The following is a 72,089-nucleotide window of genomic DNA, read 5'->3' on the forward strand; positions in this document are numbered from 1 at the left end:
TACTCCTGCCTGTATACCATGTCGTGTCGATTGTTTGCCCTGCACGTCGGTGTTGAAACTCCTGTCCGTGAGATATGAGTGTATGAGACGTACGAGCCCGTCGGGGAACCCTGCGTCGCTAAGTTTGCGTATTAGGCCGTTGTGCCATAGACGATCGAAAGCCTTTTCGATGTCCAGGAACAGCCTAACGACGGACCCATAGGACAACTTTTATTGTGCCGCTTACATGCAGTTCCCACTGTTAGCGAAGTGGTTATCGCCAAATGTGAATGTGCATTGTTTTCCTTTCAGTTCTTGCTCTAAGAGGGTAGGCAGGGTACTGGCTTGTTGATGTACAGAATATCTAATAAAAAAAAACTATACTTAAATATAAAGTTTAAATGTTCATCCAAGGCGGCCGCTGTTGACGAGTGGTCCTAGGCACTTCAACCCGGAACCGCGCTGCTACTACGGTTCGCAAGTTCGAATCCAGCTTCGGGAATGGACGTGTGTGATGTCCTTAGGTTAGTTAGGTTTAAGTAGTTCTAAGTTTAGGGGACTGATGACCTCAGAAGTTAAGTTGGTTCAAATGGCTCTGAGCACTATGGGACTCAACTGCTGAGGTCATTAGTCCCCTAGAACTTAGAACTACTTAAACCTAACTAACCTAAGGACATCACAAACATCCATGTCCGAGGCAGGATTCGAACCTGCGACCTTAGCGGTCTTGCGGTTCCAGACTGCAGCGCCTTTAACCGCACGGCAACTTCGGCCGGCTCAGAAGTTAAGTCCCATAGCGCTCAGAGCCATTTGAACCATTTTTTGAACCTCAGATCTTAAGTCCCATAGTGCTTAGAACCATTTTGTACACCCGATATTTTATAGGCAGGTACATCGATACTTTTTCCGTCGATGTATCGGTACTTTTTTCGATATACCGAGGGTCTATAATGAAACTTCTAAATATCGATATACCGGATTCCCATGATTTTTAAAAATATCAACAGTCCTATCTCGAATGACAATGTTGAATGTGACTATGCGACAGTCGTCTTCTTCGGAGTCTCCACACACAGATATATCCACCGTCATATTGCAAGCAAAACAGGGCCCATATAAAACGTCGAAAGGGTGCCTCTCCTGCGTCCAGTGCTGCCGTTGGGCGCACCACGGTCAGCGCACCTCTCCCACAGTAGGCGCAATAGTGGTCCCCATGCTGACAGTCCGTGGTGCTCCGAACGTAGTCGCACTCTCCGCAGAGGTACTTGCCTTGCTTCAAACAAGTTAGTTTCCTGGACCAAGTGGGTGATACGGCTGTACCACCACGTACGGCAGCACGAATAGTATGTCTCTCCTCTCGGACGCTAGCCGCATAAAAGTCTTGTATCCCGACCATGAATATCGCGGGACGATAGACCACAGTTGCAATATGGCGCTGTAGACTTCCAATACGAGCTGGTAGACGTTTCTTTCTCTCCGGAGTGTATGCTAGAATTATATCTCCTTACAAACAAACAATATTAAAGGCGATTTCAGAATGAAGTCAATGTCTACCATGACTTGAAGTCGTTGTACCTAACGATAAGCCGCGCACGGCTCGTGTTCACGCCATTTATTGTTTGTCATAGTCTATTAAGGTACTGCCGCCGCGTTTTCTTATTCCATTTACTGACATCACTATCTTTCTGCCTTACTTGCCAGTGAGTGGTAGCAACAGCGCGTATCGATAGCGCACTGTCGTACCATCTCTGGAGCGACCGATAGTATTTCCAGGCCGTCGTGTGGCTGGAAATCAGTTGGAGACGGACCAGGAGTGCAGTCGGGCACGGAGCAGCGTTGGGGACGGAGCGCGAGCGTGGTGCTGACAGACAGTACTTGCCGACCGCTGGGGACACACATGCACTGTCCGACGGAAGTAGACTGGAGCGGGAACGCCCGTTGGGTGGTCGTACAGTAGGTCGTGTCATCGGCCTTGGTGTTTTGACCGGTTCCGTGTGTGAGGCAGTCGGTATTTTGGCGCAGAGCAGCGAGGAACTCCCTGTCGGGCGGAATCGGGCCGGAGCTGCTGGCGGTCTGCAAGCGCGGTTGAAGTTGTGAGGCGCTTCTTGCGAGGATTACGAAGTTCGAAGCTCACCTATCTTGGACTCATAAAGTTGAGTTCTCACTCAACCTACTATCAAAAGCCGGCCGCGGTGGTCTAGCGGTTCTAGGCGCGCAGTCCGGAACCGCGCGACTGCTACGGTCGCAGGTTCGAATCCTGCCTCGGGCATGGATGTGTGTGATGTCCTTAGGTTAGTTAGGTTTAAGTAGTTCTAAGTTCTAGGGGACTGATGACCACAGATGTTAAGTCCCATAGTGCTCAGAACCATTTGAACCCTACTATCAAGCCTCAACTGCTATCAATTCTCTTCGTTTGATCCTGGTTGTTGCATTCTGCGAGATTCCTGCGAGGAACAACATGTGTGGATTGAAGTTGGCTAGAATTGCAGCCGTTTTCTTGGATGGGTTTTAACTTAATTTAATTCACTCCTTCATTGATGAAGTGCACCAGCGGTATCCTCTGGCTTGTGGTCTTTAACGTTCCGGTTACCTGGCCTGGACCTTGACGTCGTGTTGTTACTATCCAGCACGGCGTGTAGTACGACAGCTGAGGTGTGTTGGTAATTTGGGCGTTTATTCTGATTTGGCTGGGTTGGGCACCAGTATACAGAACGTTGTGCTACTGACATCCTGTTGTCGTTTTGCTCGTCAGGTGGAGCCGAACTGATTTTGTTGGTTGGTTTGTCGGCTGTCCTTCCGTTGGGTTGCCTGCCGATGAAGAGGTTGTCGGTCTGGCTGCCCGTCTCACCTATACGTTAGTGCTACTTCCGAGGCCGCCCCTTTGGAACCTTCTGTGCGCTGCCTCTTGTGTTTTACAAAGTGTGTGTTCTTTTAGTCTTAAGTACTTCAGCGGAGTTTTAGCTTATTAAAATTATAAGCTTTTTCTCTTTAGGCCTTAAGCCGTGAAATCGTTTTCTCCATGGTGCGTGGTCTTCAGACGAGTTTTAAACTCTCTTAAAATGCCGTTAAGTCATAACATTGCTATTTTTTTGGTATGAGGCCTTCAGCTGAGTTTGTATGAAATGTTTTAAGCTAAGGCCCTCAGCATTTCAAATTGAAAGCTCTTCTTCCTAGGCCTTAAGCCGTAAAATTGTTTTGACATAGTGTGTGGCTTTCACCCGAGTTTTAATCCCTCTTAAATTAAAATTTCAAAATTTTTGTCTTGCCCTTAGGTCATAAGATTGGTGTTCTTTAGTATGTGGCTTTCAGCTGAGTTCTAATCTGTCTTAAACTAAAAATTTAATATCTTGGTCTTGCCTTAAGTCATAACATTGTTATTGTTTAGTAAGAGGCCTTCAGCCGACTTTGCATGAAATGTTTTACGCTAAGGCCCTCAGCCTGTAAAATTGAAACCCTTTCTTCCTAGGCTTTAAGCCGTTAAATTGTTTGGTTGATATGCGTCCCTCAGCCAGGTTTCAGCCTATTTAGAATTGACATTGAAAAGCTTTGTTTTGGCCTTAAGCTGTAACACTGTTCTTGTTTAATTTGTGGCCTTCAGCCTATTTTTATTGAAGATAAAAAAAATTTTTAAAAGAGGTGAATCTTCCAGAACAACTCCTGTACCTCAATTCCTTGCTTAGGCCTTGGGCCCTGGATTTTCGCATGTGACTCTCAGCCGATTTAAATCAAATCAGAGGGTCTCTTTCGTTAAAACCTCGAGAGCTTTTAATTCTTGCTTATGTTATTGTGTGTTTTAACTAATAAAATTGATATGTTGAGTGTAACTGGCAGCAACTTATTTTGGCCCCTTTCCACAAATATAACCTCACCCACTCTCTCCCGCTAGTCTAGGGATTTCAGAAGGCTTTCAACATTAAGATGCCAGGAATAACACCAATGCGCTGTCTCCACAGCATTTTCAGATGGGACGTTTACCAATATCGGCGCCATAATCGCCGACGGTCATCCGGGCTAGTGCAGAACCGTGATCTGTCGCAGGACACAATGTGATGGCATTCATCAGCAGCCCAAGAATAACAGCACAACTCCAAACTCAGCCATTTGCGTTGTGGTGTTAATGGCAGCCTACGCATAGGACGGTAATTCCGTAATCTTTCTGCTGCTGGTTTCCGACCAATGGTGCGGGACGAGAAAGAACGTTGCAGGAGTCCTTCCCGGACGGCAGGCGTGGTTGTAAAGGCTGTGCCATGCGGCGGTGTTCTCTTGAGATGGTCAGACGAGGTTGTCGGGAACCTTAATATCGACTGAGCGTGCCATCACGTTCCCCTGCAGCGCGGCACTGGACCATTGTCACATCCGAAACGTCCCACAATTATAGATGTGGCATGATTCGACAAGCAGGCCAAATGGAGACGCACATTGACGCACCTTACAAACTCTGTCAGATGGTGATAAAGTTGTTTCACATGAGTACGCTGGATCTCCGCGTCCTTCACAGTGCTCACTCAACATTTGACGCTGTTCTCGCACCTCATATACCCGGCCAAACCTGGTAATAGCACTAAACAAAAACAACACTGATTTATTCTGACGATCGTACTACCTGCGACATAGAAGTTACAATGACATCCGATCGTTTCTTCTGATTGCTTCACTTTTTTTACCTGGAATTGTATATCAGGAAGGAACTGAGACGTCCCCCCCCCCCCCCCCCTTGTTTGAGAAATTCTAAATTCCATTTCTATTGCGATCGATTCTTCAAATATTAAATACCGTTCTACTGACGGATGTGATGCATGTACCGCAAGAATTCCATAAATTATTTCGTTTTGTTTTTCCTTATTATTTATAGTTTAGGTGAGCGTACGTCGATTAATACAGTTTGGGTATCTGTAGATGCAGTGCTGAGGGCTCCGCTGCAGAATTCCACGCTGTACTGAACTCCACAGCCGGCCGGAGTGGCCGTGCGGTTCTATGCGCTACAATCTGGAGCCGAGCGACCGCTACGGTCGCAGGTTCGAATCCTGCCTCGGGCATGGATGTGTGTGATGTCCTTAGGTTAGTTAGGTTTGATTAGTTCTAAGTTCTAGGCGACTGATGACCTCAGAAGTTAAGTCGCATAGTGCTCAAAGCCATTTGAACCATTTTTTGAACTCCACAGCAGCAGGCCTGACCAGCCGCAACCTGGTCGCCAAAGCAAAGGTTCTGGATCTGACAGCTTCAAGTGATATAGACTCGTGATACAGTCTAATCACATTCAGAGGCGAACGAAACCTCCGTTATATGTGAACTGAAAGTGGTAGGTAGGGGAGGGGGGGATGAAAAAGGAAAGTGGAGGAAGGGACTATCGATGTAAGCTGAACCGGAGCTTTACGCGAAGATTGCAGCGACGAATAAAAATGTGTGTCTTACCGAGAGCTGAACTCGAGGTCTGCTGCTTACTAGGCAGCTTCTGAGCCACCGCGGCACACCTCCCAACCGACCCACATTCCCATCGAGCGCCACCTGTCTGTAGTCCCTGCCCATGTCCTCCCCGCTCGCTATGTTGAGATTCGCACAGGAGGTCAAACGTAATTGTCCATCCGCACTGAAGAAGGTGGACTAGTTGTCCATCGAGGCAAATCAGATATATGAATGTCTGAAACAACAGCGACCGCGCGTTCATAGAAACCCCCTCTCTCATACTAATGATTTAATTCGTTAAATAACTATCTTTCTTCGTTACGTTTTTCTACATGTTCTTGGAACATCTAGCGTGAGTCGAGGGACATCTAAATGCCTGCTGACTGAATATCATCAAATTATCTTCTGAATTATTTTAATTGATGCGTCCCTGATAAGTTTCCCTTTAAGTAATTTTTGTGGTGCTACTTTGAGTCGCACCTGGCAGCACCAATAACGCACCATTTTACAGAGACTCTTACAGTTAATTTCTGGCGAAGGTCGACAGTTAGCGTGTACCAGGAGCGAAATTTTGCCTGAGGGGCCAGCTGATAGCCCAAGTATTGAAATTCTAACTACACCATGTGATCAAACATACGTTTTTCATATTAGGTGCATTATGCTGCCACCTACTGCCAGGTACTCCATATCAGCGACCTCATAGTCATTAGACATCATGAGAGCAGAATGGGGCGCTCCGCGGAACTCACGAACTTCGAACGTGGTCAGGTGATTGGGTGTCACGTGTGCCATACAACTGTACGTGAGATTTCCATACTCTTAAACATCCCTAGGTTCATTGTTTCCGACGTGATAGTGAAGTGGAAAGGTGAAGGGACACGTACAGTACAAAAGCATACAGGCCGACCTCGTCTGTTGATTGAGAGACCGCCGACAATTGAAGAAGGGCGTAAAGTGTGATAGACATCTATCCAGACCATCCCACAGGAATTCCAAACTGCGTCAGGATCCACTTCAAGTACTATAACAGTTATGCGGGAGGTAAGAAAACTTGGATTTCATGGTCGAGAGGCTGCTCATAAGCCACACATCACGCCGGTAAATGCCAAACTGTCGAAAGGTGCCGGCCGAGATGGCCGAGCGTTTCTAGGCGCTACAGTCAGAAACCGCCCGACCGCTACGGTCGCAGGTTCGAATCCTGCCTCGGGCATGGATGTGTGTGATGTCCTTACGTTAGTTAGGTTTAAGCAGTTCTATGTTCTAGGGGACTTACGAGCACAGCAGTTAAGTCCCATAGTGCTCAGAGCCATTTTTTTGTCGAAAGGTGTTTACATGTCTATGTTACGTTAGGTGGATACGCTGTATTCGGCGAATATTTGCAATTTGCACGATATACGAGAGAGAACTGTCAGAGCATGCGCTTCGATAAGTTCCGATGTGATAAGGAATACCACTCAATCCATGATAAAAAGATTGCATCACTGCAATGATACCATTGGTCATCACTTCGAACACCCTCCGTAAATGGACGTTCATGCCACCTTTGTGATCTTCGTTGACCTTCAAAGACCTTATCGTTACATATAATTGGATTTGTCTCGATAGCCGCTATCAGAAAATAATTACCTAACTATAGCATCCCATTTATAAAAACAAAGTTCACCTTCATATCTCTGACGCGACTCCACCTAGCAACAAAAAATCGACGTCATGTTACGGCCCCTGTTTTCCTGTGCAATCTTTGTCTCACAAATTTTTCAGCTGCTATCATACTTTCGGTGCTATTCTTGGCGACGATTGTTAGTGACTCACCCTGTATAGTGCTCAGTTCCGCATTACAGACGAAATCCGTATACTTTTGATCAAATTGAGTAAGTAATCGAAGCAGGAGTATTCGTATTACCAACAAAAATTTCAGTAGCGATATAATATAACCTAAGATATTAAGTGCATGAAAATGAATGAAAGTGCGAGAGCATGTTTCCTGAGGTTTCCCAGACGTGCATAGAACGTTGGACGTCACCTGGTGTGCGGTTAGCGTGTCTATAGCGCCAAATGGGGCGGGTTCGGAAACGCGAGGCGGTTGAAACAAGGGGATAAGCCAGTGTGTCTCAATCAGTGACCAGTTACGATGCACCTTGGTGCTTCTCTTCATTACAACATGGCCTAACAAGTACTAACAAAATGTCAATTTGGTTTTCAGAAACGCTTTTCAATAGGAGCTTCTATATACGCTTTCACTGATCAAATTCTCTGAATATCTCAATAATATCCACTGGGATTTTTTGTGCTCTCTCAAAGGCTTTTAATTGAGTAAAGCACGGAATTCTTCTAGATAAGTTTGAGTATCGTGGTATGATTGGAACAAGAGGTTTAATTCGTATTTAACTGGATGAGTGCAGAAGGTTGAATAAACAGTTCGCACAAGGTTCAAAATGGTTCAAATGGCTCTGAGCACTATGTGACTTAACATCTGAGGTCATCAGTCGCCTAGAACTTAGAACTACTTAAACCTAACTAACCTAAGAACATCACACACATCCATGTCCGAGGCAGGATTCGAACCTGCGACCGTAGCAGTCGCGCGGTTCCGGACTGAAGCGCCTAGAACCGCTCGGCCACCGCGGCCGGCAGTTCGCACAAGGCGGAAAAATCAGCAGATTCCTCAAACTGGGGAGGTACCCAGAATAGAGTCCTACAGGGTTCAATTTTGGATCCCTTGTTGTTCATTAACGTATATTAATGACTTGCCACTCTATATTTACGAAGATGCAATGCTATTTCTTTTTGCTGATGATACGAGTATGGTAACCACACTTCAAAATCGAGAATTAGCTGAGGAAATTTTAAGTAACATATTTAGAAAATTATTAACTGGTTCTCTGCGAATGGATTCTCACTAAATTTCAATAAAACGCAATATATATAGTTTTGTACAGTGAATTACATAACACCATTAATAAAATAGAGTTTGAACAGAAGTCTTTAAGTAAGTCAGAACATTCCAAATTTTTGGGTGTGTGCATTGATGAAAGATTGAATTGGAAAAAACACATGGGTGATCTATTGAAATCTTTGAGTTCTACTACTTATGCTATTAGGGTTACTGCAAATTTTGTTGATAAACATATGGGTAAATTAGCTTATTATGCCTATTTTCGTTCAATACTTTCATATGGCATCATATTTTGGGGTGATACTGTAAGTGGGCTGTTTAGGTTTTCTTATTGGTAACGCCACGTAGCGCTCTGTGTGAGAATCACTGGCTGTGCAGTGTGCAGTCTGTATCTAGTTTGCATTGTTGTCTGCCATTGTAGTGTTGGGCAGCGGCAGCTGGATGTGAACAACGCGTAGCGTTGCGCAGTTGGAGGTGAGCCGCCAGCAGTGATGGATGTGGGGAGAGAGATGGCGGAGTTTTGTAATTTGTCATGAACTGCTATATATATTATGACTATTAATGTAAATACATTGTTTGTTCTCTATTAATATCTTTCATTTGCTAACTATCCCTATCAGTAGTTAGTGCCTTCAGTAGTTTGAATCTTTTATTTAGCTGGCAGTAGTGGCGCTCGCTGTTTTACAGTAGTTGGAGTAACGAAGATTTTTGGTGAGGTAAGTGATTTGTGAAAGGTATAGGTTAATGTTACTCAGGGCCATTCTTTTGTAGGAATTTTTGAAAGTCAGATTGCGTTGCGCCTAAAATATGTGTGTCAGGTTAAGCACAGTCATGTATAATTTTTCTAAGGGGACGTTTCATATGTCGACCCTTAGCCTAGGATACCTCACTGGAATCTTCTGATTTTTTTCTTGTAGTTTGTGTAATTAGTGTAGCTATTGTTTATTGCTAGCGCGTAATTGTAGAGAGAATCTCCTTTGTAGTTGCAGTCTTTCATTGTTGTACAGTAAAACAGTTGTGGCATGCATGTAGATTTGCACCAAGTATTTCGCAGCTGCGCTTGCAATTAACTAGATATTATTTTCAGTGCTATGTTAATGTGTTCTCTTATTTTTGCTCTTCAAATTGTGCTTTTCTGTGTTATCGTATGAAATATAGTGATAATAATGGCGTGGGATAAACGTAACATTAGGCTCCAAAGTAAACAGAGAAATAATAGTGACGACGAGCTTAGCTTACCAGCACCGCTGTGTAATGAATTAACAGACATTCAAAGTAGTAATTTGGTAATTGTGCATAGGGAAGTGGAGCGGGCGGCAAATAATGGTGTAGACAGTGAAACAATTAGTGAACAGGGAAGCATTATCGATCGATCGGTCGGCAACAGCTCGCCTCAGGAATTCGAAATGACAGAACACAATATTGCAAATACTGTAGACTTAGGTTTTGGGCCCTCACCGTTTTCTCAAATGACTCAAGACACATTTTCTGCTTGTCAAAATGAGAATGTTGCCGGTGAAAATGCACTGCCAAAAAGCATAGAGAAACAGATTCCAGACACAAATACATCATTATTGCAATTAATGCAACAAATGGAACAAAATCAGAGACAAGCACAGCAAAAGCCTTGAAAGTTAGACACAATGGAACAAAATCAGAGACAAACACAGCAAAAGCTTCAAACGTTAGACACCATGCTTGAGCAAACACGTGAAGATTTAACTACTGAGTTACATAACATTGAATCGAAATGTCAAAAAGTTTGTAATGACGTAAAAACACAAATTTGTGAGCATTTTCAACCTATTTTTTCGCGGCATGAAAATGCATTACGGAATCACGAAGCAGCCATAAAAGAACTGCAAACTATTGTTCACGAAAATCATGAGACCTTGCAAGCAAAAATTGACTCAGTTGCATCTATCGATTCGGTTACGCAACTTTCAAAAACTCAGCAAAACTTAAAGGACACTGTAGATACAATTTCAACACAAATGGACACTCTGAAACTTGGTTCAGAAAAACACACGGAGGAAATTAGTTCATTATCAGAGAAAGTAGTTGAACTTTTGGATCAGCTAAATAATTTATCTACGAAGGTAGACGATAATCTGAATGACACAAAACCGGTAGTCTTTAATGACACAGAAGAGTGCGAACAAATTAGGAAATTCAAACAAAATCAGAATCAAATTAATACGCAACACCAAAGAGAAATCCGGGAAGTACAAGATCAGCTGACACAGGTAATACAAGAATTACGTATTTCAGAGGACACTCGCGCTCAAATACGGGAAGAAGGACATAGAAATACGGAACAGCCACAAAATAATAACACGGGGTACTTCGGAAATTATGCAAGAAATTGGCAAGGTACACCGAATTTTGAGATGGAACCGCCGAAACGAAGTAACAATGACCGATATGCGACTCGCCGACATGATGATTTTGACTATAAGCTGTTTATTACTACACGTAAATTCAAAACATTCATCCACAACCGTGGCTTCATCAATTCTCTCATTGTTTTCCTCCCAACTAGTCATTAGAGCACAGATTAGAATTTATGTGTGGCTATTTAGAGAATGAACCAGCTGTAAGAATGCGATCAGTCATTCACAATTGCCACAGTGTAGGAGAATTTTACCATGACTTCCTCCTAGCATATTGGTCTCAAGCTACACAAGACTGAGTAAAACATAACATCATAATGATGAAACATTTCGAACAATCTGAATTCTCCAGTCTTGTCAAATATTTTGAAGACATGTTGCATAAGAATCAATATCTTTCAAACCTATACAGCCCTTCAGAACTCATCCGCATTTGCTTAATCAAATTACCTGAACTTTTACGACATATTATTTTGGCAGGACGTTGCAAAGACGACATTGAAGCTTTTCAGGGACTCTTACAAGAATTAGAAATTGACACAGACAGTTGCGGGATGCGAAAACAGGAAAACAATCACTACAGGTCACATCCGTCACAATTCCGTGACGATAGAAACAATAACTGGACACGACAGGTCTATTCTTACAACGCAAATCGTGACCAAAATAGACACCACCCGTACGACAACCGTTGGCAGAGTAGTAATAATTACAGGGAAAGATCACCTCTCCGTGGTAATGACTATCACAGAGACAATCAGAGAAACAGATAATATGGGAACCAAAATAATTATTATCAAGGGAGACAGAATAACTTTAGACGCAACGGTCCAGCGCGCAGTTACGATTCAGGCAGAAATTGTCCACCACATGACCGACAAACAAGAAACTATGTAAACTACCGACAAAACGACAGACGTGAATTTCATCAGAACTGGCGGGATTCTAACAGAGCTGGGCCCTCTCGGCAAGGCGAATTTGTAGAAGTTAGGTCTCCTAATCCCAATAACAACACGCGCCAACAAAGAGACAGACAATGACTCGCGCCGCAGGCACCCACGTGCGCCGGCTGGCTCGGAGAAAAATAACACAGAAGGTAACCTTGAGAAAAATTCCAGTATTCTTTACCGACGTATACTGCACGATAATTGCGTTCAAGCTGAAACTCTGAGCACTTTGAAGAGTAAAAGATTGTACCACATTTCAAATGTAAAACCGTTTATTGAAAGATAATCTGCTTTTTAGCTTTGTCTTTGCCATAAAACTTTTCAATTGACGCTACTAACACGCTTTGTCACACTGAGAAACTGTTAACATGCAACAATGTTTTGAAGTTAAATATCCAATCAAGAACCAAGAGTACTTATTTAAACAGAAATTACGAATGCATTGTTATAGTGAACAGACGTCACAGTGTTATTGTGTGTGTACGTTCTTGCTTGTTAGTTGCACGATTACGTAAAGACTATAAGGCTTACATACTTAGAACATATACTGGTACTGCTAATGAGATTTTAATGCAACATTTTGGTTTACTTGAAAATACATTCTGGATTTAAGGTACTTTCTGTGAGATACCAGATGACACAGTGGTTATTTTATGTGACAGCTACACGATTTTATCACGACACTACTAATGAGTGACAATTTACAATGTTGCTTTTGCGGTGTTTCTGTTTTATATCTGCACAGTTTTTCTGCATTATTCTGGAAAGTAAAACATGTTTTAGTAGCAACTTTTGTGGTATAGCAACAATGAGACAGCCTTTTTCGTGTCACAACAATACGTTACTGTACAGTACTTTCTCCATCACGCCAATACGCATAATAACTAAGATATCTATACGCAAAGCATTTCACTTTTGTCTATCATGAGGTAAGTACATTGACTTCTGCAGAACTTAGCTTTCGGAGGACGCTAACTACGACACTTCCACAGAGATTGTCTTACAACATGACGCACAGTTTAGCGCTACAGTACACGTATTTGAGTGACTAATTTCGCACTTAAAACGTTTATTTTTTTAAGATATTTGAAGTACAATGATACAAAGGTTTTCCGTGACACATTTCATTCCATTGCTGTAATCTGTAACACCTGAGGGTATTATTCATTAATCCTCAGGGGGGTACACGCCTACTTTGTGTACCATGTGTTTGGCGAGCACAAGGAGCCCTAGCTAATATGGTATTTGCTTATACAACTTTAGACATTGGTACCATATTCCTCTAAAACAGAATTACACAGCTTTCTGATTATTTGACAGAGAAACAAACATCTTTTTACTACATCAGTGACACATGTTTACGCAATTACACAGTTGGGTAACTTCACACTTATGAAATTGTATTTTGTCTGTACTTTGTAAACTGTTCATATTTTTTCGGAACCATTGTGATACTATGAGAGCTTTGAATGATGTATTTGGTATGGGATCATGATTTTTAAAGTTCGTTTGAGGCAGATGACACTTTTGACATGAGCAGAGAATTTTTTTGGGTATGAAATTATTGCAGAAAGCTACGACATTTATGAGATTTGGCTGAGTTTTTATGATGTTATTATTATGATGACAATGTGTATTATGCTGTTGCGGTATGTTTATGATCAATAAGCTGATGCTATATGAGGAATTTGATTACGCTATATATTTATTAAGATGAAATATTGAAAAAGTGTCGACGAATATGTATATGTGTAATATGGTAAGGAGTAATGAATAGCGGTTAGGGACACTGACTTGTGAAAAAGGATGTTGGAAACCAAGAATCGTACTTTAAGAGTTATGAAATGTGTGTAAATGCGTGAATGTATCACAACGCCGGCGAAAATTTTTTGGACACTGTTATATTCATAAGATTTTGTATCTACACATTTGCAACGCAAATTCTCGACCTCTGAAATTTTTATATGAGACGGTCACTGTAGCGGAAACTGGTGTCTTAAATATTTTGGTGAGAAAGTTAAGTGACCACCTGCACCTAATGCGTCGTGGGCACCCAGCTGGGCGGCAGTCGCCTTGAAAAAAGCCATTAGTGTGTGCCTTCCAGAGGCACAGGTGGGAAAAAAAGGGAGGCCATTATCCTCGCTATTGACATACCTTTGTAGAAAGCACCGCAAATACGACACGCTCATTACTTGGAAAGATACTTACATCTGCACACCTGATTATGACAAGCGTCTTTCCCGAGAATTGAGAGAATTTTTTACTACCTTATGAATTGCCATATGGCTAATGAATGATGTTTCATGCCTTCCTTTGTACATATTTGCTCATTTTCTTTCATATCTAGTTTCTAGCTGCACTGCAGCATCGCTTATTATAAAATTTAATAGATGTACTAATATCACTATTTTCTGTCTACAGACCCAGTAAAGAATACGTTTCTGATAAACTTTCTTGGAAAAGAGAGCACAAATAGACATTTCCCTTCACAGGAATTGCATAAATACTATTTTTAATGACTTGGTAATTTCTTTTCTAGAATAAATTGTGATGCATCACTCTAGTGTTAAGATGTGACATAGGTATTAGACATGGTCATTTTCAGTGTTATATTTTTTCTGCTTGAGCTTGCCATGTTTAGATATAAGCTGCTGTTTGCCAGGCATAGTGCTACTGAATTTTAATTTGTGTTACTCTGCTAAGCCAGATTTATTTTTCTTGTTTGCTGCACATTGCCTTATATTAGTTGTAATATTGCAATTGCTTTGCCAGTTTGAATTTTTTGTCATTGATGTTTGTGTTAATTGTTTTGTACTGCTGCATTGCCTCGTCCTTTAGTTTAGCATCTGAGCTCAGTAGATTTAAGTTAGCTTAAGAGGGGGTAGACTAAATAAGAAAATGAGTTGCGATGAATTGGAAGAAACGCATTGAGAAGATATAAGAAACAGATTTGGTAAAAATGAGTATTGTGCACTGAGAAATAATTATTTTGAAAGAAATATGAATAGAATACAGAAAGCAGGTATAGATAGGACTTTTTGGGAATTATGATGAATGAAGGGAGATCTCCAAGAAGTAAAGAAAGTTTTGTTTGCAAAATACTGCAATAAAACAAACCCTGTCCTTTCCTTTTGTATTATTATGCTATGTGTTTGTGTACCCTTGTGTATTTCTTTTCTTCCTGTCTCTGTGTACTGTTTGATAGAATTTTTTTTCTGTTCTAGTACTAAGCTACATTCACTATGATGAGGAATACTGTTATCCTCAAATATAATTTGCATTTATAATATGTTATTTTCTTTGTAAAGATGTTTAGACATTATTTATTCTGGTCTGTTTTAATGCTCATGTGTGAAGTTGATGTTTCAAAAGTTATTCTAATCTTTTGTGTTTTTACTTATGTCATAATTCCTGTAACATTGATGTATATATCTATTTCTATTCTTTTGTAAAGCCTGTATTACTACAAATGTTATCTGTATTATTATGTCTTTAATGATGTATTTTGTACCTTTGTTATTGTTTTCTTATGTTATAAAATTGTAATTGACACCAGGTCATCAAATTAAGTAACTTGTAAGTTCCATTTCACTGCACACGTTTCTGTTGGTCATAGTATATGCACAATATGTGAGAAGTAGGAACTGATAGTGTTTGCACGTGTGTTAATAATTCAGCAAGGGACTGGATAACAGTATTGCTGGTTCTAAGGACAATTCCAAAAACTTTGTAAGTGCACAAGTGGTGGTTATGGACTTGCTATATTCTCCGCAAGAATCTTCGATGGTGATTGTGCACCTGCACAGTCGCAACGGATGGCTGCTAGCCATCTCTACAAGGACTACAGTGGGTCTGTATCTTTGATGGCCCACCAATACCATTATTTCTACAAGGACTACAGTGGGTCTGCACCTCTGGTGGTCCACCAATACCATATTCTCTACCAGGACTACAGTGGGTCTGCTCTGTGATGACCTACCTACCAATATTCTTCAAAACGTCGACCGACTCTGCTGTGGGTTTGCTCTGTTGTGGACAAATACCTGTCTGCATGTCAAGAGTCAGCACTGTCTTTCCATTGGAAGGACAACACTACTTCTTCAAGATTGTATGGAAATCCACTAATTCCGTGCTCATTTTCTTTTACTGCTCAGACTTTGAGAAAAACACTTGAACGTTACTGTGATGAATGATCAGGACTGTCTTTATGGACTGTGAGAAAATTTTAGCTTTTGACCAACAATGTATCAATTAAGTGTGTGCATTTGATATCTTTGTTATTGTAATTATGAAAAATTTTATCAAATCATTATTGGCCACTGCCCAAAACAATTTGTGAAATTTTTTGTGGGGAGCATGGGGGCTATGTAAGTGGGCTGTTTAGGTTTTCTTATTGGTAACGCCACGTAGCGCTCTGTGTGAGAATCACTGGCTGTGCTGTGTGCAGTCTGTGTCTAGTTTGCATTGTTGTCTGCCATTGTAGTGTTGGGCAGCGGCAGCTGGATGTGAACAGCGCGTAGCGTTGCGCAGTTGGAGATGAGCCGCCAGCAGTGATGGATGTGGGGAGAGAGATGGCGGAGTTTTGTAATTTGTCATGAACTGCTGTATATATTATGACTATTAAGGTAAATACATTGTTTGTTCTCTATTAATATCTTTCATTTGCTAACTATCCCTATCAGTAGTTAGTGCCTTCAGTAGTTTGAATCTTTTATTTAGCTGGCAGTAGTGGCGCTCGCTGTTTTACAGTAGTTGGAGTAACGAAGATTTTTGGTGAGGTAAGTGATTTGTGAAAGGTATAGGTTAATGTTACTCAGGGCCATTCTTTTGTAGGAATTTTTGAAAGTCAGATTGCGTTGCGCCTAAAATATTGTGTGTCAGGTTAAGCACAGTCATGTACAATTTTTCTAAGGGCGTCAATACATCATGAAGGACAAAAGCATTCATTCCACCAAAGTGTGTAATATGAATAATAGCTGGAGCCCACCTAAGATCATCTTGCAGACATTTATTTAAGAAACTAGGGATATTTACAGCAGCTTCACAAAATATATATTCACTTTCGAAATTTGTTACTAATAACCCACCTCAATTCAAAAGCAATAGCAATGTGCATAGTTACAATACTAGCACAAAGGCTGATCTGCACTGTTCTAGGTTAAATCTAGCTTTGGCACAGAAGGGGTGAATTATGCTGCTACAAAAGTCTCTGCTCACTTACCAAAGAACGTCAGTTGTCTGACAGATAGCCAAATCATCATTTGAAAACAAATTAAAAGAATTTTTAATGACAACTCCTACACTCAAGGATGAATTTTTATACTAAAATTAGTAACCACACAACTATAAAAAAGTTGAATTATGATATGCAAAGAAACTTTTGTTAAGCTGACACGTTCCACACCACTACGAAGTCTCGTATTTATGATCTATGGAACAAATATCAATCTAGTCTAATTTACAGCTCATAGCACTGCTTCAAGTGCGTGGGAAGCACACGCGCAGCTGTCCGAAGGAGTGGAGGTGGTCGACCGGCTCAACTACAGCAGCAAATGTCCGCTACATTGTGCAGGAGGCAAGAAGACATCGGAGTCATGCAGTGGCTGCAATGCTTAGGACGAAGCTACGTATTAATTGAGTCAGATGAAGAAAAACTAAAATAAACCTGAAATTTACCAAATGAGTCTGTTATAATCTCAAGATGACTGAAAGGTATAAAATAATTTCTCCTAGCTCCATACAAACTCATACAAATAGCTCTGAAAATGTGTGACTGTGAATTTTTAGCAGCTATGAAACTACTTGTAAATATTATAACGAAAGGCGTGGGGCCCATGCGTAACATAAATGATGCATGAACAGTTCACTACTAACTATTAACTGTTGCACGCAATCCATATTTTTCATAAAGTCTTACCAGTATTTTCAAAGGTATCAAAAATTTTCAGAAATATAATATGAAGTAAGGAATCTATATGAGGCTAGGGGAAATAATTTTCCCTTGTAGTGCGATAGAAAAACTTATCAAAAATTTATTTTTATTTACACAATTATTTACGCCCGGTAATGGCTACCACATCGAGCAACTCTTGGAACGAGAGGACGTTCGGCGAATGGACTAGCTAGCCTCCCCGTTTCTCCCGACTTAAATCCCATCGACCACGTTTGGAAAGACGTGCTGCAATACATCCTGGTGCACCAACCATCATCCCGGTGTTGTCAGCCGCGTTGGTGGAGGAATCGAAAACCCTACCACAAGAACTCCTTTGTCAACATTGTGGCCTGCATGGGAGCAAGTTGCAGACTCTGTGTTGCTGTCCGTGGCGATTACACACGCTATTAAGGGGGGGTTTACTATCTTTGGCTCGAAAAAATGATGTTCTTTGAGAATTTTTTTCTCTGGATGGCTTACAGATATCAATGTGAAATTTGGTCAAAATGTTTATTGATATTTCCTCTACAAACGGATTTTTTCGACCGGAAATGTCGAAGAGCAAAGGCGAAAGTGCCTTCGGAACGAAACAAAATTTCGATGTAGACCTCCACGCACGGTATGTCACAGGCCAGCCGACTCGTCTGAAATCAAAATTGAGTTGACGTTAGCGAAGTATAGAATATTCTTTAGGAGTTGTACCTCGCTTAAGTTACTTGGACCATAGGAAACAAAATGGCAGCCATTTGAAAAAAAATAGTTTTTTTTTTCATCGATTTTTTGACTTCGTCGGCAAAGCAAAAATATTTATAGCTGATGGATCGGAACAAAAGTGGTACAACCCCTAGACAATTTAATTAGCTTCGTCGGAAACAAAGAATCATGGCAATCGGTTCAGTACATATGAAGTTACCACACCGCGCGATAAAAGAAAGTCATCTCGAGAAAAACGCAAAAAAATTGTTCAAATGGCTCTGACCACTATGGGACTTAACATCTGAGTCCCCTAGAATTTAGAACTACTTAAACCTAACTAACCTAAGGACTTCACACACATCCATGCCCAAAGCAGGATTCGAACCTGCGACCGTAGCAGTCGCGCCGTTCCGGTCTGAACCGCCTAGAGCCGCTCGGCCACCGCGGCTGGCGAGAAACGTGTTTGAAGTTTTGACTACATATAAATGCAATATTATGCAACTTACGTTCAATCTGCTATTCCAGGTCCATAAACTAGTCCTCCCTCTTCCTCACAGAGGGCGTTCTGCTCGATCTGGGCCATCCTGCGCTGGTCCAGAGCCGCTCTTAAGGCCGGTCACAAGCGGTTTTCCGCCTCTTGAATCTGGTGGTCGTCCGAATGCTTGGTGAACTGCGTTGAATAGAGTCCCAGGGTGACGTCCATCGTTGTAATGGTATTCAAAATTGCTGAATACCCTTCGTTGAAGCTGCTCACTGCCAGGAAAGTCGCAGTCTCCACAGTCTTCGCACCAGAATGCAAATGCTTGGGGGCTAACTTTCAAACATAGACGTTCAAACTTTCATTTGATTTTTGTGTGTTTCCTCCCAAGCACCGGTACAATAACTCGTCCTCCGAAACGGCCTCATAGATCGGATGGATCACTTTTTGAACTTCTTTGAAGAGCGGCTGGTCGTGTTGATATTTGTCCAGATGTCCGGTAGCCTCTGCAGTGCGCCACTTGCACCAACTAATTTCCCCAGCCGGACAATTTCGGTGTTGTCTGTCGGTGGTCATCCGTCGAACACTTGTGGAAATACGTTGCCTAAATTGCCTTCTTCATCTTTTCCACCGAATTGGAATGCAGTCCGATTGCCAAGCCGTAGTACGTGGTAAGCTCCTTGATCACTTGATCCTTGGACAAGCACACAGAATAATTTTTCGCGGCTACAATGTCGAAATTCCCGAAAAAAACTATTGCGTGAAAAAGGTCGATTTCAGGCAGGTGCATTTTTTTTCAACTTCGGACAACAAACATTTCCGTTCCGTATTCGGGAAACCGTTTCAGGGGTGGATTCTAAACACTTTTATGGATCCAAAACTGCAATTTAAAAAAAATATTTGAACCAAAGATAGTAAACCTCCCCTTAAGTACCGTAAATGGCTATGACTTCAGTGTCATTCTCATTTTTTAATATAAATGTCGTTTCTGTTCGGCTCATTTCTTTTTATTTCAGTTACCTTCTGCCCTGTACTGCAGCTGTACTTTCTCGTACGGTCGAAGTTTCGTCGAGCTATGTTACTTGCCAGTGACACATCATGCGAAAGTTACTTTCGTCCTTACGTTTTGCACACCAGCTGCTGTCGAAAAATCAAGACAGTGATATTAGTCATAGGGCTTTTATACTTGTAATACTAGTAAGTTATTGTTGTAGTAGTAGTGGTAGCAGTGGTAGTAGTAGTAGTAGCAGTAATGTTGACGGTGGTAGTGGTATATGCGGGTAATAGAGATAACTGAAAATTAATAAGAATATGCTGGAGTTACGAAAACCTACGGCACTCTTTCATTCACAGTAAAGCAATGTCCGACTGACGTCATAGGCTAACTAAATGTCGAAAAATGCACAGGTATCCATAAAAAATGTTAGTGATACTAGTAAAAACAGAGATAAGGAAAAGCAGTGTTATGGTCCCTGTAACTACGTTGAATACACAGAACAAAACAAATAAAAGAAATTTAATTTAGTTTCATTTAAATGCGATTTTATACATAACAGTTCATTGTCGTCAGCAAAAATTGGACTAGAATAAATAAATAAAATATCTGAAAGACAAATATACGTCTATAATAACTGCAATTCCGTTTCATCTTAGAATAGCTGGTGAATTTAAAAATCTACCAACTTTTATAAACAGTACAGCTGGGCTAGCTCTGCTGTCTGAAACTTTCTATCACAGCGCAAGTCAGTTAATTCCTCTGATTTTCATTTAGCAAAAATTTTTATTCTGATATTTTAACGGGACGTATTTTTTACGACTTTCCTTACAAAACTTGTATTTCTTTCTGTTTTACCTAAGTGCAAGTGCGTTATTTCTGCCATCTTGGAATATACAATCCAAAAATGTGCTGAAATGAAATTTAAGTGCTCTAATAGCTGAGATTGAGGTTGAAGGGGTAAGGATGACATTATCTTTACCATCCAGAACCTGCCCTCCCCTACAGCTGCAGTTTCTGCGCCCTCCTGAAGAAGTGCACACTAGTGTAACGTTGTACTGGTACATCGTTAGTAAATTGATATTTAGACTGATATGAGGATTTTAGAAATTCGTGTGAGCAATCTGCAGCTCAAAGTCGCATCTGATATGATTTGGTGATGAATAAATAATTCTTCTTTAGTAATCCATAAATTGTGTTGGTAGCAAGTCTCACAGTTTTTGGAACATTGTTCAGAGTTACAGTTCTGTTTAGTTCATTTGCGTGTTAAAGTCACCAGTAAATCCAAACTACACACTTCACTAGTTTTCCTGGTGTAACAGGATTAGTCCCAGCCACGGCTTTCTTGACCTCTCTGTTGATCCATTGTGAACGTGGGACAGCGGCTGATCAAATATTTAACAAAGAAATCCGCCAAACAGCTGTGCAGATTGAGAAGTTATTTTATTTTGTTTTCGCTACCAGTTTCTCCAAGTGCGATGCAGTCCAGAGAGTTGCAGTCGAGTTTTCGAAGGAAACCCTAGAGAATTGACGACATCCAGGAACAGATGGCCCCAAAATGCCAATATAAATAATTTTTGAGTGGTATATATGGAGCCTGAAGATGGCGTAATAAATTGCCGAAACTGGTAGCGAAAACAAAATGAAATAACTTCACAATTTGCGCGACTGTTTAACAAATTTCTTAGTTAAACGGCTTTCTTGATGTTGAACAAGCCATACAGAATGACTCCAACGCATTTAGACGTCGAAGCAGACGACGAGGCCGAAGTGAAACGTTGATTAATTACGTAGGATGGAGAGCAGATCTGGTTGGGCCTGTGCAGGCGATGCTGCTGCGTTCCTGGAAACGGTGGAACGAATTTTTGGAGCCAGCGGCGGCTGCGCAGCAGGGTGGCCCGGCGCTGGGTTTTCCCGGTCGCTGAGTTCCTGCGACCACGCCCAGAGCACGGACCTCACACCGACAGGAGCACGGCGGGCAACTGTTGCGCATTGCATGTCTAGAGCCGTACTCGCCTAATCGCGGTAAGATGTCTACCGCAGCGCACAACAAATGGCGCCATATAATGAACATTCAGGGTCACTTGTGGATGCTGCGCAGTTAAAACCTACCTATACACCCGCATTTCTCCATAAATTGTCGTAGTAGTCACACGATATGCATCTTTCTTTAGACATGTTTCGTTCTCAGAAAGTTTCGATTAAGTCTTGAGGTGGTGGTGAGCAAATTTCCTGTAGAGCCTACTAGTGGAGTTTCTGAATCGTTCCTGTAAAGTTCTGTGCTAGCCCAGAAAATGCGAACCATGCAAGCAGTTTTAGGAATCTTCTGCATCCTTTATTTCAATCCAACATAGGTTCCAAACTGGTGAATAACACTAAAAATGGGTCAGAAGACAGCTCTTTTTGGTATAGTGCCTTTCTCGAAATAACTAAATCGTTTAAAACTCTTCCGGTGGATTGCATCCTAGTATCAGTCTTTCCACTAATGGATGTTTTTGTGTTGCTGCAGTTATGGCTGAAAAAAAAATGTAGACTCTTCATCTCAAGCCACCTTTTATTAATACAGAGGTTTCTGCATAGATTCTCAACAGTAACACCTATGTGCATTTCTGCTAATTTTACTGATCGTCGATCACGCAACTCTATTGTGTCTTGTCGACTTAGCCGGTTCCAGTCAGAGATCATAGAAAATTTCCAAAGGTTCAAGTTGGAGAAACAAACTTCGATTTGCCTCTGCACTTTGAGCCACTACGGCTTGCTATTTATTTTTACTATTTTTCTTTCCATATCACCCGCCTTCTCAGTACTTGCCGCGATGTCAATATCGAGATCGGATTGGAGTCTCTGGACGCCGCATATCTTTGGCGAGTTGGCTTCCCGCGCGCCGCGAGGCGACAGAAGGAGGAAGAAGGGGGTTTCGTGCAGTTATCTCTAGACTGTGCGTGAGGAGCGACGTCGGTGTCGGAGGGCAGGGCCGCTTGGCCGGTGGACCACGCGGAAGCAGTCGGTAGGGGACGGAACGCCGTGGGCTGGATGATCCTTGTGTGGAAGGCCGGTGTTGTCCCGATGGCGGTAATCATGAGGTCATTCAATGGATGGGAAGTGATTTCTTGGTTCTGCCCTTGGATTCAGACGAAGAATTAGGGCAAGTTTGGTGTATGAGGTGAACATAAGAATTCTAAAAAGATGCACGTTGGTGGCGCCTGTATCAGACTTGTGACAGGTGTAAGCTTTGCTTCGGTGCTGCAGTCTCCAGTTAGAGCGACGCTCGGGAGGAGAGCGTTGACATCGGCATTGCCATTTATTTGGCTGCTTTAAAATAAATGACTGTTATGGATCGAAGGTGCATCCAAGAGAGGGACTGAAGTCGGCCCCCAGCTTCTTAAACTCTGTTATCTACAGTTACAACGAGTAATTAGACAACCTGGAAGTGTCCACGAGTGAATTTAGGATGTACTTTTAAGTGTTTGTAGTAATGGAAAAACTGTCTATGGAGCTTTTCAGTCGTGTTAATTGCAGTTCACCTCTTGCGGTATTTTACGGTTCTACTTGTCGTGGAGGAGTCGCCGACAGTATTTTCATAATTTAGCTTCCGACGCCATTCTGTGGTTTGGTGTGGTTCTCCCAAGAGTTTAGGGCCCCAAATATTTTCGTACTGCCTTTGCTGAGGTTGCCTTGTAACAGTTGTTGATATGTCTCTTGTCAGCCCCACCGTACTGCTGTCTGGTACGGTGCGGTATAGTCGAAGTGTTCAGTAGTACCGCATCTACTCCCTCTCCCGTTTTAAGATTTGCGAGCCGCTTCCATGTCGACGTATAATTCCAGTATGCAATTTGTGTAAGTTGGCTGCGCCCTGTTAACGTTTTGTACATCGTGGATAATCTTTCCCGTGTGCATGTGATTCTGAAGAACAGCACGGTGCACAACAGCGCATGACCACGACGAAATCAAAAGATATGTATTGTATATTATTTTTTAACGGATGTAACCACTGAGCTTAAGAGTTGATTTGTGTGTTTTTTTTTTAATCTGATACGAAAAGATTTACATAACTGGTTAGTTATAACATCTATGCTTAATTATTTGTCGTAATTCGTTGGATGTAGTATGCATCACATGTAGGGAGGTTATGGTGTAAAGTGTTTAAAAGGAAGGAAAATATTTTGTGATACGGTGCGCATCGTAGAGGCTACCCCGTTTGAGTGTACGTTGATAGTAATCAGATTTTATTGCATTTAAGTTGTTGTTTTTAATTAAAATTCTGAGATCAGTGCTTTATTGCCTTTAGAGATCACAGGTGATATCTAGGAAAATTTTGATATTGGCATTTGGCGTTAAAATATTTTATTTAACCTTGCATTATGCAATTTGTATTTTTCCTTTGCTTAAAACGGGATTTTGAGTTTTAAGCGTTGTAAATTGATTCTGAGAGCTGTTCTTTGATCTCTTATTGTTCAAGAGACAGTTGGTTAAATAATTCTTCAGCAACTTTCATTAAGGAACTATATGGAAGATCTTGCTGTTCATGATAACACAATGTTCACTTACTATTTTAAAATCAAGTTAATAAAGTTGAAAAAACTTTTGTTAGAGAAACAGTGCCTGCCCATACTCCCCACAACTTCTACATATTCAAGGCATTGGCCTTCGGGCGCTGTCTGATGTTTTCCCCGATATCTATCCCAGCTAACGCATGCGGGGCCATTTCAATCTGACTATAAACTGAATATAGGTAAAACATTTTTTTTAGTCGTGCAGTCTTTGATCCTTCGACGATTATATTGTGATCAAAGACTGGAATAAAAAAAAAAGCATTTCGCAGCACCTGAATCACTGTTTGTATTCGCGACTGTGTCGCAGCTTGTGAATAGAGGTAAGTAGGAAAAATACGGTAGAGATATCGCGTGATTTCTGTACTCGCTGTGTAGAAATGATTCCACTGTTCCCGAGTCCAAAGCGAAAGAATAAATTATCTTGGTGAGCTACAAAACTGACGCGGTCGTTTCCATTGGAATACAAGAGGCGTTCAATAAGTAATGCAACTATTTTTTTTCTCGCCCAATTACTGTTGAAAAAAATATCGAATTTGTCACTGGGCGTAGTGGAGTATTCCCCCTTCAGCCCCAATACTTTCACGGAGTTCCCATAGGTGTTGGCGCTGTACGTAGCCTTCAAAATGGCGTCTGTAACGGAGGTGCATTCCGAACAGAGATCCGTCATTGAGTTTATTTTGGCAGGAAACGAGGGCACCGCAGATATTCGTAGGCGCTTGCAGAATATCTACCGAGACCTGTCAGTGAACAAAAGTACGGTGAGCCGTTGTGAGAGGCATCTGTCATCATCGGAACAAAGGTCACGCCAACCTGCCGATCTGCCGGCCGCACACAGGTGTGACTCCTGCAATGTTGAAAGTCTCATTCAAACTGTCATTCTAGGTGATCCACAGATCACAATCAAACACCTCGCTGCAAAAGTGGACGTCTCCGTTGGTAGTGCCGACACTCTCGTACACCAGTTCGGGCTACTCAAAGTGGTGTGCCAGCTGTGTTCCTCGCCGTTTAACAGGACACCACAAAGACCAATAAAGGATAAAATGTGCGGAATTGGTTGCGCGTTACGAGGCTGATCGTTACAATTTTTTGTCGGACATCGTCGCAGTGATGAACCATGGGTTGGTAACACCAAACCGGAAACAAAGCTGCAATCCATGGAGTGGCACCATGCCATCCCTCATCTGAAGAAAAATTTCAGAGCCGCTCCTCGACTTTTGAAACTCTGAAGGGGTTATTCTGTTTGATGTCCTCTCTAATGCTGCAACGATCAACTCTGACGTGTATTGTGCTATCCTCAGGGAATTAAAATGCATACGAACTTCTCCTTCTCCATGACAACGCAAGACGTCACCCAAGACTACACACCGAGAGCAGCTCTCAAAACTTCATCTGACTGTTCTTCCTCATCCAGCCTACATCCCGGATCCGGCAGCTTTGATTTCCTGTTTAGTCCAATAAAGGACGCAATCCGCTGAAAGGAGTACATTGACGATGGGAAAGTCATTGATGCAGCAAGACGTTGGCTCCGTCGTCGACCTTTAGAGCGGTACCATGCAGGCACAAAGGCCCTCCCAGTAAGGTGGCGTAAGATCGTCGCACTGAACGGAGATTCTGTTGAAAAAAAAAAAACAGTTTTTTCAGCGTAGGGAGTGAGGAATAATGTGGTGTATTGGAACCCAGAATACAACTAATCTCCTTTCGGAAGAAAAGTGTTGCACTACTTATGGAACGCTCTTCGTATGTTTACTACCTGAATTTTAGAGAATATCCAGTTGTCTCAGGCTTTTGTGGAACAACCATTCGCTCGTAAGAAAAAATAAAGGAGTTGATCGGCACCTCTGAGTGGTAATTTAGGATGTTTAAAAGTTGCTCAGTGTACTACATAGTCCATCGAGGACGGTCATATTAACGTCTGAGAATGTGGTAATATAACTCCAAAATCGATTGCATAATTAAAGTATGAACATCGTAAATAAGCACAGCTGAGTGGGTTACCTTACACATTCATTAGTATTTATGCCCCACCGTAGCAGAGCGGTCGGCTTTGCTGACAGCCAGGCGGAGTAATTAGGCTGAGTTCCTGGTGCTTCCACGGTTCCTTCCTCGGCGGGATAACCGTAACGGGCTGCACTAAGCCACGTGAGGCCAATTGAGGAGCTATTTGAATGGTAAGTACTGGATAGCTGACAACGGCCGAGAGGCATGAATTAATGCTCCTTATCAAATTACGTCATTCGGCATTCACGGCAGCCTATCGTTATGGCGCGTTCCTCTGGTTGTCATCACAAAGTTATTCATCCATTACTAAAAAGAGCTGAGCGCCAATGAAGCCTTAGTAGAAACGGGGATCGCGAAAAATACTCTTTGAGACACGTCGGTAACAGGATACCCTGTCTATGCATATTGACTCTATAGCCGCCTCTGATCTCCTTGACCCTTCTGGATCCTGTGCCACCCCGATGCTTTCAACAGATTGCAACGAGCGTCTACTGTCCTTGGCCTATGCTCACTCTTGCGGTTAGTGAGTGCTTTGAATGCGCTTTGCTTGACAAAGAAATGAAGCACTTAGAAAGGGAGGAGGAAAGGACATGAAACCTCATGGGCTGAGAGCGTATGTGATGCTATTTCAGTGATAACAAATTCAAGTCAAACTTATAGAGAACTTGGCGGTGTGAGTCAACTAGTCAATGAAACCTTGCACCACTTTGGCAGAATCGGTTGGTGAGTGAGAAGACGGGACCCCAAGGCGTAAAGAGAAATTTTCTCAGACTTCGTTCACAGTACTTTATTATAATACCAGTATAAAATATACACTGAATGATTAAATGCAACAATTACATAAGCCAGCCATGGCAACCATTCATTAACTTACAACAAGTGAATTTTTTTTCTTCTTAGAAGTTAATTTAAAAATATACCGAGGCAGCAATGAAAACCAATCATGGAAAACTTAAAAATAATCAGTTACTCAGAGCAAGCACTATTAATATAAATGAATACTGCCAGTCTAGATAACAATACAAAGTTCTTTGGTTTACTAAATAACTTAGTAAAGCAGAATCAGGGCCAATTGAAGAAAAATTTGAAATTAGTAAACCACACAGTCACACACATCTTATCTAATGTCTCAGACAGGTATACAGATTAAGCAGTTTAACTGCTATACATAATAAGTCCATCAGGGTAGCTTGTAGAACATCCGTTAAAGTACATGCTAACCAGGCGGAAATGTTATTTACACATTCTCCATTCTCAAAATAGTCACAACTCCCGATTAAGTAGCAAGGCTCCAGTTAAAAAGGGGTTAAATTAGAGTTACTTCCAGTGACTTAACGTTGGAACTCTGTTTTGATAAACAGAAGCCATCTGGCACCCTAGACTAATCGAACGACAGGTGAGTATTACACAATGCCAAGAGTTACATTTTCCGTTTTGTTCACCGAACGAATTTCCTCACACGTTCCGTTCTTACCATCCAGTAATTTAAACCAGTCAAGGAACACTTAATTCCCGAAGCTGTTCCCTCCGTCACCAATAGTAATAGCACAGTCACCCTCTGGCTCTGTGCAAAACATAACGACGGTCCAAAAAAATGTTCAAATGTGTGTGAAATCTTATGGGACTTAACTGCTAAGGTCATCAGTCCCTAAGCTTACGCACTACTTAACCTAAACTATCCTAAGGACAAATACACACCCATGCCCGAGGGAGGACTCCAACCTCCGCCGGGACCAGCCGGACAGTCTATGACTGCAGCGCCTAAGACCGCTCGGCTAATCCCGCGCGGATAACGGCGGTCCATTTCCGTCGTCTTGCTGATAGCTGCACACGGGACGCAGAGTCCACTCTCCAGAACCACTGCACCAGAACTGCCCCACTGTCTGACTGGCTACTGCTCTTTCGTGTCCGTTATTTTAAACAGGAAAATGGGCGCCAAACCCGCCGTCCAATATCGACAGCGGCCGTACGCTGCTGGTCTGCGGCCCAGCCGTGGCACTGCGCCATCCAGCTCATCCGAGTCGACACGGCTCTGTCAATACCTCGTTCTACCCAATCTAACTTGGATGCTTGCACTGCTTCTGTTAGGAAGGGTGTCATAAAGCCGTTACAACCTCTCCTGGCTAACCCACAACTGTTGTAACTAGTCCTTGATATCCTCGATACTAACTTAATAGGCGACATGAAGTTGCGCGGGAGATGTGCGACCATGATGCAAACTTGAGACCTAGCCCACTGCTGAATAGGTAGCTAAAATAACTGGTCACTTGTTGCTCAACCATTCTTACTTACTGATGCAATTTACAGCCCATTATCAGAACAGCAAAAAGAAAAGTTTGGATGCAAAGTACTTAATCACATGTGTCAGCCGTCACTTGAATCCTGATGCTGACAGCTGACACATTTGTGATATGGCCACATGGAAGAGAAAAACTTCAAGAGTTTCTCCAACATCTGAATTCTCTGCATCCTAACATCAAATTCACCATGGAGGTGGAAGACAATGGTGAACTCCCGTTTCTGGACGACCTAGTCAAGCGCAAAGCGTATGGCACCTTGAGACACAGTGTATACACGAAATAAACCCACACTGATCTGTATCTCCACGCTACTAGCTGCCATCATCCTTCACAGCGTGAGGGTGTACTGCGAACATTGGTACACAGGGCCCGCGCAATATCGAAGGAGGAAAGCCTACAAGGAGAACTTAACCACCTTCAGGACGTTTTCAAGAAGAACGGATATAACGAGAGTCAAATTCGACGTGCTTTCAGGCAGAATGCACAAGCCCAGCAGAGAGAGAACGAAGAGGACGAGAAGACAATGGCGTACCTGCCTTACTCCGGCAAAGTATCCAACAAAATCGGCAGAATTCTGGCTCGGCGCAACATCAAATGTGTCTTCCGCCCACCTCCAAAAACGCTTGCCCTGCTAGGTACAGTGAAAGATGCCCTAGGGATCCGCAAACCGGGTGTTTACCGTATTCCGTGTAAATGCGGTAAGGCATACATCGGGCAAACTGTGCGGACAATTGAAGAAAGATGCCAGGAACACAGAATGCACACTGAACTGAAGCAGCCTACAAAATCTGCGGTTGCGGAACATTACATGGATACTGGAGATACTATGGAGTACTCGAAAATGGAAGTTTTACGGCAGGCCTCGTCTTTTTGGGATTGTGTTCTGAAGGAGGCGATTCAAATACGTGTAGCTTATGGGCTGATCAACAGAGACGCCGGGTTCAACCTCAGCAAAGCCTGGGACCCAGCACTCAGCCAACTAAAAGCACAGCGCCGACCCAAAGCGACTTCCGAGCCCGACGAAGGTCACAGGACATCTGATGGTCCACAGTTCGCATCCAGTAGTCAGCGGCTCGCCCCTCCCCACCACCACCCCATGCAGCGCCGCGTGCGGCAGTACGCGGGGGAAGGGGTGGGGAGCGATCAGAGTATAAAGGGGAGGAGATTCAGCGGAGACGCTCAGTCTGCAGGTATCACCTGAAGATGACGGCAAGGAACGCTGTCGAAATATCGTGGTTTGAAAACGACTGCACCCGAGAACAGTACAAACCGTGTACATAATCGCTGACGGTGTATAAATCTGCGAAGTTGCATTCACATCTGACCATGTCTTTCGGGTGCTTCACTTTCTTCGCTTTTTTCAGGCGGCGTATGTGATTTCCTACGGAAAATGTATGCGACAAACTGAGTGAATAATATCTTTTTAGATACGGAAACAAAGGTGCAGAACGTAAATAATGTAATTTAATGTTTCTAAACAAATGCTGTTCGTTGTAGTAGGTTTCATCACGTAATCTTACCGTTTGTTCTTGAGGAGTAGAACACTAGTTTATCTTATTAAATGCAGTAATAGAACAAGCCAAAGACATGGCAAACGGGTTTGCTAGTATAAACGGTATGATGAGAGATTACAGAACGAAATAACATTATTCAACTTCATATCTTTCGTTGGGGAACAGTATGTGTGCAGAGAAGAGTTCGGATCTACATGAGCGTCAGGCAGGTACGCATTCATTGTCCCCTATTGTTCAATCCATGCATTCTCGAAGACGGAAATATAAGATAAGTTTAAGAGTGGGATTAAAATTCAGGGTATATCAGTGATAAGATTCGCTGATTACGTCAGTACCCTCAGAGAGTAAAAGTTTACTATATGAATATTTGTTTTCCGTTCTTTCGGAATCGCGGCCCAGCACACATTTTCAGTTGTCGCCCCTGATTCCGCATAAAGTCCTTTGCAACTGACATAATTAGTTCCTTCCCATTGCTTTCCTTCCACCCCCACCCCCCCGTCACCCCCTCTGTACAGAAGTGTGTCATGGACTGTTGGAAAACTGGAAAAGGACAGAATCGAAGTGTTTGAGACGTAGAGTTACAGAAAAATTCGGTACGTTAAGTGGATTTGTAAGTCCTCTGCAGAAACCGTGAGGAAGGGAGTATGTGGAAAATACTGACTAGAAGAAGGAACAGCGTGACAAGGAATGACTTCCATGGTACTACAGGGAGTCACAGAAGGCAAAAATTATAAGTTATACTGAGGTAGAGATACATCCAACAAATAACTGATGATACTGTGGCAAGTGTTACTCTAAGATGAGGTGACTAGCATAAGTCGTAACAGACTGCATCAAATCATTCACAACCTGATAAACCATGAAATACCTGGATAAAGGCGAGTAGGACTCGCCCACCAAAAGTTCCGTGAGAGCTAAATTACGAATATAGATAGTTCCTCCGTCCTTGCAATAGAGAGTCTTGACTTTTTTGCCTGTTATCGATATCGATACGGGTCAGATATCGGTCCTGGGAATTCCAAGACATTCGAGAATAGAAAAATTATTGTTTCGTGTGATATAATTAAAAATTTTCCTTTACGTGCAGTGTGAAACATTGTTTCTTGCCAAATTTCATGATTTAGGTCCACGGGAAGTACCCTTTGGGTTTTTATGACTGAGTTGGCGGATATCAAAATATATGACATAAATGGCCTTGTTTTTGGACTACATTGACTTAGAAGCTTAAATTTATTACACCACCAAGGGACAATTTTTTTCTTTATCGAGTTCAGCCTCTATGGACTGCGTGGTAACAACCAACTTCATTTTAGTGTCTAGGTCTTGTTCTTGTTCCAGCTTTGACTTCCTGCCAGTATCTTCTGAACCCATCAAGAAGTGCCTGTTTATGATCTTCGGACAAAGATCCTCTCCGTCTTTTGGACGTTGATGCCATTTTAAAAAATTGGTAGTTGTTCACCAATCTTCTAAATTTGTTCCTGTCAGGAATTTCTCTTTCTGAGATACCAATCTGCCTAAGATCTTTTTCACATTCTTCGAACCATCTCGGCCTTGTTTTCTTGGATTGAATGAAACTCCATATTCTATTTGTCAATCGATCACCGTCCATCCTCATGAGATGACCGTAAAATAACAATAGTCTCTTCTTAATGGATGCTGCTATAGGTTCTGTCTTGCTGTAAAAGTACTGATTTGCTCTCATTCGCCATTGTCCATCAACCAATCTATTACCTAGAATTTTCCTTAATATCCTACGCTCTCGCTTTTCCAGCCGCTCAGTTTGACCTTGTCTATTCTTGGTCAAAGTTTTAGACACATACAAATCCTCAGGTTCTACAAATGTATTATAATGTCGCAACTTGGCCCATGTAGTCATAGACGTTTTGTTATTGGTATTCTTTGTCAGTGGGTATGCCTGGTCTGACTTCCTCATCCTGACATTAATTGCTTCTTCTTCTAATCCATTCTGCTGAATGACTTCACCGAGATGCCAGTAATTCTTACTCGTCCGATTTTTCCAAGATTGGTGAGCATCCATTCAGGTCCATCACAGATGTTCGTCATATATTTTGTCTTTTGAATAGAGATGTGGGGGTCCAACTTTTTCAGCAATTTCTCACAGCCTATTGATCTTGTTCACTGCTGACTATGTTGTTAGCAAAAATGGCCAGGTCATCCGCAAAGGCTCAGCAGTCAAGGTACACCCCTTTGTTCTTAGGACCAAGTCCGAACCTCTCTTCAGTTGTTTCTTCTTGGGCTAACAACTTTCTCTACTCTCGAATGGCCGTCCTTTGTGACCGAGCAGTTCTAGGCGCTTCAGTCTGGAACCGCGCGACTGCTACGGTCGCAGGTTCGAATCCTGCCTCGGGCATGGATGTGTGTGATGTCCTTAGGTTAGTTAGGTTGAAGTAGTTCTAAGTTCTAGGGGACGGATGACCTCAGCTGTTAAGTCCCATAGTGCTAAGAGCTATTTGAACCATACTCTTAAATGACCTTTTCCAAGACGCAGTTGAAAAGGAGTGGGGATAGTCCATCTCCTTGTCTTATGCCCGTTCTCATCGCAAAGGGTACTGAAATCTCACCCATAAATTTTATTTTTGACACTGTGTTAGTGAGAGCTTGTTTGATCAGCTTTCTTGATGTCTCATCCACCCCAAACTCTTCCAAACTATCCTTTAATGCCTTTCAGTCGGTGGAGTCATATGCCTCCTGAAAACCCACAAACACGACCACGTCATTATTTCCTCCAGTTCTTTTGTACCTGATGATGTTCTTCAGGTTAAAGATCTGTTCTGGGCAAGAACGGCCCTTTCGGGAACCAGTTTGATATTTCCCAATTAGTTGGTCAAGATGACCTGTTCTGTTCCGTATTGCTTTGGAGACAATCTTATATGGAGCAGATACCAATGAGATGCCCCTATAGTTATTGACATTCTTTTTATCATCTTTTTGTGTAGAGGCCAATGTATCTTAGTATATGACATAAAACGTCAACCCGATACGTTTACCAGTTCCTGAGAAAAAAGGGTCTCAGATGAACAGTCAGTCATGTAACAAATGATAATTTTTTTCGTGCAGTACAATTGCAAATTTACAATTTTCGGATGTTTTTCTTTACTTCTATTGGGAAAGCGTGCTGATAAACAAATGTCATGATTCAACGTCAACGGGAAGCTCCCTCTAGGTTTCTGTGACTGAGTTAGGGAGTTCCAAGGGTATGTGACATAAATGGCCGTACGTTTTGATTGCATTGACTTAGAAGCTTAAATTTATTACACCGCCAACAGACCATGTACCCGAGTTTGTGACATAACTTTTAACTTGATATGGCCACCCATCCCTAAGAAAAAGGGTTTTTAACAGTCGGAGAGACTGACGGACGGACGGAAGGACGACCTAGTGATCCTATAAGGGTTCCGCTTTTACCCACTGAGGTAAACAGAGAAGACAAAGGAGTTCAGTACTCTCCATTCTCTTTTGTAACCGTCCATTAAAAATGAAGAAAAAAATCTCTCCTCGGCTTGGTGTCTTAAGCAGGCATCGCGCTCGTCATTTTGCTGCTCGTGTTTCTGGAGACGATGCGGCACGTCAGCTGCCGCGCAGCACGTGCTCGCGACGTCATGTGGACACGTGACGCGTCTTAACAGGCCGTCCGCGCATCCATCCCCCCCTCGCCGCCCACCGCGTCCCCGCATGCCCAATTTGCGGTCAGTGAACTTTCACTTGTTTACCCAGATGATAAGAGCAGCGGGCCGGGCGCCGGTTTGTAGGCCACTTGTTGGCGGGAAACCTTTTAACTCGCGCTCGGCGCTTGCCGCCGGTCAGACCGAGTTGCGTCACACCAGAGATGCTGCAGCTGCGGCTCAGCCAAGGTGGAGCCGCGCTGGGAACTGTGATAAAGCCACCTGCTTCCTCGTGGACATTTCAGTCTTCACCGTACGCTTCCCACTGCGCAGTAATTTACCGTCATTGTCATTAGTCGACTTCACCTACGTCTACATGGTTACTCTGCTAATCACATTCAAGTGCCTGGCAGAGGGGTCGTCGAACCACCTTCACAATTCTCTATTATTCCAATCTCGTATAGTGCGCGGAAAGAATGAACACCTATATCTTTTCGTACGAGCTCTGATTTCCCTTATTTTATCGTGGTGATCGTTCCTCCCAAATATTTTCGCATTCGGAGGAGAAAGTTGGTGATTGTAATTTCGTGAGAAGATTCCGTCGTAACGAAAAACGCGTTCCTTTTAATGATGTCAAGCCCAAATCCTGTATCATTTCTGTGACACTCCCATATTTCGCGATAATACAAGACATGCTGCCTTTCTTTGAACTTTTTCGATGTACTCCGTCATCTGGTAAGGATCCCAGACCGTGCAGCAGTATTCTAAAAGAGGACGGACAAGTGTAGTGTAGTCTCCTTAGTAGGCCTGTTACATTTTCAAAGTGTTTTGCCAATAAAACGCAGTCTTTGGTTAGCGTTCCCCACAACATTTTCTATGTGTTCCTACCAAATTTAAATTGTTCGTGATTGTAATATCTAGGTATTTAGTTGAATTTACGGCTTTTAGATTAGACAGATTTATCGTGTAACCGAAGTTTAACGAGTTCCTTTTAGCACTTTTCGTGATTTAGGGTCAACTGCCATTTTCGCGCCATTCAGATGTCTTTTCTAAATCGTTTTGCAGTTTGTTTTGATCTTCTGATGACTTTATTAGTCGATAAACGACAGCGTCATCTGCAAACAATTGAAGACGGCTGCTCAGATTGTCTCCAAAATCGTTTATATAGATAAGGAACAGCAAAGGGCCTATAACACTACCTTGGGGAACGCCAGAAATCTCTTCTGTTTGACTTACGTCAATTACTACGAACTGTGACCTCTCTGAGAGAAATCACAAATCCAGTCATATAACTGAGACGATATTCCATAAGCACGCAATTTCATACGAGCCGCTTGTGTAGTACAGTGTCAAAAACCTTCCGGAAATCCAAAAATACGGAATCGATCTGAAATCCCTTGTCAATAGCACTCAACAATTCATGTGAATAAAGAGTTTGTTGTGTTTCACAGAAACGATGTTTTCTAAACCCACTCATCGCTGAGCTGTGGCCTCATTTCTTCACTCGCTTCTTAAGTAACTTAATCTTCGACTAGACATCTCTATCCACATCGATATTATGCCCTTTTTAGTTTAGTGTGAAGAGAGACAGGCCGGTAAACTTTTTCGCTTGGTTGAACAGCACAGGAATTCATTTTAGTGTTGATCGTATTCGTATGAGAATAGCAGACAATACACTATCTTTGTTTCCGAAAATCAAAGGTCCAGAGCTCCCGTCTTCACGAGCAGCAAAGCGTTTGTGTGCAACACTGTATTGGTAAGGCTAGTGACTGCTTACTAGGTAGATAGACTGCGCGCAACTGAGATCTTCGGCGAATGCGCGAATAATTGAAGCTGACCTAAAGTGATATAATAGTAATACAGAAAGCGTGATCATACACAGAATTTATCGAGAATCGCCTGTTATTAAAGCTATCTGGAGCATAAAGTTGGCTTCTAACATCGATCTTTGAGAAGTCTGTCACAGGGATCAGAAATTAGGCAATTTCTCATGCGGTTACTGTGGGAGAGTGAGGGACGGTTTAGTATATGCATCGCGACGGTGCTCAAATTTACTTGAAATTCCGTTCTCACTGCCAGCATCGCGTATCTCTCAATTCTGATCACTGCGGAGTATATTTCGTCTTGCGATACGTTCAGACCAGCTCAACAAATTACCTGCAGCAAATAATTAATTCTGTAGCCAGTGTAAGCTGAGAATATCACGGAACATTTTAATCACATTCGTGATCGGCTATTGATGTGCGAACGTGGCATAGCATCATCAAGATTATTTCATTTTATACAGACTTGTCCTTTCTATTAACTATTCTGAATAATTCGCATGTAAAATATGTAGCACATTAAGTTCATAAAATCAAATTTTCATTTCAATAAATTACAATCTGAGAGGAACCTGCCGAAAATATAGATTGCTTTGACAGATTGGAATTATGTTATTTCTGGGATAAGTTGTACAACGGCCCAGACAAAAATTAAAATTTTGTATATGTATGTAAGTATCTAAGTAGCTACGTATCAATGTTAGTGTACATGTATGTGTGTATCTTTACGTTAGAAGTGCTCTTATTTATAGCCTTTTTAACGTTGTCAGCTGCCATTATGACAGTGACAGAGTACTGAAACCCGTAGCGGTTATTAAAGTTCTGCTACAGTACTCAGCTCCTGATACAAAGTTTACTTTGGCTATCAGGTTTTACCATTTATCCTTACTCCTGGGGCAAAAGACCGCAATAAAATTTAGTATTTGTAATGTTCTTCCGTATCTCAGCGTTACTTTGTCTCCATAATTTGGCACGACGCTGTACTATTTCAGACTTTATATTTTCCAATCCTAGGATGGTGGTGGTTAGTGTTTAACGTCCCGTCGACAACGAGGTCATTAGAGACGGAACGCAAGCTCGGGTTAGAGAAGGATTGGGAAGGAAATCGGCCGTGCCCTTTCAAAGAAACCATCCCGACATTTGCCCGAAACGATTTAGGGAAATCACGGAAAACCTAAATCAGGATGGCCGGAGACGAGATTGAACCGTCGTCCTCCCGAATGCGAGTCCAGTGTGCTAACCAATCCTAGGAGATACAGGGTGGCAGTTACTGAACTATATGAAATAAAATCATCGTAACTTCTGACCGGGTGGCGTTAGACGTTCAAACTGTACGGTTGGCCGCGGAGTACGATGGGAATTAGTATGCGCATGCTCACGCGCGTTGTTCTTGTCGGCCATTTGCACGTGAAAATGGCACGGAACAGCGTGCCTCAGCGTATAGCGCTTGTGAAGACCTACTGTGCGACCAATAAGAGCCCAACTTCGGCTCAAAGGAATTTTGCGACAGGATTCAAGCTGAGGTCAACCAGGCCATCTGTGCTAACAATCAAGAATATGATTCACAAGTTTTAGAGAAAGTGTAGTGTTCGTGATGACAGTGTGGGCAATGTCGGTCGTCCAAAAATGGTGAAAACAGCTGAAAACATCGAGAGGACACGCGCTGTATTTCAAACCAGCACCAGGAAATCGATCAGACGAGCTGCACAACGGATGGGAATCAACCGGGAGACGCTGCGATGAACTGTTGTTGAAGACCTGCGTCTCTTACCGTATAGAATTCAAGCCCAACAGCCATTAAGCCCCAGGGCCGTGGAACAGCGGTTGTGTTTCGCCAACACTATTCTCCACAGAACTGACGAACAGGACTTCGATATGAACATGGTTTGGTTTAGCGACCAAGCCTGGTTTCATTTGGATGGGTTCGTCAATAAGCAAATATGGAGCATCTGGGGGACTGAGTTCCCGCATTTCGCGATCAAGAAGTCTCTTCACCCACAATGGCTGAGTGACTGGTGTGCGAAGTCCAGTCACAGAATAATCGGTGCGATATTTCTTGATAGCACGGTGACTTCCGAACGGTACATGAAGGTTTTTGGATGATGATTTCAAACTCATTATCCAAAGTAACCCTGATTTCGACAAGATGTGGTTCATGCAAGACGGAACTGTACCCCATCGAAGCAGGAGAGGGTTTGATATCCTGGAGGAGCACTTTGGGGACCGCATTCTGGCTCTGGGATACCCAGGGGCCACTGGCGTGGGCCTCGATTGGCCGCCATATTCTCCGGATCTGAACACATACGACTCCTTTTGGTGAGGCTATATTAAACACAAGGTGTACAGCAATAACCCTAAAACCATTGTTGAGCTGAAAACTGCCATTCAGGAGGTCATCGACAACATGCAGAATTTCGCCATATCATCGCCAATGATAGCAGGAATGTGTGTCATAAATTCAATTCGGATACCTGAAGTGATGTTTACATGTTGAACAAAGAGTGTGCACGCCGCAGTTTGTAACGAATTTACGTTTTTTTTTTTTCCATATGGTTCAATAATTGTCAGCCAGTAAGAACCAACCAACAGCACAACCTATCGGAAGATACGAAAGATGACACTAAGAAGGTGCTGGCATTAGGTGCGCATTTGTCGCAGAAGATCGATAAGTGTAAGTCCAGAAAAGGACTTCATCCAGAAATGAATAACAAATGACTGCGTATAATGTAAGTAATGATGATGACAATGTTTCCGAATTCCTGTACTAGGACTAGTATATGATAGGAAATTCTATACGTCATTTATACATCTGCGACCTCAAAACGTGCAAATCACATGAAACAAACAGTTGTTAATGCAATACTAAAAATATTATTAAGTAATCTTCCCCAGGTGATTGTAGAGATGCATCATAACTGGCTGCTTAAAAAGAAAGGGTAAGAAAAAAAGGTATGAGTTAAACGCACCGTCGACTGCTTGGTGGTGAAAGATGACACACTTGCCCAGTTGGCCAAGGATAAGAAAGTAAAATGACATGAGCTTATGAGAAGTAGCCGTCTCGACATCCACCGTAAGTATTCGCGAAACAAACATTCACTCAAATCAGAATGACTAGTCGGGAATTTGAAACAATTTCGTTCCGAAAGCAGTCAGAATTAGCTTGAGAAGAGCCATGCTGGAAGCGTCTAAAGGCCTCATCTATCTACCTGATGGCAAACTTTAAGAAATTTTGGTTGGATGGTTGGTTTGGGCATGAGAACCAAACAGGGAGGTCATCGGTCCCGTCGGATTAGGGAAGGAAGGGGAAGGAAGTCGGCCGTGCCCTTTCAAAGAACCATCATGACATTGGCTGAAACCATTGAGGGAAATTACGGAAAACCTAAATCAGGATGGCCAGGCGCGGGTTCGAACCGCCCTCCTCCCCAATGCGAATCCAGTGTGCTAACCACAGTGCCACCTCGCTCGGTAAGAAGTTTTGGTTTTATGTTGAATCAGTAAACGGACTGAAGCCATCTGTCTGAGCGCTCAGTGATCATACTTGCATCGAAACAGAGAATGACAAAGACTCAAGTACTAAATTCATTTAACTTGAGAAACATTGTACTATGGCTGCTCGTTGTAATCAATTTACGACATTGAAGCTACCGCAATAAGAGACTGCGAGATAGAAAATCACCTTAAATCGGTCGTCATAGGAAAGGAGACCGGCTCTAGAGGGATACCTGCAAGATTGCCCATAGAGTATGCGAAAACAATTCGCTCCTCTTCAAGTAGCGGTCTACTGTAAGTCGCTGGAGGAATATGTGTTCACAGTGCTTAGACACGAGCCTAGGTCCTATGAACACCGAATAAATTGCCAGCGCCAAGATTGCTAAAATCAATTATTCACATAGATGACCGGTTTCGGCAATTCTCTGTTGCCATCTTCGGATGTATGTTTCCATCATTACAGCAGAGAATTGCCGAAACCGGTCACCCATATGAATATATAATTTTAGCGATCTTGGCTGTTTAGAATTTATTCAGTGCTCGTAATACTACAGATCGCCCCCATGCTGACGATGTCAGAAGTGCATAAGCCCAGGTCATTACCATCTTCAAGAAACATCATCAAACATATGACCGTATTTGTAGCTTTAGATCCTTGAAGTCAGTCTGCTGTAGAATTTTGCAACACATTTTATGTTTGCGTATTATGACCCTTTTGGAGCCTGGAAACCACCTGTGCAGTGATCAGCGTGGATTCCGCTGACAATGCATTCGTCCACGAGACATTGAAGGAAATGTTGCCCATGTTGACACCCTGAAGAAAGGCTGGAGGCATTCGATGCACGCACTGGTGCCTAGTAAGTAGCAAATAAAACACAGTATTTCATTCTTAACGGAGAGAAATTTTCAGAAGTAATAGTAACTTCAGAGATACCCCAGAGAAGTGTTATCCATTGCACATGTCAGTCGTGGTGAGAACAGTGTTCTGTGTAGTTATGAGTTCGTTACGCTGCACCTAAGTGGCTTCATAGGTGACCAAATTTTTGGTGCTCCTATGGTAGGTGTTTCCTTAAACAAGACAGCCGAAGTGTTTGGTGTTTAAAGGAACATCGTATCGAAGATTTATAGCGCATAAAGGTAAAGTGGAGAAACATCAAGCTCTAATTCGCAATGGGGACAAAAGTGTATTCTGAGTGATCGTGACGGACTATCACTGAAGAGGATCGTGAAGAAAACTAAAAGGGCAACAGCTGCAAAAGTCACTGCGGAACTAATTCCACACTCGTGAACCCTTTCAGCACCAAAACAACACTAAGGGAGCTCCAGAAGCAGTGAATTGCAACGCGAGTTGGGATTCCACAACCACTCTCCAATGATGCGAAACCCCATAACAGAAATACTTGGTGCCGAAGCAATAAAACCGGGACTTGAGCAATAGAAGAAAGTCATTTGGTCGAATGTATCTCGTTTCACACATGTTTCGCCTCCCCAAGAGTGAAACATTGCGGGAGTTCTGTGATGACTTGAACAGTCGTATCGTGGTATTGCATGACCCACGATATTCCATGGACACCATGCTTATTCTGCAAGGTCGCATTACTGCCAAGGACTATGCGACCACGTTAGGTGTCCAGGTCCACCCCATGCTACAATGATTGTTTCCCAATTATGATACTGTGTTCCGAGAAGAATGTGCCCCTGTTCAGACAGCTTGCATCGTCCCGGACTGCTTTTGTGAGCACGAGGATGAATTGTCGCATCTCTCCTGGCAGTCACAAGATTTCAATATCATTGATTCTTTGCAATCTACATTGAAAACAAGGGTTCGTAATGGGTTTCGATCCCTTCATCTTTACTAGCAACTGTTTTGCAGGAAGAATGGTACAAGTTTCCCTTGAAAACCATACAGGACCTGTATTTGTCCATTCCGAGAGGGCTCTAAACTGATTTGAATACCAAAGCTTTTTCTGCACCGTATTAGGCATTGTATTTGGTGCTTCCACATTTGTGTCCATCCCCTATATATAAATTATGTAGTGAAATACGCCAAAATTACCATCAGGCTGTTCACGAATGATTTGTTCATGAATGATTCTGTTGCATACAGAGTAGTCAACGCTAGAAAATTGTAATTAAATACAGGAATGCCAGGAGAGTATAGAAGCTTGGAGCAGTTATTGTTGACCCTCAGCTTAAACAAATAAAGTGCATTGTGCAAAAAATAGGCAAAAAGGAGATCCGTTACGAAAACACTATTGCCAGCAAATTCAGAAAGCAGTGACATCCATGAAGTGTCCGGGAGAGTGCGTAATGATTAATTTAAAATTAAGTGACTGCTAACAGCTGATCGCAGAAGACATACTTCAGGTTGCGACTGATTGCAATAATTTGAGAGAAGTGTCGGCCGCCCACGACTGAGGTAGCTTACAAACCCTCGTTCGATCGACATTCACTCTGGTACCGTTACCGGAGATGATGGACAGATACAGCAGAGGAGATCCAAAGGAGAGCAGCGCCTTTCGTCAGAGGTTCTTTTAATAAGATGCTCATACAGGATTATAAAAGAGACATTGTGAATCACAGTGAGGTTTACTGGTAAAATTCTGCTAGTGTACTTTCCTAGATGAGTCGATTAACACTTTACATTCTCCCACGTGCATGTCGCAGAAGGACTGGGAGCTCCCACGCAGGCATACCAACACCCAATCTTCACGTGCACCATTCGTAATTGGAAAATAAAATGGAGCAAACCACAGTGGTACACAGAATACTCTCCGTTATGCCATCGTAAATGCCTTACAAAGTACAGATGTCCCGTTAGCGTTCGGATGCCTTTGAGGGGTCAGTTACAACTCTATTTCCTTCCAGCACCCGATGGAAGAATTCTCTGTGTGGTGAAACATAACCAGAATGACATTTACAGGAGCCAGAGTACAGTGTACAGTATCGCATACACGGTGAGGCCGGCTGACGTATTCTGCTGTCCCCCTCCTCGGCGGTGCCTCCGCGATGCACACTCAACGTCAGGCCGTTGCAGAGCCCTACGTCCGCCTCTTACTCGGAACGTGGGACGCGCCCTGTAAACAACATGCAAAATAGACCGCCGGCTGCGTCCGTCGCGGAATGCACTAACTTCCGTGGGTGACACTGCACTTGCGGCCGGCGCTAAACGGAGCGCGTGTGAACAAGTTTTTGCACACCGGCAGAGATGGCGTGCGGCGACTCTGAAGTTAGCAAGCTCTACAACGTCCGTTGCCTTAGGAAAAGTGCGGAGTGCTCGTTCAATAAGTTGCTGCTAGGTGTGGAAACAGAATTATTCTTTCACATCACTAGACCATTCTTGAACATTCCCAAAAGAATGTTGAAAAGTGTCTGCATCTCTCCAGAGGACAAATTCTCCTAATCTAACAAAGCGAAGAGAGATATAGACCCATTTTAAGGTATTTCTGAAAAATAACTGGGCTGTGATGAGGTCAGTGAATGAAATAACCATGGATAGTACTCGTACCAGATTTCGTTCAGCTTTTACATGGCTGTTTACAATATTCAGAATCGCTCAGTATATATTACGTATTTCCATCTTATATAACAGCTCTGTAATCTCTAAGATTAAAAACAAATACGGAGAACAAAGAATGTAGGGAAACTAGGACACGCAGCTTTCAAATTCATCTAGCACTTCGCATCTTGAACTCCTGGACATGAGCAGTCTTCTGTACATTTCTTTAAGTTTTTTACACTACAGGACAAAAGGACGCACCCATTATTGAGCATGTATTATTTTTGTTTCTGAGGTGAACCACTGTCTTAGGTAGAAGCATAATGTACACTACGCGATCAAAAGTATCCGGACACCTGGCTGAAAATGACTTACAAGTTCGTGGCGCCCTCCATCGGTAGTGCTGGAATTCAGTATGATGTTGGCCCACCCTTTGCCTTGATGACAGCTTCCACTCTCGCAGGCACACGTGCAATCAGGTGCTGGAAGGTTTCTTGGGGAGCGGCAGCCCATTATTCACGGAGTGCTGCACTGAGAAGAGATATCGATGTCGGTCGGTGAGGCCTGGCACGAAGTCGGCGTTCCAAAACATCTCAAAGGTGTTCTGTAGGATTCAGGTCAGGACTGTGCGGTCCAGTCCATTACAGGGATGTTATTGTCGTGTAACCACTCCGCCACAGGCCATGCATTACGAAAAGGTACTCGATCGTGCTGAAAGATAATGAACAAAGTAAGAGCATATGGACTATCAGACCAGTTGTGTGACTGGATTGAAGAGTTCCTAGATGGCAGAACGCAGCATGTCATTCTCAATGGAGAGAAGTCTTCCGAAGTAAGAGTGATTTCAGGTGTGCCGTAGGGGAGTGTCGTAGGACCGTTGCTATTCACAATATACACAAATGACCTTGTGGATAATATCGGAAGTTCACTGAGGCTTTTGCGGATGATGCTATGGTATATCGAGAGGTTGTAACAATGGAAAATTGTACTGAAATGCTGGAGGATCTGCAGCGAATTGGCGCATGGAGCAGGGAACGACAATTGAATCTCAATGTAGACAAGTGTAATGTGCTGCGAATACATAGAAAGAAAGATCCCTTATAATTTAGCTACATTATAGCAGGTCAGCAACTGGAAGCAGTTAATTCCATAAATTATCTGGAAGTACGCATTAGGAGTGATTTAAAATGGAATGATCATATAAAGTTGATCGTCGGTAAAGCAGATGCCAGACTGAGATTCATTGGAAGAATCCTAAGGAAATGCAATCCGAAAACAAAGAGAGTAAGTTACAGTACACTTGTTCGCCCACTGCTTGAATACTGCTCACCAGTGTGGTATCTGTACCAGATAGGGTGGATAGAAGAGATAGAGAGGATCCAACGGAAGCAGCGCGCTTCGTTACTGGATCATTTAGTAATCGCGAAAGCGTTACGGACATGATAGATAAACTCCAGTGGAAGACTCTGCAGGAGAGTCGCAGAGACGCTCAATAGCTCGGTACGGGCTTTTGTTGAAGTTTCGAGAACACACCTTCACCGAGGAGTCAAGCAGTATATCGCTCCCTCCTACGTATATCTCGCGAAGAGACCATGATGATAAAATCAGAGAGATTAGAGCCCACATAGAGGCATACCGACAATCCTTCTTTCCACGAACAATACGAGACTGGAATAGAAGGGAGAACCGATACAGGTACTCAAGGTACCCTCCGCCACACACCTCAGGTGGCTTGCGGAGTATGGATGTAGAAAGATGTAGTCGCAATCCCCGAATTCTCTTCGACATTGGGAAGCAAAAAGGTGCCTAAAACATCAATGTAGACCTGTACTATGATAGTGCGACGCAAAACAAGGGGCGCAAGCCCCCTCTATGAAAAACATGACCACACCATAACACCACCGCCTCCGAGGTGGTGTTGGTTCATGAACCTCTTTTCGAACTCTGTTCACGAGTCTGGATATTTTGACATTGGCCTCTCAATGTATATGTTCCTTACTGTCATTTCTTGTTAACAATATGAGCTTATTCCCAAGAATAAGCAGCTTTCACTCAGTTAATACTCGGCAGAAATCAAACCTGCATTTGGATCGGACTTCCTTAAATCTTGTGCAGAAAGGTGTACAGCATACTGCTGCATCCATTTTTAATAAGCTACCACTCGAATTCAAACATCTTAGCAGTAATCCACGCGCTTTCAAATCGAAACTGTAGATTTTCCTCATGGCTCACTCCTTCTATTCTGTCGAGGAGTTCCTTGAAAAATGAAGTTGATTCTTGATGTATTGTTCTTTGCGTTTATTTAAACTTATGGATAGACTTTTTCGGGTTCATAACATTTTAATTTTATCTGTTATTACTTTTATGTTGTAATTTCATGTACTGACAGGTCCCATGACCTTGGAGATTTGCTCCTCAATTTGGTCCTGCGGAACTTGACGTGTAAATAAATAAATACTGTTGGCACTACATGCGCTGGCAGATGAAGTTCATCGGAAAATCGCCATACTCACACCCTGACGTCTGATTGCCACATTGTGTACCGTTATTCGTCACTCCACACAACGTTTCTCCACTGTTCAGTCGTCCAATGTTTACTTTCCATACACCAAGCGAAGCGTCGTTTGGCACTTACCAGGCTGATGTGTGGCTTATGAGCAGCCGCTCGACCATGAAATCCAAGTTTTTTCACCTGCCGCCTAACTGTCATAGTACTTGCAGTGGATCCTGATGCAGTCCGGAATTCCTGTGTGATGGTCTGCATAGATGTGTGCCTATTACACATTACGACACTCTTCAAGCATCGGCCGTGTCTGTCAGTCAACAGACGAGGTTGGCCTGCATGCTTTTGTGCTGTATGTGTCCCTTCAAGTTTCCACTTCACTATCAGACCGGAAACAGTGGAGCTAGGGATGTATAGGAGTGTGGAAATCTCGCGTACAGACGTATGACAAAAGTGACACCCAACCACCTGACCACGTTCGAAGTCTGTGAGTTCTGCGTAGCGCTCCATTCTGCTCTCTCACGATGTTTAATTACTGAGGTCGCTGATATGGAGTACCTGTCAGTGGGTGGCAGCACAATGCACCTAATAGGAAAAACATGTTTTTGGGGGTGCTTAAATGGTTCAAATGGCTTTGAGCTCTAAAGGACTTAACATCTGAGGTCATCAGTCCCTTAGAACTTAGAACCACTTAAACCTAACCAACCTAAGGACATCACACACATTCATGCCCGAGGCAGGATTCGAACCTGCGACCGTAACAGTCGCGCGGTTCCGGACTGAAGCGCCTAGAACCACTCGGCCACAGCGGCCGGCTTTTGGGAGTGTCCGGTTACTTTTGATCACATAGTGTATTTGTAATATTATGTAATTTTCTGTCGTTACCTTTATTGCTTTCCCATTGTTTATTTCTGTTCGTAGTTGATGGTTCTCTAATCCTGACATTTTCTTCACGACTGGACAATATCATTAGAAGCCCACCTCTTACGTTCGTGCTTTCGTCCAACTATCAATTGCCTCTATTTCTTAGTCGCTCTATGGAAAAGATGGCAATTTCGTTGAGTGGAGTTCACAGATAAGTTTCTAGACTTAAACCTAACGTATCTTGTGATTGTAGAACTTTGAGGATTGCTCCTCCCTATGATTTGTTCACATGTAACTAGCTTTAGCATGTTTGTTTTACTGACTGAAGGCGTGTAAGTAGGGAGGAATCACTTGTGAAGTATGTGGACTCACTGCTGTCATTCAAAATAAAATATGAACTTACGCGATTTGAAAAATTATAAAAACGTTATACGCTTGAAAATCGTACTATGAACGGCCCATGGCTGCCGATTTCTTTGCAAGCTGACATCCATATCGTAAGAGGTCCATGATTAAGGAATTTGTTGTTAGCGCATTCGAGCAGATGTCAATTTGATGGACTGCTCACGCGCTGTCTGCGATATGTAAGATATAAGAGAATCTGAGACCAAAGAGCAGTGTTGACTGCAGTAGGAACTGTGTAGCAGTAGGAGTAAGTTGTTGCTAGAGTGCAGTCTGGTGTATCGTGATGGCTGGGCCGGTCGTGTGCAGCGATGGCGGAGTCTCAGCGTTGTAGTATAAGGTAAAAGCAGCCTCGCACATAAGTAGTATTGTTATCTCAAGTCCCATGTAAATGTTTAAAAAAATATCTTAATAATAATGTCTCATAAAAAGTAACTTTTGTCGATCATTCATTTCAATTTAAAGAATTTACTAATTTCTCTAATCCTTAGTCATCCCAATTATTGAAAAGAAAAATCAGTTTTTTCCTTTTATAAATGACAAATCTATCGGCCAGCATTGCACAGGGCTGTGCCAGAATAATTTCATGTAGGAGCAGATATATATGCGTTATCCGGCGACCTTATTGAGGTAAGAATTTTCTCTTTTTTATTAAGAATGATCTTTCAGGGCCATGACGCAGCACTGCTGAGGTTCAAAATTCACCAGTTTACATTCACAGTCATTATTGAAAGGTTATAAGTGAGCGACAATTTTATTGAGAGATTAGTCACATTTTATTATTGATAGGTTACGCAGTTTATTCTTTGGGAGGTTACACCAAATGTGAATATTATTTATATTATTGTATTTATTTTGTGGGGAGGTTACAATATGTGTTACGTCTCAACATTATTTTAAGGTTTTATTCCACCTGGTAAAGCTACAGTGCACAGATATTGAGTACACGTTTCCTCACCTGTTAATTCGAAGTTTACTACTTTTCAGCATAATATACATTTTTTCTTTCAGGGCAATAATCCACTTTGTATTTTTTCCAGGAGAAGCTTTTCATGATATTAATATGCTATAAGCACTTAGTTATTAAACCTGTTCTAGTACTTGCATTTTCTTTACCCAGTTGTCTATCATTTATGAATGTGATCACATATACTCTACTTGTTTCATAACCTTGCTACAGCTGACTCATGACGAATGACGTTATTAATCCTTATTTCCAGCAATACGTCAAAAGCAAATATTTTCATGCCCCAGCAATTATCGATCCCAACGCAATCCACTGCTAGCACAAAAAACAAAATTACCAGTCCCAACTATTACCAGTATACAACTAAATAACGCTACCAGTTTAAGATATATTTCTAGTCCTAAATATAAAGCAAATTTTTCTGATGTATTGATTCCATTATGTCTATGTATTAGTGGACTACAGACCTTGACTAATAGTTACAGTGCGTTACATTTTAAATATGTACTATGTCACTTGAATGATGAGTTGTGAGTAATACTGAATGATGTTTTGTAATAATGCATAAATGCTATGCCAATAATTACTGTAAATAATATTTTGTTATACTCTATAAATGCTATGCCAATAATTAACTCTTGTTTTGAATGATGACTTCTGAATAATACTGAATAATGTTTTGCAAAACTATATGAATACTTTGTAACTGGCCAATGAGTGCCAATAATTACTGCAATCAGATGAGTTATGAATAGTGTTTTGTAATACTCAATACTTGCTACATGTTTAGTAACTGGCCAATGAATGCCACTGTTTACTGTAATATGATGACTTATGTATAAATGCTACGCCAATAATTTCTATAAATAATATTTTGTTATACTCTATAAATGCTATGCCATTAATTAACTCTTGCTTTGAATGATGACTTCTGAATAACGCATAAAAATGGTTTGTAACTGGACAATGAGTGCCAATATTTACTGTAATTAGATGACTTATGAATAATGTTCTGTAATAATTACTGTAACGAGATGACTTATGAATAATGTCCTGTAATACTCCATACACAGTACAGAAATGTTTAGTAACTAACCAATGAGCGCCAATAATTATTCAAATCATTTGATACACTAATCTAATTCTCAATGATGACTAGCATAAGACTTAATGTCCTTCACCTTCTGACCTAATTACCACCAATTACTGCAATATCCGTTTGTCCTGTCCATCCTCATGATCATTGAGCACTATATTTGGTTTCTGCACTAACTCTACGTTGATGTAAGAGTATGGATTCTACAAGAATGTCGTGTTGATGTACCAAGCTGTTCACCACCTTGCACGATGGAGATGTCATTATGGTCCTACTGTTTGGTGTACCTAATGTACTACCAAAATGATAACATACAGTATTAATACAACATATCAGTGTCTTGGCTACACTGATTAATACTTCAGGGAAGAGAAGTTCAGATTGTCTCACTTGGTGTTGTGCTTCTGTAGAAAGATATGGACTTTCAGTGCAGCTACGTGCAACCTACTGTGCTACAACCATGATGCAATCCTTCCCATTCCTTTCCTAATTCTTGTAAAATGGTAAAGACTTATACAGTGCGTTTAAATTCTTGTAAAATGATAAAGACATATACAGTGCGTGTGCACTTCATTTAATTTGTTAATAAGATCAGTTGTCCAAAAATATGCTAAAGACTTCTACAATGCGTGTGCACTTTATTTCACTCCTTGATATGTTTAATTGTTGTAAAAATGCTAAAGAGTTTTACAGTGCGTGTGCACTTTATGTCATTTGTTAATATATTTTGTACTCAGTGCGTGTGCACTTTATTTCACTCCTTCATATGTCTAATTCATGTAAAAATGCTAAAGACTTTTACAGTGCGTGTGCACTTTATTTATTTAGTTCTTGTAAAAAAATGCTAAAGACTTATACAGTGCGTGTGCACTTCATTTCATCTGTTAATATGATTAGTTGTCCCAAATATGCTAAAGACTTTTATAATGTGTGTGCACTTTATGTAATTTGTTAATATCTTTTGTACTCAGCCGGCCGATGTGGCCGTGCGGTTCTAGGCGCGTCAGTCTGGAACCGCGTGACCGCTCCGGTCGCAGGTTCGAATCCTGCCTCGGACATGGATGTGTGTGATGTCCTTAGGTTAGTTAGGTTTAAGTAGTTCTAAGTTCTAGGGGACTGATGACCACAGATGTTGAGTCCCATAGTGCTCAGAGCCATTTGAACCATTTTTTTGTACTCATTGCGTATACACTTTGTCAATCAGCAATGTATATAATCTGTGACTGTAGACTTAGTAAACTAAATAGATTATAGAAAAATTTGTTGCTCATGGCAAGTCCAATTGACTCACCATCGCTGCCAAATTTTTGCCCCCCCCCCCCCCCCCTCCCCCCAGTGGAGGGTTATGTAAGAGGTCTATGATTAAGGAATTTGTTGTTAGCGCATTCGAGCAGATGTCATTTCGATGGATTGCTCACGCGCTGTCTGCGATATGTAAGATATAAGAGAATCTGAGACCAAAGAGCAGTGTTGACTGCAGTAGGAACTGTGTAGCAGTAGGAGTAAGTTGTTGCTAGCGTGCAGTCTGGTGTATCGTGTTGGCTGGGCCGGTCGTGTGCAGCGATGGCGGAGTCTCAGCGTTGTAGTATAAGGTAAAAGCAGCCTCGCGCGTAAGTAGTATTGTTATCTCAACTCCCATGTAAATGTTTAAAAAAAATCTCGTAATAATAATCTTTCTCATAAAAAGTAACTTTTGACGATCATTCATTTCAATTTAAAGAATTTACTAATTTCTCTAATCCTTGGTGATCCCGATTATTGAAAAGAAAAATCAGTTGTTTCCTTTTATAAATGACATATCTATCGGTCAGCATTGCACAGGGCTGTGCCAGAATAATTTCATATAGGAGCAGATATATATATGCGTTATCCGGCGACCTTATTGAGGTAAGAATTTTCTCTTTTTTATTCAGAATGATCTTTCAGGGCCATGACGCAGCACTGCTGACGTCCAAAATTCACCAGTTTAAATTCACAGTCATTATTGAAAGGTTATAAGTGAGCGACAATTTTATTGAGAGATTAGTCACATTTTATTATTGATAGGTTACGCAGTTTATTCTTTGGGAGGTTACACTAAATGTGAATATTATTTATATTATTGTATTTATTTTGTGGGGAGGTTACAATATGTGTTACGTCTCAACATTATTTTAAGGTTTTATACCACCTGGTAAAGCAACAGTGCTGTTCGGTTTCATACTTCAGTTATGGTCTAGGTTATATTGGAGACTGCCTTTAACTTCTGTTTATCATTTTTGCTACGTGTGATATTAGCACAAAAATTACCCAGGGAGTGTGACTGATTAACGCCTATATAGAACTGAAGCTGATCTGTCTGATGGAGCATAAAACGTGGTTCATCTGAAAAGGCCACCTGTCGCCACTCAGTGAACGTCCAGTTGCAAAATTGGTGTGCAAATTCCAGCCTTCGTTGCCGGCCACCTGTCGCCACTCAGTGAACGTCCAGTTGCAAAATTGGTGTGCAAATTCCAGCCTTCGTTGCCGATGAACAGCAATCAGCGTGGGAGCATCAACCAGGCAGCTGCTGCAAAGGTCCATAGGCAGCAACGTTTGGTGAACGGTCGTTGAGGAGCCATTGTTGGCAGCCGCTTGTTTCGTTTGGGCGATCAGTTGCTCAGCAGTTGGACGTCTAGTCGTCCGTGCACATCTCCGCAGCCATTCACTCCTATCTTCAATGACCCGTGGTTTCCCACAGCTACCTCGGCGCCGGTTTTGTATAGCACCATTTTGCCATGTACTATATTATTTAACCATGACGGCACGTGAACAGAGTACAAACTTAGCCCTTTTGGAAATGCTTCCACCCTTGGCCCGAAAGCCAGTGACCACGATCTTTTGTACGTTAGATAAATCGCTCCGTTTCCGCATTACGACAGTGACTGCACTATTTTCCGCGTCACCCCGACGAGCTGTATACCATCCATTACTAATGGTGCCACCTACTGTCTGTGAGTGATTTTTGACGTTGTCGTCGAGGATAGACGGTGGTCATATTAATGTGACTCGACTGTGTATTACATGAAACATTTATCTCACGTATGATAATGTGCTGGCAATTTCCCATCTTAGAAGCAAAAGAGTTACCTCTGATGACATATGGAATAAAACTGACACCAACAAAGAAATTCACTAACGCAGTTAAGGCAAGGGCCTGAATTGTGGGTAACTAAAACTACTTGTTTCTAGAATTGGAACTGATCGTTCTGTATGGATCTACGTTATCGTCTGCTCAAGATCCGTTTGCTTCCCAGTCTATATCTATATCTGTGTACATACTCTGCGAATCAATATGAAATGCATGGCAAATGATACTTCCCATTATGCCACTTGTTGGAGTTCCTGCCCTTTGCAATGGCGTATGGAGCGGGGCAACTGTAACTGCTTCTGTGAGCCCTGTAGCCAGTCTAATTTTTTCTTTGCGGTTCTTTCGGAACCAATACTTAGGGGCCTGAAGAACATCTCTAATTTCCTCACTTAATACCGGTACTTGAAATTTTGTAAGTAGGCATTCGCTGGATAATTTGCGTCTATGTTCAAGAGTCTGCCAATTCAGGTTTCTCAACATTTCTGTGACGCTCGCCTGTGAGTCAGTCTGACCTGCGACAATTCGTGTCACTCTTCTTTGTGTATCCTATTTTTCTTTCTGTAGGACCAACCTGAGGAAAAAGTTTCCGTGGTCATGGAAGGAGTCAGTACATGAAATTAAAATAGACGAAGTAAAATGTAGAAGAATTTTATGCAGATGTCAAACTGCGAGTTCATGTTACCATAATCAACAATATAACACAGGAAGTAATATTTCTTTTTAGAAAATCCCCGACAGAATAGAAGAAATGATCCATAAGGCAAGTCTTCAGTTTGGACTGGTAAGTGAGAGAATTTTTGTAATTCTTGTGGTAACTTATTGAAAATTGATGCAGCAGAATATTGCACGTCTTTCTGTAGAAGAGTCAGGAAGGTTACGCCCAAATGCAGATTGGATTTCTGCCTAGTGTTAACTGAGTGAAAGCTGGTAATTCCTGGGAATAATCTTATACTGTTAACAAAAAGCGGAGTTACAGAATGTATGTATTGAGAGCCAATGTCAAAATTCCCAAACTCTTAAAACAAGTCGATTGTAGTTTCGCGAACACATGCTATATTGCTCGAACTGCCCGTTTCTGAGCTAAAAATACCGCTTGTCAAGGGGAACAGTTGTCCCAGAATATAATGCCGTATGTCGTAAGCGATGAAAGTAAGCGAAGTAACTTATTTTCATTTTGGGGCCTCACTTATTGCAGATACTGTTCCAGTGCTAAGTTTTTCAGTATTCAGTTTTTGAAGAAGATCATTAAAATTGGCTTTCCATGACACTTTACTATCTGTCTGAACACCTAGAAATTTGAAATTTTGAGACTCACATATCCATTCTGTGTAAACAAAATGTCAGTTTTAGTTGAATTGTGTACAAGAAACTTTAAAAACTGAATCTTACTGAGATTTAGCATCAATTTATTTCCTGCAGGCCATGAACTTACTTCTTTAACTGTAGTACTTCAGACTATTTCCAGCCCGTCCACAATCACTGTACGATTCTCTTTCGTAAAATTCCTACTTAACTGATTTATGTTTGCAGTCATTCCTCCATTGGACTTCAGGATTGGTAACCTGGTACTCGCTCCCCAACATTTTCTGCAACTGTTGGCCTACTCTTCCGGCGTGAGAAGTACCTGGAGCAGCATCTTCTTTCTATTTGAAGTTACAACTGACTTAGACATCTTAACTGTTGTAACTGTCCGAATATCTCCCTCTTATAGCAGCTGTGCGTTTTCTAAATGCACATGGAGGGCACAGATTCTACGCTCCTGTTCCTCTATTGACCTGTATTTGCTACATTGCCTGCAATTTCAGGAGAGGATCTCCAAAGAATGCCCACTGGCTTCCCCACTGCATTCCTCCCTATGAAAACACGTCCCACAAACGTCACGCCATAATCGTTTACTGAATAATCTATCACGAAACCCACATTCTTATTCATAAAAACTTCTGCAACAGTCGAGAAGGAAACTACGTTTAAGGCATCTAAGGCATGCTAATACAGCAAAACGATTTTATGAATTAACTACAGTGACTTCAAATTTTACTCTGTAGAAAGAAAGCTACTACTATTATTATCAACGCTGCACCTCGCTACTGCCGCAAATACGTCGCATGCTTATTTATTTAAAATAAAAGTCTCACGCGTCCACTGGTGTACTCGATGAAAGTTTAGTCCTACACAGTGAGCGAACGTTTCTTGTACAACCATTATACAAGAAACACCAGAAATATTGGTTGAAAATTGCTTAAGTTAATAACACACTGAAATACACAAACAATTATAACAATTCTTTTCCAATCGCCAACTGTTCGACATGAAATGTAAACACATCTGAGAAACGTCGATGCCAGTAAACTCACTGACGTACTACTCAACCACAGTTCTATTGCATCTGCGAGATAGGGCGCTTCGGTCGACTTATAGTGAGTGTATCGTATAGCTATAACACCATTCGAAGCAATAAAGGTACAAGATACTCAAACATAAACATAAATCGTCTTATAAATTACTTTTAGAGAAAATATTACCACAAACAAATATTTAGAAAAGCATTTGAAATGTAAGACTATTTAAAAAACTGTAAAGCGATGTGAAGAGCCACCTGTGACGTCCTACTTGATACGTGTCCCACACATCTGAGCAATATTCTAAGATGGGACGCACGAACAATTTGTAAGTAATCTCCTTTATGGACAACTGTAATTTCCCAGTATGCTGCAAATGAACCGAAGCTTGCCACCTGCCTTACCTACGACGGAGCTTTTGAGATCATTAGATTTCATACCCCTACAGACGGTTTTACTGCGATATTTCTATGAGTCGACTTATCATAATTGCGAATCATTGATGTTGTAGTTGTATAATGCTAAGATTTTTTCGTATTGTGGAATGCATAATTTTACATTTCTCTACGTTTAAAAGCAAACTGCCAGTCTTTAGACAGCTTTGAAATTTTGTCGATTCTGCCTGAATATTCCAGCAGGGTTTTTCACACAATACTTCTTTGTAGATAAATATATCTGCAAAAAGTCTGAAGTTGCTATTAATATTGTCTGCCAAAACAGTAACATAAAACATGTCACAATACACTTCCCTGGCGCACGCCTGAAGCTATATTTTCATGACTCTACATCCAAAACAACGAACTGCGTCGTGTCACCAAGAAATCCCTAACCCAGTCATAAATTGTTTTCAGTACCTACTACAAACGTATTGTTAATAAAGGTTGGGGTAATGTTGAGTCAAATGCTCTCCGAAAGTGAAGACATGCTGCTTCAACCTACTTTACTTGATCCATGGCTTCCAGGATGACATGTAAGAAAAGCCCAATTTAGTTTTCGTATGATCGACGTTCTTCACCTACATTCGCATCCACATCTACATGGATACTCTGTAAATCACGCTACACAGTCTGAGGCGCCATGTCACGATTGCGAGGCCCCTCCCGCGAGAGGTTCGAGTCCTCCCTCAGGCATGGGTGTATGCATTGTTCTTAGCATAAGTTAGTTTAAGTAGTGTGTAAGACTAGGGAGCGATGACCTCAGCAGTTTGGTCCCTTAGAAATTCATACACACACACACACACACTTATCTGTAAATCACACTTAAGTTCCTGGCAGAGAGTTCATCGAACCACATTCACAATAATGCTCTGTTATTTTATTAATATGACTGCTTCTCCTTATATAGGTCAACATCAACAAAACATTAAAGTATACGGAGGAGAAAGTAGCTGACTGAAACTTCGTGAGCCGGGCGTCGTGACCGAGCGGTTCTAGGCGCTACAGTCTGGAACCGCGCGACCGCTACGGTCGCAGGTTCGAATCCTGCCTCGGGCATGGATGTGTGTGGTGTCCTTAGGTTAGTTAGGTTTAAGTAGTTCTAAGTTCTAGGGGACTGATGACCTGAGAAGTTAAGTGTCATAGTGCTCAGAGCCATTTGAACCATTTGAACGAAAACTTCGTGAGAAGACCCTGCCGTAACGAGAACGCCTTTGTTTTAATGATGTCCACCGAAACCCTTGTATCAGGTCCGAAACACTCTTTCCCTTGTTTCTCAATAATAAAAACCATACTGCCCTTCTTCGAACTTTCTCGATGTCCTCCGTTAAACTCACGTTGCGCAGCAATACTCCAGAAGAGGACGGGCAAGCCTAGTGTAGGCACTCTTCAGTAGATCTGTTGCATCTTCTACGTTTTCTGACAATAAAGCGCAGTCTTTGATTCGCCTTTCCCACAGGATTTTCTATGTGTTAGTTCCAGCTGAAGTTGTTCGTAATTGTAACTGCTAGGTATTTAGTGAAATTTACGACCTTTAGATTTGACTGATTTATTGTGTAACCTTTTAGCACTCATGTGTATGATCTCACACTTCCCATTATTCAGGGTAAACTGCCAATTTCCACATCATGCAGGTATACTTTCTAAATCGTTTTGCAATTTGGTTTGATATTCTGATGACTTAACTAGACGCTGAACGACAGCATCGTCTGCAAACAAACTAAGAGAGCTGCACATATTGTCTCCCAAATCGTTTATGTAGAAAAGGTACATCAGAGGGCCTATACTACTACCTTTGGGAACGTTGAAATCACTTCTGCTTTACCCGATGGCTTTCCGTCAATTACCATGAACTATGACCTCTCTGACAAGAAATCACGAATCCTGTAGCATGACTGAGATGGTATCCCATAAGCACGCAATTTGATTACATGTCGGACTCGTGGATCCGGCGGATTCGCGGGTCGTCTCGGACGCTTGTTGGAGCCCCACGACCGGTCCACTGCAGCCTCAAGCTGTGTAATCGAGTCAACACGGCCTGGAGGTAAGAGAAAAGTGTCACCAACTCGGCTCGAACCTGCGCACTGCGATCACAGTCCCTATCCATACTAACGATGTGGGAAACTACGCTGCACAGACAAACAAAGTACCATCGGCACGCACTGTGGAACTCTACCTTATACACTGATGAAAATGCAAGAACTGTGTGTAGTAAATTAGATTAACATGCAGAGATTCAAAAACTTAACTACCAAAGCACACAGGTGAGACTAAATAATTTTAGGAACTTGTAAACTGTCACAAAATCGGTTTACTTTCGTGCACAAACGGAAACGCGAGAACTGTGTCTAGTAAATATTGAATTAACACACAGAAATACAAATACTAAGCTACCAAAGCATACAGATGAAACTATACAATTCGCTCCTGCTTAGGAACTCGTATAATGTTACAAAATCGGATTCTTCACTGTTGCTGCTGTTTGTCGGCGGGCGTCTGCTGCCTGATGTTTTCAGAATACAAGCTGACTGACATGGAGGAAGTCAGTCATACGGTATACCTCATTGTGTTTGAGCTCAGAATTATTATTTTTCCTAATTTACTGCCTTTCCCCCTTCATTAGATACTTTCTTTGGAGATTCTTTACTTGGGCCAGTCTATACAGTAGATTTAAATTCTCGAAGAATGCTTTTCTCTCTTACTATACTTCTTACACTATTCTTTCCCGGTCTTCTTTTCATTCCATAGATGATGAAATTCATTCCTTCCTTCTGTTTCGTCCTAACTGCGATGTTTATCAATCGTTTATTTTTCCTTCTGTTATTCCCTTTTGTTTTTATGTAGCGAATTCTTAACCAAGTAGCGCGTTCGTCGAAATCTTTCGGACAGTAGAGGTATGGGATTGCACATGCATTCTTATTCATGTTCTGAAATTTTCTTTTACTTCTTCCATCGTATATTATAGATATAAGTTTGACACTAACGGCAATGAGCTGCAGGATTGACTTACGATCATCTTAACAAGAGTTTTCCTTTCATGATTTCATACATTCGCTTGTTTTCTGTCTACATGAACAAACAAATTCCTTATTCTTCTATTAATAACTCTGAAGCTACATAACTGTCTAGAATGAACACCCACTGCAATTTTGCATTTTTAAACATTTTTTTCTCTCGTTTGTGGATGATTTATGGTGTTATGCAATGTTTTCCTGTATCATTATAGTAGTGGTTAATTACAGATCCTTTGGTGTTACATCTCAGGTTAGGAGCCCAACCTTGACAAGATTTACAATTCATCTCAACATTTTTCGCTGCCTAGCATCTAGTTTCTAATTTTTTGTTTCGTTAAAATGTATCCTAGCTGCATGTTAGTGATATTCTACATCAATGTTATGTCGTTGCTGCCATGACAGAATAAAGATGTTACAAGTATGTTGTGGACTAGTGAATTTAACTTATGGTTATCGGCTCGATAGCGTGTGTTTAATGTGGTAGGTAAAAGACTACCCGAATACCATGGTCTTACAGTTCTCCGTCCAACATCGTGACTAATTTCTTCTGCACATTAAACCACCTTTGCGAATAGAGTTCCATCACTTATGTCAAAACACGATGAAGAATTTGAAGAGGAAAACTTCAGATATTTCGAAATATCAATGAACACTGACGGATGTGCCGTGATATAAATACATCAAATTGTCCAAATATGGGCTGTGGATGACAACTACTATTTTAAGAGGACTCCAAGTGGCTGCTGAGACGTCAAGGAAGATTAAAGTTTTGTCGACCTTGAAGTATTTCGTAGGGATTCTCTTTTTTGTTTGGGCAAGAACAGATGAACGAACGGGTTGTGACCATTCTCAGGAAGTTTCGCAGTGTTAATGAAGAGGTTTGGAGAGCCACAGTAGGCTGACACAGGGCTTCCAGACACTCCTCCACAATGCGCTTAGCGTCTTAAGCACTCCTGCACGTAACTGGGTAATATCTCTTGTAACGATCTTTAATAATGAATTATTCGTGTTTGTTATTGGATATGCAGTGGGTAATGCTTGTCTTACGGGAATTTACTGTGTAATGTGTTGTTGAGTAAATAGTGTGCTTCATGAATTTTACTGTAATCCAAAGAAGAATTAAAGAACTTAATCTGGAAAACCAGTATGTAATGCCTATAATGAAATCAGTCACTTTGAAATTTACTAAGTCTCGTGAGCACAGAGTTCTATGGTCCTGTGCAGTAGACTGATAAAATTCCCTATGCAAATAAACAATCATGCATTTTCCTTGGCTCTTGAGTTGCAACAGATGTAACCTTGGTATTCTGTTCTCTCCATAGTAGACATACAAATTATTCAGTCTTGACTCAGCAAAGTGCAATGTTGGTCGTAAAGTAGCTTCATGCAGATAACGTCAATAGATTATTTGAGCCGGCCGCGGTGGCCGTGCGGTTCTGGCGCTGCAGTCTGGAACCGCGAGGCTGCTACGGTCGCAGGTTCGAATCCTGCCTCGGGCATGGGTGTGTGTGATGTCCTTAGGTTAGTTAGGTTTAAGTAGTTCTAAGTTCTAGGGGACTTATGACCTAAGATGTTGAGTCCCATAGTGCTCAGAGCCATTTTTTTTTAGATTATTTGATAAGTGAATAACCTTGAAAATGTTCAGTTATAATTTGGGATATTGGCTCAGTGCTGTGCATTACTACCCGCACTGAAACTGTTAAAAACATCAATACTTTTCCGATCCTGGCACATTAATGTTTTTCTGACTGATTGAAAAATCATTTCTTTAAAAAAAATATTCATTGTATTTAAACAAACACGCCATGGAAGAGGGTGAGGTACTGATGACGGGATATACAAAGACCAAATGCTTCAGTTTAAAAATTGTATTTAAAATAAAAGCCTCTCCCTCACAAAATCCGATATGAAACATTTTACATTAACTTCAAAATCAGTAAACTTCTCAATTGTTCTACACAACAATTCTCACTTACTGACGCAATTAAAGACACTTGAACTGTCACATGACAAAAAGTCTAACATCGTTTAATAAAATAGATTCCAAAATTTCACTTCACTTTATCAGGATCACAAAACATAGAAAAATTACAAATTGGGCATACCTAATCAACTTATACATTAAATCTGATGGCAAATATTTGGTTCCTACATGCAAGGCTCAGTACAGTAAAAATTTGCCACATCCACATTGCGTTGCGGCATACTTAAAACTGAATATACAGAATTTCATTACCTTACGAAACTGTATTATGCTGCGTCCATGAGCCAATTAGCTTTAGGTCTTACATCCTACCTTTAACAGAGTGCAACAGCAACTGCTACTGCAGTCCACATGCCCCTACCTACAATCGATTCCGCCACTCAGGCAACATCTTTGGTGAAGTGGTGTCAAAGATACAATCTCTTCCACATGTGATATCCATTTAATGTCATTTTTCATGAAATATATTACAAAATTGGGCTCCACATACAAGTGGACCCCTCACATGACCCTCCAGTGGGGTTTGTTAAATTTGTCATACGGTTTGGATGTCTAACAGACACCAAATATAGGACAATCTTTTTTTTTACATAAGAATTTACAATCTGAACAATAGGTATTACATAATCATTATAATATAATCCTAACGACAGTACAAACCATTGAGCTCTCGAGCAAGCTGGTGCTCTGGTGCATATGTAGTAAATGTAAAGCCTGGTCATACAAAATGTTCCAAAATCATGTTATTAGGAGATGCATAACATTAGTGATACTAAAAGTAAAGTATATCCCCAGTTGTCAAGAAAATAATGGAAAAATGGTGAAGGAATGGTTGTTGCATGGCTGAAACTTATAACCATGCAGATGTGGCTGCATTATAAAGTCCAATTCTTTGCAGTCTCACATCTGAGCAGTAGCTGTAGTATGTTGGTCCAGCGTCCAATAACAACTATACAAGTCACCATAGTCTCATTCCAGTGCAAAGGTACAGTTGGTAACAACAGCCAAAGCAGGTCGCTCTCAGCAAATCAGTGTTGTGATGATCATCATCGTTACTACATTTGAAATTGACGATTCTTCATCGATCCATATTGTGCATAGCCACACTGAAGTATTAATGCTGGTATCCAATAGCCCCAATACCTTGAGCACAGGGAAGAAAATGGATGGTTGAAGGTGGGAAGCAGTAAAACAGGTAAGGTAGTGGAACATATCCTAACAAATGTAGCAAAATGTCTACACAAGTTCTAAGTCAACCTATACTGAGTTTTGTAACATGACAACTTCTAATAAATGGGAGAACAGTTAACAGTAAAGATGCAATATCCTAATAAAACCATGAATTGGAATAAGGCATAGTGCTGTACATTATGACATGTCAGTTCTATACAATATAATGAGAAATGTGGCATCAGTCTGTCTGTGAGTATATCAATACTAGCATACATTATAAATAAACAAGACATAAAGATTTAAGCAAACAAGGCAAGACAATATTATTGGTAATGGGTAATCCTTCATAATGACATACAGTGGCCCATATACCTATCAAAATGCATTTAGCAGTGGTTTGACATGTTAGAAAAATAGTGAGATGGCTACAAGTTCATTTTACATAGTAAACATACTGACAAAATATTTATGAAGGTAATAAGAAATACTCATGGTATACTTGCATGTGGCCATTATATAAGTATACATATTACTGGAAAGTCAGAGGTTGGCTACAAGTGGCCATTACAGAGTATGTATGAGTACATAGCTACCTAAAAATGTAGTGTAAATTTAAAGTTCCTGGCTCTCAATGACCATTTGACATAAATTCCTCATAAAAGTCATGAAAATTAGATGTTGGCTCTCAGTGGCCTTGTTTATGCAATACTGTGACATAATTACTTAAGAAAACTTAACAGAAAAATAAAGAATTGAATGGCTCCAGTTGGCCTTCTACTTCGAATACATGCACATTTTAATAACTAAAACAACTGTAGGGAAAACATCAACCAGAGGCTCCAAGTAGCATTTCCTACTTACATAAATGCTGATCTTAGTAGGCATAAAATGTTACGGACATCATATTTGTGGCTCAAAGTGGCCAAGCTTTACAAAGAAATAATTGCTGACCTTAATAACTAAGAAATGACAAAAGTGTTCTTTGAGGCTAACAGTAGCCCTGTTCTTACATGAAATAAGCTAATGTGACAGAAAACATCTTTCTTTCTCGGAGTGGCTTAGTTTTTACATAGCATAAACATCAAAGCTGAGCAAATATCATAAAATACAATTTGCCTATAAATTTATATGGAACTCAGAGGTCTATGCATGACTCATAATGAGACATGTAACTCAGCATGGCTTTCTACAAGAACAAAGAGCGTAAGTATCAGTATTATATAAAAGTATAGCTCTGTATGGTCTGTGCAAGTACATATTAAACAAATAGAATCATAGAGTAAAGAGAATAGTTATAGGTTGTATAACACCCTTGAGGCTTCATAAAACTATATATTAAATAACCTATATCTCTAACAGAGTGCATATCTACAGGGAAGGATAAAGGAATGATTGATAAGGGCAGTGCACTTCATGTATAAAGAAAATGATTACCAGTCAATTATCATTTGTCTTGAGTTAAAAACTGCTATGGCCAAAGCAAAGAAAAAATGTGATTATAGAATATCCAAGCATACAGACAGGAGTACTAAATGCAATATAGCTTAGTGAGTAGACAAATGCAACATATTACAGTAAATCAAGAAATAAAAATGCAGATATGAGGGAAATGGAAAAGAGCGTTTGGCGTCATTGGTCGGGAGGCAGCTTGCGGGGCAGGTCCGACCTCCCTGGTGCAGGTCTTGTTACATTCGACGCCACATTAGGCGACCTGCGCGCTGGATGGGGATGAAATGATGATGAAAACAGCACAACACCCAGTCACTGAGCGGAGAAAATCCCCGACCCAGCCGAGAATCGAACCCGGGCCTGTAGGACGGAAATCCGTCACGCTGACCACTTTTTTTTTTTTTTTTTTTTTTGCTGTCAGGTGTACCGAGTGCCGGTAAAGCTGGCGCCCTTTTTCTTGTTTTTGTATTCTTTATTATTGAACAAACGGAGAGTACATATATATATATACACAAAGCAAAAGTTCTTCAAGGTACCAGTTAAACATATACAAATGAGTGTTAGGTAAACAAATTATTAGAATAACATGAAATACAACAAATTAGAACATATCCTGTTTTCCTTTTTTTTGTTTTTTTTTGTTTTGTTTTTGTTTAAAAATTTGTATTGAACAAACTAAAAGTACATATATATTCACTATGCAAAAGTTCTTCAAGGAACCATTTAAAAATATACAAATGACTGTTCGTTAAAAAAAAAATTAAATACAACAAAGTATAACATATTCTGTCTTCTTCCTAAAAAAAAAAAAAATTTGTGTTTGTTTTTGGTCGATGCATGAGAACGTGGATAAGGGTGTTGCATCATGTGACAGGTAGGCATGGTACACCCCAACTTTGAGGGGGGTCAAGGAATACGCTGCGGAGATAACCGGCAAAAGTTTGTCGGTAAGATGGTTTTCGGGTGAGGGTGCTATGCGCGGTCACAACTTTGTACCAGAAGTCAAGGACTGTATGCGGACCACTCCGAAAGAGATATTCTAAAGCCTGTCCTCGAAACCAGATTAGGGTATGGTGCTTAGTAAGAGGGTAGTGAAATGTCTGGGGCAACAACAGGAAATCCGGGGTTACCGTCGTTGGCGGGGCACGGAGGTAAAAGCCCACGATTCGTTGGATGAGGAGCCATACGTTTTGTTTCAGGGGGCACGTAAGACGGTGCTCGTCGGTGTCTTCGAGCTGACAGTCAGGGCAGAGTGGGGAGGTGGCCAGTCCTATGCGATAAAGTCGACTATTAGTCGGGAATTTTCCATAGACTAAAACATACCAGAGTGCAGACACAGACGACGGTAAAAAGGGTGCATGCACACACCCCCAAACCGTGCGCCAGTGAATGTCAGGATGCTGTATTACCATGAGGTCGCAAGGGTTGGACAGCATAAACAAACGATAATAATCTTTTGTACGGGGAGGACGGGTGACTGGAAGATCGGCCCGAACGTAGCTGAGTTCTATGAAACAATTCGCGACGTAGTACAATAATGGAGAAATAGGTGCCACATTGATCGGTGGATCGAGAGAAGCTGGTCGGAGGATATCTAAGAGACTGCGTGTTAAGGACGGGACCGGCCCCTGCCAGTGCCGCAACAGAGTGTGGACAAAGAGTGCAGAAGAGCGTGCCCGCACGTTGACGAGTCCGAGGCCACCTTTTGCAGGAGGCAGTGTTAGAGTGTTGTAGCGGACTTTGAAAAGTGCCCCTGCTGACACGAAATATCCAAAGGCTGATTGGATGCGGCGGCCAAGGAGTAACGAGCCGGCCGAAGTGGCCGTGCGGTTAAAGGCGCTGCAGTCTGGAACCGCAAGACCGCTACGGTCGCAGGTTCGAATCCTGCCTCGGGCATGGATGTTTGTGATGTCCTTAGGTTAGTTAGGTTTAACTAGTTCTAAGTTCTAGGGGACTAAGGACCTCAGCAGTTGAGTCCCATAGTGCTCAGAGCCATTTTTGGAGTAACGGCATTGGGAGGATCTGGGCGACGTGTACCAGTTTAGGGGCGACATAGATGTTGACATAGGACACACGTTGGAGTTGGTTTAAGTTACGGTGCACTTGACCGCGAACATGGTGCCGAATCGACTGCAAAAGCCGCCGGTAAGCCAGGGCCACTGTGCGGTGTGTGGAGCTCGTAAATTCGATACCCAAGTAACGAAGGGTGGCACTAACTGGGAGTGGGGTCGGCACCATAGCCGGGAGGCCGCGCCCAATGTGCATCATAGTCGATTTACTGACATTAAGAATGCTACCAGAAAGACGTCCATACTGGTGGATCCATTGGATGGCGTCATTGAGTTCCGTGGAGGAGCAGGTGAGAAAGAGGAGATCGTCCGCATAAGCCCTACAGTGAAAGGTGTGGTCACGCAAAGTGAGGCCCTGCAGTCTAGAGGTAAGTCCAGTGATGAGGGGCTCAAGTGCAATGGCATATAGTAAAGTAGACATAGGGCATCCTTGACGCACAGAGCGGCGTATAGGTCCTACAAGCCTGCCATTGACTTGTACCATCGAGACCGCGGGAAGGAGTAACCGGCGAATGGCATCGACAAAAAGCAAAGGGAACCCCATACGTGTCGCCACCATGAGGAGGAATGGGTGTCGAACGCGATCAAAGGCACTCGTGAAATCGACGGATACCAGTGCTGCACGAAGGCGACAAACCGACGCCAGTGCAATGAGGTCACGGCATTCTCCTAGGGCTGTTTGTAAGGTGGCCCCACAACCACGTGCAGTCTGCTCAGGTGAAAGGACCGTAGGTAAGACGGAGCGTATGCGCGCTGCTAAGAGGCGTGCATAGATTTTATAGTCTGCATTCAGTAGTGTAAGGGGGCGATATGCAGAGACATGAGACCCTCCCTTCGGTTTAGGCACAGGTAGAAGAATGCCAGTGACGAATTCAGGTGGAATTGGGAAGGACGGAGTAAAGAGTTCCTGAATCATTTCCGTCCAGCGAGGAAGCATTAACGTGGTGAACGCCCGGTAAAATTCCACTGGGAGACCATCTGGTCCGGGTGATTTGTTCTTGGCCCCTTTGTTGATCGCATCTACCACCTCTTCTGCGGTGATTGCAGACATCATGGACGTTGACTCCGCTACGGTGAGAGTCCGATCAGGGGAAGGACGGAGATCATCAGGAATGGGCGTCGCCATCGGTTCATCATCATAAAATTGGCGATAATGTTCAGCAAAGGCGGACACGACCGCCGCCTGTGTTGTGTGGTGAACACCATCTGAGGTCGTGATGTTGGGGACGAAAAGCCGACGTCGACGACTATGGTCGGTTGCGGCATGGATTGTGGATGGGGTTTCGTCGTGGAGGAGGTCTTGTCGTCGGGAACGCACCACGACACCATGCAGTCGTGCACGTTGAAGAGAGAGGAGACGAGCTTTAGTACGTTGTCGTTCCCTGTGGGTGTCAGGTGATGGAGGGAGCGCATCGAGCTCACGGAGGACGGCGTAGTGAAAATTTGTGGTGTCTCGATGCCATGCTGCTGCTTCCTTGCCACATTGTATGAAGGCCTTTCTGATCGCAGGTTTGGCACATTTGAGCCACCAATGGAACGTGGATGTGTACTGCGCAAGGCGTCTTTCGCAAGACGCCCATGTAGTGGCAATACATTGTCGGCAGTGTGGATCATTAAGGAGGGAGGTATTAAGCTTCCAGTAACCTCTGCTGCGCCACACTGACTGAGGTGGCAGAGCCAGAGAGCAAATGACGGCGCAATGGTCCGAAAATGCAAGGGGCCATCGTTCAGCTTGGGCGACTTCATTGCCGAGGTGAGCAGAGACATAAAACCGGTCCAGTCTGCTCGCAGAATGTGCTGTATAATGGGTAAAACCGGGGGTATTGCCATGAATTTTCTCCCAAACGTCCACTAGATGAAAATCTTCGATTAAGGTGAGCAGCGCCGGGCATGGCGAATAACCAGGTACTTGGTCCTGCGGATGGAGGACACAGTTGAAATCGCCTCCCATGACAAGGCGATCATAGCGTCCAGAAAACAGGGGCGCCACGTCATGTCCGAAGAAAGTGGACCGCTGCCGACGGTTCGTGGAGCCAGACGGAGCGTAGATATTGATGACGCGCGTGTCGAAGATGGTAACAGCCATGCCTCTTCCACAGGGAAGGATTCCCTCGCGTATGTAGAAAGCCACTCCACGCCCTGATTGATCACATGTGGACGTGTATGAGTCGTAGCCGTAGACTGGTGGTAGTGTGGCAACGCGTACTTCCTGAAGAAGGGCGACGTCGACGTCAGAGGCCCGAAGCATGTCACATAGGAGTTGCAGCTTGGGTGCAGTGCCGATCATGTTGATGTTCAGTGTGGCAAACCGGTATGTTTGTTTCAGTGGTGGTGGACGCGCATCTACCATCACCAAGGGAAGTAAGAGGAGGGCACCGACAGGAAGTCCCGTCCCATCAGCTGCAATGCCTCGCTTTTGATGTTAACAGGTAGCCTCGTCCGGCGGAGGTAACTCATCCGGAGGAGGGGGCGTACCTTCCTCAATGTCGTCGGCCCATGCTCCTGTGCCGTGGGTCTGTCCAATGTCCATGGGAATTGCGTCGTGGTGAGAGAGATCTGGAGTTGTCGGCGGGGAGACAGGCGTCTCAACCGGCGCACCGATTGTTACATTGTGCGTGGCGACCTCCATAGTGGTCCCGTCCTGCGAAACGTCTTGTTCATCGTGAAAGTTGTCCGCCGACCTCTGCGTGGAAATGTCGGCTGCTTGGGTGTCGTCTTCGTCGTCGCGGGTGGCAACGCTCTGAGAGCCCGTGGGTGAACGGCGACGGCGTTTGCGCCTACGTGGCGAGCGTTGTTTGCGCACGTGTTCCTCAGTGTCGGACGACGGCAAGGAGGAGCGTCGACCTGGTTCGAAGGCGTCGGTGGGTACAATGAAATTGTCAAACAGGTGTTGTGAAGATGTACTGGTCTCCTCAGCATCCGGTGCGGGAGCCTGTTCGGCGGCAAGGTTGTCAGGTGGGACGTCTGTACCGTCCGTTGGTGACTGGGACGGTGGGACGTGCCGATCGGAAGGACCGGGCGACGGACTGGACGAAACTGTAGACGTGGCAAGAGCCGCTGCGTAAGTGACCGGTAGGGCGGTCATCGTGGGTGTGACGGACGCTTCCGACAACGGGAGCTGCGCGACACGTCGTTGAATGCATTCAGACCGTAGGTGACCTTCTTTCCCGCAACCGGAACAGGTCCGAGGTTGGCCGTCGTACATTATAATGGCACGGCAGCCTCCGATACGTAGATAGGAAGGCACGTGTTTCTGCAACTCGATGCGGACCTGTCTAACACCGTTTAAAACTGGATAGGTCTGAAATTGGACCCATCGTTCGGCAACATGTTCCAGAACGTTGCCATTGGGACGGAGCGCCTCGATGACGACGTCTGCAGGTAGTTCGAACGGCAGTTCAAAGATCCTTATCGTCCGTGTGCCGAGACCTGCGTGATCGACGGTAACGGGTCCGACGTTGCCGTCGGAATGACAGAAGCGCAGTCCACGTTTTGCCTCTCGAAGCACCTTGTCGCACGCCGCATCGTTGATCATTTTGACGTAGACGGTACTGCTAACTATGGACAAGTGGATACCAATTAGATCCGTTGGTGGTATTTTAACTTCATCGCGTATAAACCGTTCTACCTCCAGGGCCTTGGGTCGGGCGAAGTCGGAACAAAAGTTGAAACGTAATGTCTTCTTCCGATAGTTGTGCGCCATGGTGGTCTAGAAGGAAAACGGCACTTACAGCGGCCGAAGTAAACACAAACACACCGTGCGCGCCTCGCCCGCAGCGCTCTGGCGCGTGACCGCCTCGCAGCACTGCCGGCGGCAGACTGCCCACTCAGCTATCGTGGCGGACAAATCTGAGGGTGAACTGCAGAAATAGTGGAACCTGTAAATGTGATAATTAACCTGGAAACAAAAAACTAGGCAGTCATGCATACTAACATAAGAAGGAAGTATCATATGCAATCGCATAAGGAATGGTGAGAAAAAATGTCACGGTCCGCGCGGCTCCCCTCGTAGGAGGTTCGAGTCCTCCCTCGAGCATTGGTGTGTGTGTGTTGTCCTTAGCATAAGTTAGCTTAAGTAGTGTGTAAGCCTAGGGACCGATGACCTCAGCAGTTTGGTCCCATGGAAATTACCACAAATTTCCAATTTTTTTTCTTCAGGTATGCAGAGAGACCAATTATCGCTGTCAGGGAGAGCGTAGGGAAACAGAATATAATTGTGCACTCTGTAGTAATATCTGATTGTTGTCTGGCTCGTGTCACGCCAGAGAAGTTCGTCGTCTTTGCTCTGCTCTCTGGCGATGTCATTTAACGATGATGAAATGAAATTTTCAAAAATTACCTGTTTAATGTCGGGAATGCTGAAATTAGTTTGACAGAAATTGGCGACAATTTCTTGCTGGTTACTGCACAGTGAACGAGAAAGTACATCTACTACAGTATTCTGGGTTCTTGGGATGTGGACAATAGTAAAATCAAATTCCTGCAAATAAGGTTTCAAAATGGCTCTGAGCGCTAAGGTCATCAGTCCCCTAGAACTTAGAACTACTTAAACCTAAATAACCTAAGGACATCACACACATCCATGCCCAAGGAAGGATTCGAACCTGCGACGGTAGCTGTCGCGCGGTTTCAGACTGAAGCGCCTAGAACCGCTCGGCCACATCGGCCGGTAAATAAGGTTTCCAACGATTGAGTCTGTCATGTTTGAAGTTAGGTGATTGAATGCCTCTGTGATCCGTGTAAACTCTTGTGTGTCTGCCGTAGAGCAGGTGACGAAATTTAGTAAAAGCCCAAACAGCACATAATGTTTCTAGTTCAGTGGTAGAATAATTTCTTTCAACCGGTGTGAGGATGCGAATAGCAAACGCGATGTTCATCTTAACAGTTGTACCATTTTCTCCTATTTCCTGAAATACATGGACACCAAGAGCAGTCTTGGAACTGTCTGTAGCAATCGAAACATTTTTTGTCAGATCAGGATGTGATAGAAGTGGAGCGTTAAGTAAAGCATTTTTTAAACTGAGAAACTCGGACTGTGCTTGGTAGTCCCATGACCAGATAGTGTTTTTACCAGTAGGATGACGCAATCTAGGGTTATCTAGTGCAGAGTGGTGGATGAAACGGCGAAAAACGTTGATCAAACCGAGGGAGCTGCGAAGTTGTTTTTGGTAGACGGAATTGTAATGTTACGTATGGCTTGTAGTTTGTCGGGATTGGGCGTAATGGCGTCACCCGAAATTACGTGATCTACAATTTTAGTGGAAGTCTTGCCAAAATGATATTTACTGAGGTTCATGGTAACACCTTCTGTAAAAAAAGTTTGCAACAGCATACGAAGAACAGAATTATGTTCCGACCACGAAGGTTCTGCAATTAGAACGTCGTCAATGTAAGTGATGATTCTGTCTTTTAATTAATTTGGAAGAATAGTATTCATCGCACGGATGAAAGCAGCGGAGCTAATTGTTAAACCAAAGGGCAATTTACAAAATTAATAGCAGTTACTAAAACGAAGGAAAGCAGTGCATTCTTTGCAATTAGGATGCAGCTGAACTTGCCAGAATCCAGATTTTTGGGTCCAGAGTACAATGGATTGACGTTCCGTGAAAGTTTTGTAAGACCTCTTCCAGTGTTTGCGGACGATAGGTCTCGGTAATGCTCATTTCGTTGATTTGACGTGAATCCAACAAAAGACGAAGTGAGCCATCTTTCTTGTGAACAAGGTGAAGAGCGTTAATGTATTGACTAACGGCTGGTTCAATGATACCTTGGTCTAACATAGCCTGAAGTTCTTACTTGACTTGTTTTCTATAGACAAACGGAATGGAATAATGTTTTGCCTTGAATGTATCATGCGGCGTTACTTGGAATTCTTAAAAAAAACTGGATATGGTTCCTGATACATTGTTAAATACTTCAGAGTGCTGTAAAAGAATATCCTGCAACTGTTGGCGCTCTTCGTCGGTGGAAGCTTTACATTAATTCACCTTACTGTTGATCATCTGCACAATATCATAATCTACTTCCTCATACATATTGTTACTACCGAAATACGTGTCTGTAAAGAATGTTGAATGCCAATTAGTATTTTAGATGGTGAAATGACCTCTATTAATGTCTTGCTCCTCAGCTGACGGAGTATTCTGAAAAGTGACAGACAGTTGTTGCGTATCGGAATTCAGTATAAGGAATGACTTCTTAAAGTTGATAACAGTGTCATGTGTGACGAGGAAATCCATATAAAGGATGGCGTCGGTTAAGAGAGGAACGATTCAAAGATTAGCATTAAATGTGTGATCAGCAAGTATAAAACATAGATGGATTTGCCGTTTCACATCTACTCCCTTGTTAGAGATTGCGCCGTGAACTTTCGTCTTAACAAGTGAAAAGGTAGGATAGGCATTGTCAGTGTTACATTTTTGGAATGCTGTCTTATTTATCACTTTTACTGGTGAACCAGAGTCGATCACTGCAGAAAACAGATACAAACCAATTTTCATTTAAACTATGGGATGAGAAATTTTCTTTTGAGTTTGGTATCTCTCTTGTAATAATGCGTCCCTAATGTCGTCGAAGGTTACGACGTTTTGCTGAACGGTATTATGAGTAGAAGAATTGCATTGCACGTTTTCCGATAGAACAGCGTCGGTAGTTTCTAGTCATGCACTACTAGTGACCTGATAGGTGGCAGAAGATTGCTGTGATGGTTCAATTATAAATACTGTGCGGTTGATTTGGTCTGCAGAATGCCGCGGTGGATGAACGAAGATTAGGTTCATTAGGAAGGAACTGAGACTGCTGGGGCTGATTGTGATGAAAGTTGCTGTTGCCAAAATTACATTTAAATTGTTGATTACTGCCTTCATGCTTGTGGTGAAAATTTCTTTGCTGTTGATCGTTTCGATGTAACTGTGACCATTGATTTTTGTGAGAGAAGTTATTCGAATGCAGTTGCGTAATATTATTGGACTGGATTGTACCGGCAAAGCTGGGCGGTGGCACATTGACCTTCGTTTGGACTTGGTGACCACATTGTTGGATGTTTCCGGGCTGCAGCAGCTGCGGCAAGAATTGCGGCTGTAAATTGTGATTGTTGGCATCGAAATTCTGATATTGTTGCTGTTGAATACACTGGTTTTCAAAATGTTGTCTCTTCTTAGCATGTCCATAAAATTCGTTATCGTAATCAAACCTTTTATTTCTTTCGCTATGGAATGGGCGGGATTGTTCGCTGTAGCCGAATAAGTTGTTCCCTTGAGCCGGCCGAGGTGGCCATGCGGTTCTAGGCGCTCAGTCCGGAACGATGCGACTGCTACGGTCGCAGGTTCGAATCCTGCCTCGGGCATGGATGTGTGTGATGTCCTTAGTTTAGTTAGGTTTAAGTAGTTCTAAGTTCTAGGGGACTGATGACCACAGATGATAAGTCCCATAGTCCCATAGTGCTCAGAGCCATTTGAACCTTTTTTTGTTACCTTGATTGCTGTTATTACAGTTCTTATTGACAAATGAATAGTCCGATTGCTGAATTTCTGATAATTGTAATAAGTCTCTGAATGTGGTCCGGTGAGAAGGGAAACTAGTAATGAGCGTCGAAGTTTTGAGATGCATAATTGTATGAGCGCAGATGGGCTATATGGTTCGATCAGGTACTGGTTTTGTTGGACCATATATTCAAAAACTAGGTGAAATGGGAAAACTGGAGTGTCCAAAATTGGGTAAACTGATTAACTGGTCTTTAATGCCTCCCTGAGTCGTTTCCGACCAATACGCAGATAGAAATGCATTTTGGAATTCTTCGACGGAGTGGCATTGCCTTGCTGTGGGTCTCATACGCATCGAAGGTTCTCCCTCTAAAAAGCTACGGATAAATTCGAGCTTGTGTGTCACTGGCCAGTTTGGTGGCAGCGAAAATGAAAATTGCAGCACCCAATCAAGGGGATGCAGATCTGTGAGGTTATTTCTAAATACCTTGAATTTCTTTACATATAGGAAATGTTTATAGTCGAATCCTTCGTCTTGTAGATTTTGAGAGGGTTCGGCAGCGTAAAAAAACTGATTGTGATATGACTGACTTGTATCAAAGTCACGCACTGTTTGTAGTCTGCTGTTGTTATTGTGATGCTGTTGCACGTTAGTTTGACACTGATTAAGAGGAGAAAATTTTCTGAT

This window comes from Schistocerca serialis, chromosome 1 (genome assembly GCF_023864345.2).
Source record: "Schistocerca serialis cubense isolate TAMUIC-IGC-003099 chromosome 1, iqSchSeri2.2, whole genome shotgun sequence".
Classification (NCBI taxonomy): domain Eukaryota; kingdom Metazoa; phylum Arthropoda; class Insecta; order Orthoptera; family Acrididae; genus Schistocerca; species Schistocerca serialis.